General features: G+C 37.4%; 7 protein-coding genes and 3 long non-coding RNA genes across 10 annotated transcripts in view; 4 read left to right on the top strand and 6 right to left on the bottom strand.

The window, feature by feature from the left end:
* Positions 1-1,346, bottom strand: part of LOC126709416 (protein arginine N-methyltransferase 1.6) — a 7,843-nt gene extending 6,497 nt beyond the window's left edge. Inside the window, exons 1-2 of the mRNA XM_050409642.1 lie at positions 887-1,346; positions 553-796 (exon numbers count right to left, since the gene is read on the bottom strand). Coding sequence (XP_050265599.1) covers positions 553-796; positions 887-1,242 — 600 coding nt within the window. The 5' untranslated portion in view covers positions 1,243-1,346. The remainder of the gene's footprint in view (positions 1-552; positions 797-886) is intronic.
* Positions 1,347-4,489: 3,143 nt separating this feature from the next.
* On the top strand, positions 4,490-5,140 carry LOC126708395 (uncharacterized). The gene has a single exon (XM_050408187.1). It carries the CDS (start codon positions 4,490-4,492, stop codon positions 5,138-5,140), a length of 651 nt encoding a protein of 216 aa, XP_050264144.1.
* Positions 5,141-17,355: 12,215 nt separating this feature from the next.
* Positions 17,356-18,240, bottom strand: LOC126708956 (uncharacterized). Its single transcript, XR_007649295.1, has 2 exons — positions 18,149-18,240; positions 17,356-17,805 (listed from the first exon to the last, which is right to left on the bottom strand). It is a non-coding gene; the product is annotated as an uncharacterized LOC126708956 (long non-coding RNA).
* A 1,198-nt stretch (positions 18,241-19,438) lies between these two features.
* Positions 19,439-23,202, bottom strand: LOC126708394 (uncharacterized). The gene is made up of 11 exons (XM_050408186.1): positions 23,183-23,202; positions 22,844-22,913; positions 22,033-22,173; positions 21,750-21,929; positions 21,395-21,550; positions 21,052-21,150; positions 20,868-20,957; positions 20,121-20,184; positions 19,928-20,028; positions 19,720-19,829; positions 19,439-19,607 (listed from the first exon to the last, which is right to left on the bottom strand). Exons 1-11 carry the CDS (start codon positions 23,200-23,202, stop codon positions 19,520-19,522), a joined length of 1,119 nt encoding a protein of 372 aa, XP_050264143.1. The 3' UTR covers positions 19,439-19,519.
* A 225-nt stretch (positions 23,203-23,427) lies between these two features.
* On the top strand, positions 23,428-23,920 carry LOC126708955 (uncharacterized). The gene is made up of 3 exons (XR_007649294.1): positions 23,428-23,513; positions 23,599-23,640; positions 23,836-23,920. It is a non-coding gene; the product is annotated as an uncharacterized LOC126708955 (long non-coding RNA).
* LOC126708954 (lysine-specific demethylase JMJ29-like) lies at positions 23,892-27,568 on the bottom strand. Its single transcript, XM_050408988.1, has 9 exons — positions 27,461-27,568; positions 27,268-27,367; positions 27,039-27,171; positions 26,899-26,962; positions 26,104-26,803; positions 25,363-25,692; positions 24,235-24,642; positions 24,088-24,160; positions 23,892-24,010 (listed from the first exon to the last, which is right to left on the bottom strand). Exons 2-9 carry the CDS (start codon positions 27,274-27,276, stop codon positions 23,907-23,909), a joined length of 1,821 nt encoding a protein of 606 aa, XP_050264945.1. The 5' UTR covers positions 27,277-27,367; positions 27,461-27,568; the 3' UTR covers positions 23,892-23,906.
* Positions 27,569-28,001: 433 nt separating this feature from the next.
* Positions 28,002-28,968, bottom strand: LOC126709438 (proline-rich receptor-like protein kinase PERK2). Its single transcript, XM_050409684.1, has 2 exons — positions 28,198-28,968; positions 28,002-28,080 (listed from the first exon to the last, which is right to left on the bottom strand). The coding sequence occupies exons 1-2, from the start codon at positions 28,896-28,898 to the stop codon at positions 28,077-28,079; spliced, it is 705 nt and encodes a 234-aa protein (XP_050265641.1). The 5' UTR covers positions 28,899-28,968; the 3' UTR covers positions 28,002-28,076.
* LOC126708393 (serine/threonine-protein phosphatase 7 long form homolog) lies at positions 28,964-31,269 on the bottom strand. Its single transcript, XM_050408184.1, has 5 exons — positions 31,159-31,269; positions 30,292-31,055; positions 29,706-29,796; positions 29,148-29,593; positions 28,964-28,988 (listed from the first exon to the last, which is right to left on the bottom strand). The coding sequence occupies exons 1-5, from the start codon at positions 31,267-31,269 to the stop codon at positions 28,964-28,966; spliced, it is 1,437 nt and encodes a 478-aa protein (XP_050264141.1).
* Positions 31,270-33,368: 2,099 nt separating this feature from the next.
* LOC126709500 (uncharacterized) lies at positions 33,369-35,494 on the top strand. The gene is made up of 3 exons (XR_007649406.1): positions 33,369-33,421; positions 34,452-34,652; positions 35,465-35,494. It is a non-coding gene; the product is annotated as an uncharacterized LOC126709500 (long non-coding RNA).
* Positions 35,495-40,818: 5,324 nt separating this feature from the next.
* Positions 40,819-46,256, top strand: LOC126709788 (bifunctional adenosine 5'-phosphosulfate phosphorylase/adenylylsulfatase HINT4). Its single transcript, XM_050410130.1, has 6 exons — positions 40,819-41,023; positions 41,100-41,146; positions 44,391-44,467; positions 44,575-44,641; positions 45,639-45,716; positions 45,892-46,256. Exons 1-6 carry the CDS (start codon positions 40,949-40,951, stop codon positions 45,995-45,997), a joined length of 450 nt encoding a protein of 149 aa, XP_050266087.1. The 5' UTR covers positions 40,819-40,948; the 3' UTR covers positions 45,998-46,256.
* Positions 46,257-70,641: the final 24,385 nt, after the last annotated feature.

Genomic DNA, 70,641 nt, shown 5'->3' with positions numbered 1-70,641 from the left:
GAAACCCAATTATTCATCTTATACAATCATATGTGGGTTCAATAATTCACTAACAACTCCCATCTTAAACAAAGGAATTGAAACTCAGAATGCTACATAAAACATAGAGGCTGAAATAGTAAAATACACTTCATGTCCCTAAAGTTCGGTCCACGTTTGAATTTCGTTCCTCAAATACTAGAAGTTTTAACAGGTATCATCATTGTCCTCCTGTCTATATGCTCTAAAAAAATCTGCTTGATATAGCACATTAGAAACCTGATGTTGCCTGAAATTAGTTTAACGACAAATTGCTAGATGATTAAATTGATCAACAATGCTAGAGACACGACAAATTATACAACTTGTTCACGTGGCAGACTGTAATTAATGCAACGTCACCGTAACATGGGATCACCTGACAACGCTTTTATTATACACTAATCACAACCTACCACCTCAGCATTTGTGAAATTTGTTGTGTCATTAGACTTATTGCGAAACTGATACATTTTAAATTTTTTGAAGCTGCAACTACTGAAAGAAACATATAATCAATGTAATGTCACCCACAAGAATATCTGCACGTGAAGGAATATCAACGCCAACTTGGAGCTCATCAGAGCGCTTGTTGAAAACTTTAATCTTTCTTTCCATGCCATTGAGCCTCGCTACTTTGCGCATCAACTTCACCATTGGCAAGTAAGACTCACACGCCGTTACCATTCCCTCAGTACTGCTACTACGACATGTCGTTGATGAGTCCCCATTGCACATTGCCCTTGCAGCCATCATTGACAGCAACCCAGTCCCAGCGCTGCACACATTTAGTACGCACATTCATAAAATTTTTGCCCAATGAGAAAACGACACGTAATTGATGTGATTTTTAAGGTTTTTTTTTTACCCGATGTCGATGACGTGGCAGGGTTGGGTAACGGTTTTATCGATGGCTTGGCGGAAGGCTTTGTTACGAGGAGAGTCGTTGAGCATGTCTAAATACGACGTCGTAGCCAAAAGGGGTTTCTGGGAATTGTTTGAAATTTGTTCTTCTTGTTCTTGTTCTTGTTCTTCGATGACGATCCATTCTGAGTTGCCGGTGAGAGGGTCGAGTCTTAGCTGGAAGGCGCGTTGAGTTGACTCGGAGCTCATGGCTCGGGTGGCCTTGAAGTGAAGGAGTGGTCGAGGTGTTTGTGTTAGAGTCAGTGTCAAACGGGTTAGCCGGGAGTGAAGAGAGAGTGTTGTGGGGATTAGAGAAGCCATGGAAGTGGGTTTAGAGACATGTTGAGCGATTTCGAACGACTGCGTTTCTACTTGAGAGAGTGAAGGGTTTTACAGACTTGTTTTGACCTTGAATATGGCTTATTATTACATATTCACCATTTTTTTTAAAATACACTATTTGTATTTGGTCTTAAAGTTTTTCTCTTGAATCAATGCTTTGAGTTTCTAAAATTTCAAATGGGAGTTTTTTTTTAATTCCAAAAGTTTAAAAAATGCCACTATATAGCTCCTCCACCTACTTGTTAGTTTTATTTATTTATTTATTTTGAGAATCAGTTTTTTATGAATATCTCACAATTCTAAACTTTATAAAGAAAATCAGAATTTATAAAAACAAAAAAGTGATAAATTAGATTTTAAACTTTATAGGTAGGGATGGCAATGAGGCGGGGCGGGGCCGAAGGATGGGGTCTTCGTCCCCACCTCGCACTGTTTTGTCTTACCACATTCCCACCCTGCCCCGCATAACAGGGAATACTTTCTCACCCCATTCCTGCCCCTTGGGGCCCCACGAAACCCCGTCCCACCCCGTAAAACTCTACTTTTTGTTAATTTGTCCTACAACTAGTACAATTTTTTTAATGAAACCTATTTCATTAATAAAAATATACTTGAAATTACAACTAAATTTATCCCATCAAATCAAATCAATTTTTAGAAAAAATTGAATAATATATCCAAGTGTTTAACAAGACAATCATTAAAAATAAATAAAAATTTCATAGTATAACACATAACAAAATAAAGGCAGAGAATCACATTGGGTAGAATAAAATATGCTAATATTAATATGTTTGTTTAAATAGTAGGGTTTTAGGGTATGAAAAATTTACAATTATAACCTTTAGTAACGCGGGGCGGGGCGGGGTTGGTCTAAAAAGGCTAAACCCATCCCCGCCCCGCCCCATGGTGCGGGGCTAAAATCTTGCCCCATCCTCGCCCCACTGCCTTTGTGGGGTGGGGAAAACCCGCGCGGGGCGAAGCGGGGAGGGGTGGGTTAAGCGGGGCGGGGAAAAATTGCCATCCCTATTTATAGGTAGTGTAGAACAAATAAAAATAAATAAATTTCTAACAAATGTGTAGGTGCAAATTTTCAAGCCTGCAAATTAAACAATTGAAAATAATAAATGAGTGATTAATAAACCAACAAGAAAAAGCGAGCATATTCAAGATGATAAGACAACAAAAATGTAGAAAAAGACAAAAAATAATAATAAAAGAATTAAACATAATATATCAATTAAACAAGTAACAAAGAGTATGAATTTAAATAAAATAGAATGGTGAAAAAGAATAAATATAACTCACCTTAACTAGTGAGTCAATTATTGACCCCAAATTTTTTGAAATTAATGCTTGCTTATTGTTATTATTCTCTTGTTCATTGTATTTTATTGTATTAAGAGTTTGAATTTTTTTCAAAGATGGCCAAGCTATGTGAATGATTTGATAATGTTTGGGTTTGATTTGGAATTTCGGGTTTGCTAGTTGTTTTTTTTTTTTTTGAAAAACAAATACACGCACAAGGGAAAGGGAAAGGGGTTCTAACACAAAAACACACCACAACTTCACTCAAAAGGCATGGTAACTTTTAAGAGAGGGTGGAGCACGTTATACTACACACAACACACTCTCTTAAACAATATGAAACAATTATTCATTCTTTTTTTTTTTTGTTAGAAACAAACACACACTCATTCTTAATGTGTGCATTTTGCAAGTGTTATGGTTAAGGATAAGAGAGAGAGAGAGATCATTCATCAAAGTGATTATTAGAATGTTCGACCTTTATAAATATGTCAATTGGAGTAGCTCCATCAACCAAAACAAAGGAATCTCATTATTTATAATTTTTTTATCAAATCCTATCTACCCTAATATCTATACAGACAGTTTGGCGTCTGCCTTCCACTTATTGAACTATGCACAATCAACACTTAATATTATTTAGGGTTCTTGGTGGGGGGTGGTCTACACTTATCTCACTGTAGTAGTGCATTTCCCTCCTTGTGGAGGATGTTGAGGTCCCTCTATTAACTTCGCTACTAGGAGGGTATTAGTTTCTATTGCTTAGTGAAAGTTCAAAAACGTGTACAAAACACCTTTGAACGTTAAGATCCCCAAATTACAACTTAACCAATACAAGCAATATGTCAAACAACTAGTGTGCGGAAACTTAACACATGCTATACTACGAAATTGGTTAAAGACTATCTAAGCCATAACAAAATAAAACCACAGCAGATAATAAAAAGGCAAAGATAGAGAGGAAGGAAGATGCAAACACAAAGACAACACGCGATGTGTTATCGAAGAGGAAACCGAAGTCCTCGGCGAAAAACCTCTCCGCCGCCCTCCAAGCGGTAAACAATCCACTAGAAAATACAGTTGGGATACAAGGACAGCAATAGACCCTCCAAGCCTAATCTACCCAGTGCACCTAAGCCCTCCAAGCTTCTTGCTCCAACGAGGTTGCGCCGAACCTTTTTCTTTTCTAGCTTCCCGGATTCCGCTACTAGACCGTAGCATCAACCAATGAAGATTGGTTCCTTCCTAACTGCTTCCTAGAAATCCAAACAACTGACTCACAGTGATGATGATGGTGAGAACCAGGTTTGGTATAATGCCTCTCAAGGATTTGACAATGGAGAGGAAGAGAGTTGAGGAATTTGAAGAGACTCTAAGGTAGAGATTGTGGGTGAAACAATCTGATTTTTCTTTAGGGTTTCTCTCTCAAAATTCTCTCCGGAAGCACTCTTTCAATCGTGGGTAAAAGGGGTATTTATACTGGAGTGGGAGAGGAATGTGAAACGTCAGGTTTTACAAAACAGGGGTGGCTCGCGGCTTGATTAAGTCGCGAGATCCAGTCGCGAGTTAACCGTATGGCCAGTTGTCCTGTTTTGTCCTGTAGTGCTCCAGCTAGCATGACTGTTCATCTTCCAGCATGCTTGGCACGTGTGCTGCTTCTGGCGGCTTGCAGCCGCGAGTCACCCGCGAGTCCCAGCCGCGAGTCCCAGCCGCGAATCTCTGTTTTCTTGCACACTCTTGAGCAATCTTCACTCTATCTCACTCACTACCCTTACAACAAACCCACCTAAATACAGGGTTACTAAATGCTGAATTACAAGCAAATTTGGCACGGAATAAAGCCAATTAGATGGTTGAATAAATTCAACCTTACACTTAGTTTGGAGTGAGTTGTTTCTGTTTGAACAGTTTCTTTAGTATGGATGACTTGACTAATAGGTGGCGGAGCCTCTCACTAACAGAGGAGGAGGAGGCAAAGGTTGATCTTACGAAGGAAAAAAAGAAAACAAGTGTGGTTTTGGCCACAGAGTTCTTTACCCGGAGGATTGTAAACGTTGAGGCGGTGGCAAAGACCTTCCGACCGTTATGGAGAACCAGAGGGAATTTTGAGGTTTCTGAGGGCAAAGATAACATCCTGTTGATTGATTTTGAGATGGATGCAGATGCAGAAAAGGTCGTTCAGGGGCAACCTTGGAGGTTCGATAGGCATTTAGTGGTGGTGCAGAGGTACGATGGGTCGATACAGGTCCAGGATCTAGCCTTTAAGTCGACAACTTTTTGGATTCAGATCCATAATCTTCCCTTTCAGTTATTGACGGTGGAAGCGGTGCTTAGTATTGGGGAGACTATTGGAGTAGTGAGTCGGCCAAAGGACCTAGGAGAGATGAAAGGTGGAAACTTCATGAGAGTGAGAGTAGAGGTGGACATAACCAAACCGCTATGCAAGGGGAGGAAAATATCATGGGATGACTCAGGGGAGGGTTGGGCAGCGTTCATGTATGAACGACTGCCAAATATATGCTACTGGTGCGGACTTGTCTTGCATGATGACAAGGATTGCATCCTGTAGCTGAACAGTAGGGGTACTCTATAGACTGAGGAGCAACAGTTTGGACCTTGAATTAGAGCTCCGCAGTTCAACCATGTGAGAAGATCGGTCATTGAGGTGCGAGGTTTCGACCAACCACGAAGGATGAAGACACAATCGGTGGGTCCCAGAGAAGTGAGATCGGGACAAGAGGTGATGGTTTCTTGTGGAAGAACTAATTGTACGATCCCAGTGGCAGCAATGTCAACGTTTGAACTTGGGGCAGTGGTGCCGAGGGCGGTGAACGGTGGTAGAGTTGAGAAGAGAGTTGGTGAACGTGAGCATGACGTGGATGTACAGGAATCACGTACGCATATCTCGGATTTTGAGGATGTTTTGAATGAAATTGATGATGCTATTTGTAACGGCCCTGGGAATCCGGAGTCAAAGGCTGCAATTTCTAAAAAAAGGGCAAATCGGACAGAAAGCACTTTAAATCTGGTTGACATTGAGATTAGGGAGGATAATCCGAGTTAGAAAAATAAAGAGCAGGATCGGAATGGAGTGATGTTGGAGTTAAATACAGATACCATGATGTCAGATGCTGAGTTTAGTTTGGGCTGGGTTAGTACGAGCTTGAAGGAGTGACACACAATGGTAGGCCCAATAAGGGTGCAAGCAAAGGGAAACAAAAACTAAGGCCCAAAGTTATAAGTGAGAGGCCTAGAAGTGACAAAACAGATAAAGAGACCGTGGGCTTAAGTGAGGGATCTTGGAAGAGAAGGGCAAGACAAAGCTTATCAGCTGTGGTGGATCCACCATTGAGTGTTGGAGCCGAAACTAAAAGAAAGCCTGAAGGTTCTAATAGAGACCTATTTGACGTGAACTTGCATGAAAAAAAGAAGAAGGTGACTGAGATAAGCAATATTGTAGAAGCAGCGGAGGTTGCTAGGCAACCCCGCTGAGACCAATGAGTCTCCTCAGCTGGAATTGCCAGGGGCTTGGGAACCTCTAGATAGTTAAAACCTTGGAAAATGTGGTAAATAAAGAAGAGCCCATAATAGTCTTCTTAATTGTGACAAAGTCGAGTAGAGAATGGATGAAGAAAGTAAAGGAAAGATGTAAAATCAAGCGTGGCCTTATTGTTCCTAGCAATGGCAGTAGAGGTGGAATGGCAATGTTGTGGAAGGAAGGGGTTAAACTAGATGTGCAGACATACTCAGATGATCATATTGATGCATGGGTGGATGAGGGAGTTGAGGTAAGGTGGTGGCACCTTACTAGATTCTATGGCAACCTGGAGACAGCAAAAAGACCGGAATCATGGGCAAAGCTAAAACACTTGAAGAATACTTCCTCTTTACCATGGTTGGTCATAGGGGATTTTAACGAGATTACTGGTCTTTCTAAAAAGGAAAGGGGTAGTATGAGGCCTCAAAGACAAATGGAGATTTTTGTTGAAGCCATAAACCAATGTGGTCTTACAGAAGTGGATTATGTGGGTCCTAGGTTTACCTGGATATACCAACGTAAAGATGGAGAACAAATAAAGGAGAGGTTGGATAGGGCCTTGGCAACCCAAGAATGGATGGATCTTTTTCCTACAGCAAAGCTCCACCACCTCTCTTCTTCTGCATCAAACCACTCTCCCTTCTGCCTTTATTTAGTGCACCGAAAAAAAAGAAGAAAAGCAAGAAAGATGTTCAGATTCGAATCCATGTGGCTTAAAGATAGAAGGTGTGAAGAAGTAGTCAAAGCAGCATGGGTGGAGGAGGAAATGGTAGCTATGGATAGGGTGCTAGAAAGATGTTTGGAAAGGTGCAGGGCTGATTTGTCTACATGGAATAAGTCAGAATTTGGGCACATGGGTAGGAAGATATCAGAATTACAAAGCAGGTTAGAAGGGCTAGAATTGCTACCAACTTCTACAGAGCAGATCCGTGAGTTGAAAGTACCAGAATTGAATTAAATTGCTGGTTGGAAAAAGAAGATGCGATGTGGAGGCAAAGGTCAAGACTTAATTGGTTTCAAGAGGATGATAGAAACACAAGTTTCTTTCATGCTAAAGCATCGGCACGACATAAGAAAATTTTTATGGAGGGGTTGATGGATGCCAATGACGTTTGGCAGGAGGATGATGCTAGGATGGAGGAAATTGTAGTGGAGTACTACAATGATCTGTTCTCTTCAACCAATCCGGTCGATTTCACTGAGTTACTGAATGCAGTCCAGCAAAAAGTTTCCTTGGCAATGAATGAAGAGCTGACCTGTGATTTCACTGGTGTAGAGGTTCGAGTAGCACTGAAGCAGATGTACCCTCTCAAAGCCCCAAGTCCAGATGGAATGCCTCCTTTCTTTTACCAACACTTTTGGAGTACAAGTGGTGCTGTGGTCACAAAAACAGTGCTTGACTTCCTCAACCATGGTATAATCCCTCCAAACTTTAATGAAACTCATATTGTGCTTATCCCAAAAATTAAGGATCCTAAAAGAGTCATAGATTATAGGCCTATTAGCTTATGTAATGTTGTTTACAAACTTGCTTCAAAATTTATAGCAAATAGGCTTAAAATAATCCTTCCTGCTATTATCAGTGATACCCAGAGTGCATTTGTACAGGGGAGGCTTATTACTGACAATGTTTTGTTAGCTTTTGAATCCATGCACCATATTAACCAGAAAAGAGGGGGAAAGGAGGGTGAGATGACACTTAAATTAGATATGAGTAAGGCATACGATAGAGTGGAATGAATATGTCTGGAGAAAATTATGGAAAAGTTGGGGTTTGCAGAGAGGTAGAGAAACCTTATTATGTAGTGCATAACTTCTGTTACCTATGCCATTAGGATTAATAGGAGTCCTAGAGGTTGCATTATTCCATCGAGGGGCATTTGTCAAGGAGATCCCTTGTCACCTTATTTATTTCTTCTTTGTATAGAAGACTTATCATCACTGATCAAGGCTACAGTTAACTTTGGGAATATGGAGGGCATAGCTATCTGTAGAGGAAGTCCGAAATTATCTTACTTATTCTTTGCAGATGACAGCCTCATCTTTTGCAAAGCTTTTCTGAAGAAGGGTGTCTCTCTTCAAAGGGTGTTAGAAATATATGAGAAAGCTTTTGGCCAACAACTGAACTGGGCAAAAACCTCACTTTATTTCAGTAGAAACACTCCCAAGGAGATCTAGGAGGAGATCAGAAGGAGATTTGAAGCTCAAGTTATCAAGCAACACGAGAAATACCTTGGTCTACCATCACTTGTGGGGAAGAATAAAAGGGGCACCTTCAATGACATCAAAGAAAAGATTGGAAAGAAGTTAGCCGAATGGAAGGAGAAAATATTGTCTAAAGCGGGTAAGGAAGTTCTTATCAAGGCTGTGGCTCTTGCTATTCCAACCTACACAATGAGCTGTTTCAAGTTATCGGACTCCCTTTGTGATGAGATAACGAACATGATCAGGAATTTTTGGTGGGGACAAAGACATGAAGAGAGGAAAATCCCTTGGATTAGTTGGGAAAAGTTGTGTGAGCCTAAGGGAGGTGGAGGTTTAGGCTTTAAGAACCTTAAACTGTTCAACCTTACACTTCTAGCAAAACAAGGTTGGCGGTTATAGGTGGGACATGAGTCACTTGTGTACAAAGTCTCGAAGGCGAAATATTTCCCAAGGAGTGATTTTATCAATGCCTCAATCGGTCACAATCCTTCTTATACATGGCACAATATTATGGCGGCACAAAATCTGGTAAAGGAAGGAATAAGGTGGAGAATAGGTAATGGTGTAAACGTTCGGGTGTGGATGGATAAGTGGCTGCCTGTGCCATCAACATACAAAGTAACATCCCCATGGCTGTTTATGCATGAAGACCCACAGGTCTAAGAATTGATAGATACCTCTACTATCAGTTGGAAGAAGTCAATAGTTGATACTTTGTTTCTTCCCCACGAAGCTGAAGCGATCAAAGGCATCCCATTAAGCTCTCGATTTCCTGCGGACAAGCTAATATGGACTGAAATGCAGAATGGCATCTTCAATGTGCATAGTGCGTATAAACTAGCAATGAAGATGGCAATCAGTGGTGTACGAGGGGGTAGTTCAGATAGTAGCTCTCTTAGGCGTTTTTGGAAAAGGATATGGAGCTTGCCGATCCCACATAAGGTCCGTCATTTCGGATGGAGAGCATGCCGTGAAGCCCTACCCACTAAAAGAAATTTGATGAAACGTAAGGTGATACCAGATGACATGTGCGAGATTTGTAAGGAAGCCTCGGAGACTACTGGGCATGTCTTATGGAGCTGTTCGAAAGCACATGAGGTTTGGGGTTGTTTCAAGGTGACAGTGCGTGTTGCTAGGACAGAGGGAGTCTCATTTTTGGATGTTATGTGGCAGTTGCTAATGATAGATGGGGGTAGCGATGAAGCGGCTGCAAGGGTGATTACAATAGCATGGGCTCTGTGGCACAATAGAAATGAGATGCAAAATGGTGGGGCAAGGAAGTCGGGACAAGGCTGGTACAGTGGGCGATGGAATACCTTGCCGAGTATGGAGCAGTTATGGAGCTGACAGATTCAGTGGGACTGGTGGTGGAGCTTCCAGTGAAGTGGACTCCGCCAAGAGAGGGGTGGTTCAAGATTAATGTCGATGGTGCCATTTTCTCAAAACAGAAAAGTGCAGGGATAGGGGTGCTGATTAGGGACAAGTTGGGGAGAGTAGAAGTTGCTTTGAGCAAAAAGGTTGATGCTCCTTTAGGTGCTGTGGAGGTAGAAGCCAAAGCTCTTGAGGCTGGCCTGATGTTTGTGAGGGATGTGGGTCTTCAAAATGTGGTTCTGGAGGGGGGACTCGTTAATTTTAATAAATGCTTTACGTGGGACCGCTTCACCACCAGCTTCTGTGGAACCAATTGTCATGGGTGTATTGGACCTGTGTAGGGAGTTTAGAAGTATAGCCTTTTCTCCTGTACGTAGACAAGGAAACGAATCTGCACACCTTTTAGCTAAGCATGCGTCTAGCGTTGCTGATTTTATTAGTTGGATTGAAAAGGATCCTTATTGCATTGAGCAAGCTCTTATCCAAGATGTACTGTCATTTTCACGTTTTCAATAAAATCTCAGTATTCTTATAAAAAAAAAAACACTTAATATTATTTGTGCTATTTAAAAAAAAAAAAAACTAATTTATGTCCAAGTTACTAGTTGTGCTACTTTTTACATTATGACTTCAGCCTTTCTAGCCAACATGATGAAAGGAAATTTGCATCAAATGTGTTTAAAGTTATTCCTAATAGTAGATTAAAATTGATTCTCATCAAAGAACTTAGATCCTTTGCACATGTCCAAAAGTTGATATTGACTGCATAATAATAATTATATGCAATTATGCATGAGAGAGTGTTTAGGTTGCAAATGGTAGATGTATAATAGCTAGAGATGGAGAATAAAGTAGAGGACTTCGAGGCTCACGAGAAAATTCAAACAATATTAAATGATGTTTATATTTAAGAGACATATTAGATATTTCTTTAAATAGACTTGATAGTGCACAACAACATTAGGTTTTTGTTTTGTTTTTTAAAAAAAAAAAAAAAAAATTAACTTGATCTTTTACACTGCGTTTGGTTGGGGTGATGAGGGGGATGGAAAACTTTGGGTGGAAAATTGAGTTTTCCATTGTTTGGTTAACAAAGGAAAAATAAGGGGGGTGGGGAACTTGGGCCTAGCAAATTTTTTTATTTTATTTTTTTATTTTCCAAATTAAGGAGAAAACTTGGGTGAAAATTAGTAGTTGTTTTTTCTCTAGGATTTGGATCCGGTGCAATAGTCAGGGAAATTGTATCATGCAATACCTCCTAAATCCCTCACAAAAAGTTTCAACTTTTTCATCTTTTACCTCTTCTAACTTCTAGCTTTTAAATTTTTTACTTTTTAAAACTCTTTGATCCAATGGCTAATATTAAAAGCAACATTCCTAAATTTTTATCACCACCATTAAAAAGGAATTACATTGGTGCAATAACTAGGGCTATTGCACTTGATTTCAATCCTTCTTCCCAAATTGACATTCCACACCACCCTTTTTTTTTTTTTTTTTTTGCCTACTCACCAATTATCATTTTTTTCATTTTCCAACCCTTTTTTTAATAAATTCACACAAGCTACATTTTTCAAACTCTCATTTTTGGCGAAAATGGGTAATTACCCATAAAAATGTAACTATTCAGTTAGTTGGCCCGGTTTTGAAAGAAATTGGGAATCTAGCAACTCGAGCCTCAGAGGCTCGATTTTGGCCTTTAAATCGAGCCTCTGAGGCTCGGTTTACGTATGTTGACAAAGTTTGACGTGGCAAAGGAGTCTACGTGGAACTCGAGTTTCTAAGACTCGAGTTCCACGTAGATAAAACTCGAGTTTCTGAAACTCGGTTTACTAAATGTAAACCGAGTGTCAAAGACTCAAGTTTTAGCAACATAATTTTGTGGCTTGAAAATCGAGTCTCTGAGACTCGGTTTACTAAAATTGAAACCGAGTCTTAGAGACTCGAGTTTCAAACCACTGTTCCCCCACGTCTGCAAGTCTGGTCATGTCAAGCAAAAAGTGCTCTGTGCTAGTCAACAGTCTGTGCTCTGTGCTACACTCTGTGCTGGTTATTTACTTGTGCTCTGTGCTGGTTATTTACTTGTGCTCTGTGCTAGTCAACAGTCTTTGTTGATTCGTACACTTTAATTTGAGTACGTTGCTGAAGTGCTTTGTCTGTTTTGAGACATATTCAAAAAATATATTAGACTAGAGCACAAGCACCAAAACTTCTCTCAGACTATTATGAATCAATTTTGTCTGTTTCGGAACGTACTCAATGAATATATTAGACTAACAGTAAAAAACTCTCACACCTTCAACAACTTGAATCACAAAACCTCAACAACTCTCACACCTTCAGTAACTTCAATCACAGAACCTCTCTTAAGAACTCTCACAGAAACTCAAACTCTCATACATATTTAGCAGCAAAACATTGCTCCTCTCACTCTCATACAATCTCAGCAGTACATTTGCACATCATTATGTCAAGTAAGGGTCTCCTCACTCTCTAATTAGTTGTTTAGTGTATATAGCTGCTTTAAAAAGTGTTGCTTGCATTGTTTAGTGTATATGCCATTTCCTAATAAAATATTTGTTTGTATTAGCCAAATATATTTGTTTCCTGATAAGATATTTATTTGTATTAAAATATGTATATTTGTTTCCTTATAAAAAATACGTATATATATATTTATATTTATATTTATATTTATATTTATACAACTATATAATTAAATATTTATATATACATATTTTTATTTATATATTTATAAAACTATATAATTAAATAATTAAATATTTATATAAATATATTTTTATTTTTATATTTATACAACTATATATATAAATACTTATATAAATATATTTATATAAATATGTAAATATTTAATTATATAGTTGTATAAATAGGCTAAATATAAATATAGTTATATAAATATTTATTTATATTTATATATATATATATATATATTAAATTAGATGATATGTCTAATTTGATTGATCATGATTTATATATATATATATATATTTTGTCTGATGAACCCTGTTCTATGTTATTTCATCAATAATAGTGTAATAGGGTATGGCATTAATTTAAAATTACTTGAATTATGTTGTTACATAATTGCACTCATTCATTTGCACATCCTGATGACTTTTGTTGTTTGGTTTGATATTTTTAATTATATTTTTGTTAGAGCTAAGTTTCAATTGTGTAATGGGGGTGAGTTTTGTCTTTAGCTTTTTTATTTGTTTGAGTATGAAATTAAAATGATTGAGTGTGTTTGTATGTGATGTGGGGTGAGTATATGCAATTGTTACACTTTTAGAAGTTGTGATTCTTGTACTTTGAGTAGATAGAAAAGGTTTTGTAATTGATGTTAAATGAAAGAGATCAAATATGTCACTAACATAAATTTACTTGGCTCTCTAATAGGTTCACAATCTTTGAAGAATATTGACATAAATGTATACTACGGTGGACCCCTTTACAATCCTGAAGGGATTGACGGATTCCCATTTAGAGGGGAGGGTATCGAATGCTACTACATGATGTTACGTCGTAAGTTGAAGACGTTGACTGATTTGAAGAGGAAAATAATGGACGAATTGAAATTGAACCCTGCTTGGTATGACATCAAGATTATTTATCGTTGCCCACAAGAAGTTCTTCATGAACGGATAAATTACGGGTATATGGCGATTAAAGAAGATAAACATGTAAAGATGATGTTTAATAGGATCCAGAAAATGCCCTAAGTAAATGCTGCTGAGTTGTATGTAAGTTTGGAGGCGAGTGTAGACAACAGTACTGAGGTGGTGCAAGAAACATCTACGGCTTTACAATTTACAGCCCTAGATGATGGATGCACTACAATGGGAGGGTATGCAATGGGAGGTTATACGCTCCCATCTCAAGATTATGTTGCGAATACTGGTGAAACCCTCTACTCTCAAGAGACACATTTAGAGGAGGAAGACGAAGACGAAGATCATGCTGCGAATGATGGTGAAAATAATGATGATATGGATCAGTACGAAGAGAGGATTGAGCAAGGTGACTTTGAGAACGATGTGGATGAGCATGAAGTCGTTCCTAATTTTGAAGAGGAAAATATGGAGTACCATGATGAAGGCGATGCAGATGATGATGATATTGGTGTCCAGCATGATACAGATACGACCACTGGCTACAGACCTCCTGCGGACTCATTCTACGCAAATACTTGGGAAGATATGGTTGATCCTTCACGTCTTCAGATACCATTTCTTTGTACTTGGCAAGATGGAATGCATTTTTGTAAAGGGTTGACTTTTGCAAATAAAGCTGCGGTGAAGCGTGCATTGATAATATACGCAGCAAAGGATAATAGAAATTTCTCCATCCAAAGGTCGAGCACAACTCATTTGTGCGCCGCATGCGTTGACGACAACTGCAAGTGGTACGTTGGGGCATACATGAAGCCTAAATTCAATGGTCTGTGGATGGTCACGTCTTATGTGGGTCCACACAGTTGTATACCCTTTGGGCTGCGAAGAGACGGTAGAATGATAGATTCTAATTTTGTTGCATCAGAAATTGTGGGAAGATTGCGAAAAAAGCACACTGCTACTGTTGATGAGCTTTGGGAGATCATACGTACTAAGTATGATCATGAGCTTTCTTACTATAAAGTATGGGACGTAAAACAAAAGGCAATTGCTAAGATTTTGGAGATTGGGAGGAGTCTTACCAAAGGTTGCGAAAATTGTTGTTGGCATACTTGGATCAGGATTCGGGTACCCAGTATAGCTATCACACCATACCTAAGCCATTAGAAGGTACTACGTTACTGCGCTATGTATATTGGGCATTCGCTCCATGCATTGCTGCATTCCAGTATTGCAGGCCAGTGATCAGTATTGATGGAACTCATTTATATGGTAAATACAAAGGGGTATTGATGATTGCAATGGCAACCGATGCTAATCAAAAGGTTTTGCCTATCGCCTTTGCTGTTGTGGACAAGGAGTCAGGGCCTAGTTGGGGGTGGTTTTTAGAGTGTCTCAGGACTTCGATAGAGCGTGTTATTGAAAACAAGGACATTTGCATTATTTCTGACCGACATAAAGGTATCAAATGCGCCATTCGAGAGTGGCCTAGAGGGCAAGACGGAAGAGAACGGGTATATCATCGATATTACCTTCGACATGTTGCTAGCAACTTCAACACACATTTTGATAACCCGACTTTAAAGGCATTGGCCTTGAAAGCTGGATATGCGACTCATGATGCTAAATTTGTGTCCATAATGCAAACCATTAAGGAGGCCGAGATTAATTTACTGAGGGGTGTAGACCCTACTGATTGCCGGATTATACGTTATATGCCATACACATATCTAATGAGTGAGGATGTAGACAAATGGACCCAGTCACATGATGGTGGAAGATGTTACCGGGCAATGACAACCAATATCTCTGAGTGCTTTAATGGGGTTCTTAAAGGTGCCCGCGGTTTGCCCATTGCTGCAATGGTTGAGTTCACTTATTTTAAACTTGTTGCATATTTCCACGATCGACATAAACAAATTACTTCTGATCTCTCTCGAGGTAAGGTGTGGAGTGATTATGCAATGGAGATCTATAACAAAAATGAGCAGAAAATTGCAGGACACACTCTGAGGAATTATAATCATGCAGAGGGTATATATCAAGTGGTTACCCCGTATAACGACCATAGAGCTGGAGGGGGAAATCACAGTCATGATGTGCGCATATTTGATAGAACTTGTGGTTGTGGAAAGTGGCAAAACTTGAAGATCCATTGTTCACATGCAATTAAAGTTCTTAAAGGTCTGCATCTCAATGCGCCCAGCTATATTGACCCATGTTACAGTCTGAACAACGCCATTCTCACATATTCACATAATTTTGTGGTGCCAAAGTCAGAGTCATTATGGACAGACGTTCGCGGACCACGGTGGGTACCTGACCCACAATTGTTGCGGGCCAAAGGTCGTCCTACGATGTCAAGAATAAGGAATGAAATGGATGGGGTACGGCGAGAACGGGGAAGCCGGAGGGAAGATCCGGAGTTGAGGGAGATTCAACCGAGACAACGATGTAGAGTGTGTCATCAAGAGGGGCATAACCGCAGATGCTGTCCCAATTCCCATGGGGCTTCGACAAGTGGTAGTGCTATGAACTAGGCAAGTGCCGTTACTGTTTTTATATAATATACTCAGAATGTCATTTGGTTTTTGTTCTTTGCATTTGGAAACTAATAACCGTATTTAATGTTTGTCAGGCAAGCGGAGACTTGATTTTCGTAAGTGACATTGTACGTGGGACTTGTCGTGATCTTCTGTATGGACAAGCTAGGTGATTATGTAGAGTATGTTGTATCAGTATGGACAAGTGTTAGGTGAATATGTATAATATGTTATATCAGTATGGAGCTTCCGCTAGGCGAATATGTAGACTATGTTGTATTAACTTAGTTGTTATTTTGTTTATTGTTGTAAATTACGGATAATTGAACTATTTGCTATCCATTTTACTCGTTACATTAGTTGCGTGATGCAGCTTTTTCCTATAATACGAACAATGATATTACTTTGGCAAGTTCAACCACAAGGCCCTTCTAGTATTGAACTGCCATTGTGTGCTAAGACTTTTTGTCCAACAATAATTTTATTGAATAGTTACTGTTTTAATCTGGTTGTAGAACTTTAATGTATGCTCCGTTCGCCTATCACAGCGTATGTAGTTGTTTGATGTGTTATGGACCCTGGAAAATTTGCTGCAGGGGAGAAAATTAATTCTGGTCCATGCACTTGCGGCAAAAAAAAAAAAAAATCCCAGTGGAACTCGAGTATCTTATACTCGATTTCCATAAATAGAAATCGAGTCTCTAAAACTCGATTTCCATTTATGGAAACCGAGTATAAAATACTCGAGTTCTACTGGGAATTTTTTTTTCTTTTTTTTTTTACCCCAATTTGAGAACTAAAAAATAATTCTGGTGACCTGCGGCCAAAAAAGAAAAAAAATTCCCAGTGGAACTCGAGTATCTTATACTCGGTTTCCATAAATAGAAATCGAGTCTTAGAGACTCGATTTCTATTTATGGAAATCGAGTATAAGATACTCGATTTCTATAAGTAGAAACCGAGTCTTATAAGATACTGGGATTTTTTTTTCAATTTTTTGTTATTACCCCATTTGAGAACCAATTTCAGGTAATTTTTTACTAAACCGCCAACATCGAAGAGTAAAACCTTGTAAATCCAAAAATATAACTGAAATGAACAAAATAAAATTATACAATCTGGTTTTTTTGTTTTCAATTGCCAACATCTAAGTAACCCAACCCTGTAAATCCAAAAAAAAAAGAAAAAAAAGAAAAAGAAAAGAAAATCAACATCTCATGTCTTCACAATCCAACAATACACAAAAAGCACACATTCAGTATAATTTCATATCACATTGTAATGCACAAACTATAAGCAAGAAAATTGAGTGGAATATTAAAAGTTCAAACTTGTTCTTTTAATTTTATTTTGAATATAATTGAAGTTCTAACTCTAATTAGCTCATTTACAACCACTACATGGTAGGATTGATCCCTGAGTGCTATGTCTCATGCTACAACTACACATGCCCAGAAAACTAAGCCACATGTGCTTCTCCACTAAGCACAGATTTTTAATTATCATTCTGGTCGTCTAACCAATAGATTGATAACAGATTGACAGTCATTGTCTACGGACATTCTTGTCAGATACTTGAAGTAAAACACATATTACATAAAAATGTATCACAAAAGAATATTTAACAAAATAAACAGAGATGCCAGTGGTATTTAAAAAACTTCAACAAAGTGTAGGCACCCCCATGTGGCTTTTATATCCATACAAAGAACAGAGCTGTTGGCTGTGTGTGAAGAACAAAGCCACGGATCAATTATATTCAGGGTGGTGGAGTGAAACAAAACATTAACATGGAGACACACTACTTCCATAGCTTCCGCAATGACATGTTTTTCTCGGTCTCCTTCTTCATTACCTTTGCCACTACCATCTCAAAATCTTCTTGTGTTACATCAACCCTCCTCTCCCTCAGAGCAAACATCCCAGATTCTGTGCACACAGCCTGCAGCAAAAAAAAAAACGAAAAAAGGAAGAAGGGATAATATGGAAGTGCACAGAGAAAACACACAATCTTTCACTTCTGAAGACTTTAATAGCCCAGTGCAATAGGTCGTTATGGAATTAACAAGACTATACTTATCATTCTGTCCAAATCCATCGAAAAGAGTTGAGATTGTTTAAATTGAATAAAATACTGGCAATCTTTACAAGAATGAAGCCTATTTTGACATGCTTGCCAAATACTTACAATAAGAGATGAATCTGTTTAAATAGTTGAGGTCACAATAAAGAAAAGTACCAAAAACTAAACAACCCAATCTGCATAATGAAAACACACACGATACCTTTATTTTATTTGATGCTTCAAATCCATCCAGCTGGTTGAGAAGCTCCAGCATAGTCCGCTGCACTTCACTGTCACCATTGCCACTACCAGTTTAAATGCAGAAAGTAAAAGGGTACTCGAGGCAAACCTCCTTTATCTCTTTAATTTGCTGGTCAAGACCGCCAATCATGTCATATGTGGAATCTAGAACCTTTTCAACTTTCATGAGGTTGACCAATGGATCAACTTTGCTTGGCAAGATTAAATGAAGCACATAACTGTCATTACGGAGAGCAACTCTTGTTGATGGAGTTATCTTGGTGATATCGATATTTTTATCAATGTCAACAACATATTTCCGTTCAAGATGAACTTGGGAAACAATATGAAACATTAGATAAAAATGTATTCAAACTGTTTTCAAACCATCTCTTATTAACAAAAAGGCACTCCTAAGGCACTCCTTGTGCATGTAATAGTCTATCCCTTGCTAAAATATCATTACTTTTCAAAAAAATAAATAGTTAAGGCACAGCTGCAAATTTACAATTGAGTGCATTCATATAGGAATATTACTTACCTTAACTAAAACGTTATTCTTCCCCATTACTTTGACAAATAGTGTGTATATATATAACTTTAAATTGGCATCAATGTTAATATAAATGTGCTAATTTCGACTTTCAACATTTAAATGAAGTTAATTTTATTCTTAGAAATTGGTTTTAAAAGTGTATGAACAAAATTGATACAACTAATAGTTGGGGAAATTGATTTGAAAGTCGAGGGACAAAATTGATACTATTAAATGGCTTGAAAAATTTACGATGCTCTAAAAGTATAGGTTTAGGAACTATTTTTAAAAGCATTTGATAAAAAAAAATTAACTAACTTTTTGTCCTTAAAAATGATTTGGTAACAAATAATCTAAGGGCATCTGTTAACAAGACCCAACTAAAACTAAAACTGTGACAAATTTATAAAAACCAAAAAATTGTAGTTTGGCCATTTTATTAAATTTTTTTTTTTTTGGAGGGTGGCCATTTTATTAAAGTTACTAAAAAAATTCACACCTAATGATGACATTGGCTTGATTTTGCCACGGCTGAGTGATTAAATTGATACAAATAGTATTTCTAAAAAAAAAAATATTGATACAATTATACAAATAGTAGTTGAGTGTTAAATTAAATTTAGCCCAAATAGTTTGAAACCAAGTTAGTAATTTAACATTCCATTTATTTTATTTGTTTACAAATCTTTTTTTCTTTTTTTGGGTAAAGAATCTACAAATCTAGTTCAAAGTTTGCATCTGTCGTTGCCAATGGTTGCAAGTTTCAGAACAGCAACAACAACCATCTTTGATGCAACCACTATCACATACAAAATTTTAAGATTCATTCCAAGAAGGTTCGTGGTAGGCACCCCAACTTTCCTTCATCCAATTGATTTTCCTTCCTTTCACTGGCTTCTCATAGCTGCACAATAGAAATACTTATAATACTTAGCAAGAGGAATTGTTCATCAAATTCCTATCAATTTGAAAGTCCTTGTTCAAATGGAAATATGAATAGCTCCAAAAGATCTTACCCATCAAAAAAGTCAAAAGAACTCTTGAATTGATCAGGCAAATTGAGAAGTGAAAAGTCTTCGAAGGAGAATCTTCCCTGGTAAGCTATGTTATGAATGCAGAAAGCAACCTGCCATCATTTGTGAAGCTGTGTTAGATCCTAACAAATAGAAATTCCCAAGTTGACCACAATTCTATAGTATGGAGATCAGCGCAAGGACACCTTACCTTGGCATTTTTATAGAGTCCCCTTGATTTGTACATTGTTTTTAGGTAGCATGGAAGAAGAGCAGTGTGCCAATCATTGGCAATGAAGACAACATCCTCCCCTGCAAGAAGCAGAAAAGAACATCCTTAATGAAGCTATTTATTTTAAGACACTTCAAGTTTAAGAAACAGAAAATGGTTCCAATGTCCACACCATATGGTCCAGAGAAATGTTCACTGCTTTTTAAGTTCAGAACCCTTGGTGCCTCCAAAGCAGCCTGAAATTTATAAAAGGGGAAAAAAGGTGTATTTCAGCTATCTACTCAATGTCTGAAATGTTAATAACTATGAGGTTGATCAGCTGTTAGGCTACAAGTACACACTATAGTGAGATGGGAGACAAAATTTAAATCCTGGATCTTTTCCTGGTTTAAAAATGCCATTCAAATGAACTCAATTGTAGCAATCAATTAATCACTAGTAAATTAATAATTGATCCACCAAGTAAGCTTAAATATGCAATAACTCATAGCATATAAGCTCTATGCCAGTTTGTCACAAGAATACAAACAAAAGGTGTTTTTCATTTAAATTGTGAAAACAAACATTTTCTTTTCACCTATAGCTTAAGAGTTGATAGATAATTCAGAAAAATTTCACATTTCTTGCGTACACTTTGCTTGGCTTCTCAATTAACCCTGTCATGGAAAAATTCTACCATGGAATAATACCATGATCACTTTGCTGCTTAAAATTCAAATTTAATGCTTTCTTCAAATTGTTTCCCTAATCAACTGGCTATAAAGTTTTTTTATTTTTATTTATTAATATTATTAATTTTTTATTATTTGAATTAAGGAAGTGTCTTTTGAGCTAGAGCTCATTGGCCAATTGGCTGAAGATTGGAAATAGTAAATGGAAGTATGAAACTAATGGGAAGATTGAAGAAAGGATAAATTACCTGGCAAAACAAGCTGAATCGCAGCTGGTTATCCTTGTAATCCAGACCAGTCCTAGGGCCATAGATTTTGGACCCAGTTTTTCCCCATACCTTAAATATTAAGAAAGTTATGCATCAGATATACATTCCACAATTTTAACACTATGGCTTAGAACCATGATTTAGTTCTAATAAATGTTTAAACCTTTTCGAGGAACATTGGGTGATCCACAAATACACGATCAACTCCTCGTTTATAGCAGTGGAAGAAGTGAACAGTTTCAATTCTATCCCCAACTTTCATCTGCATAGGAGAAGAAAATCAGGGAAATTGCCAAGGTACAAACTTGGCTGGTGAATTATATCCACAAAAGGAAGATTATCCTAATACATAAGAGTAATAGGAAAAGCACTAGTCTAATATATGTAACACATAAATGCCAGATATATGTCCACTAGGAGATGAGGTTATGTAACACATAAATGCCAGATATATGTCCACTAGGAGAGAATACAAAATCGCATAAGAGCATACAGTTTTAGCTTACCTTCTCACCACCACTCAAAAGAGAAACCTTTCTATCAAGCATATCAGCTTTAAAATTACAACGCCCAAGGAGTCCCTTTATGTCATCACTTCTCCAGTCCTCTACAGCTTCTACTACTGTCTCAAGCACTGTTTTATTCAAATGAAGTGCCTCAACCTAAAATAGATGCGGGTCAGTGTCAGTCAGCACAAGCAAAAAATTAGCAAAACATACAAACTGCCAATTATATAAAAATATATATGAAGTACATGTATATGTTTGTAAAACCATTGGAGCTTAGAATTAAGCATGAAAAAGTAGAAACACCATGATCATTAGATAAATGGGAGATACAACATTGTAGACACTAACACACCTGATTTTGCTCAAAATAGTTTGGCAGGACATTATGCTCCCCAAGCAAAACTTCACCCCCTCTTGGCTTCTCTAAATCCATTATCAATTTCGGCAAAGTGCTCTTTCCACATCCATTTGGGCCAATTATGGCAAGTTTTTCTCCCCTTTCAATTGTAAGATTTGCCTTGTTGAAGAGCACCTGACACACAACTCATCAATTTCATAAAACATAAAAAATCAGAAATAGATAATTCAATGTTTCTAGAACCCTCTTCCTAGTTTGATTAAGTATATCAATTCACCTTATCTCCAAAGCCAAATTCCAAGTTATTAATTGTTACAACAGATCTTCCACTTCTTCCATGCTCAGGGAACCTTATTTTCATTTGTTTCCGTTGAAATGGCTTCTCTACTAATTCCTCTTCTTGAAGTCTCTCCAGCTTCTGTTGTCACCCAAAAGCAATCAGAGAGAGTTAGGAAGGAATTACAGCAGCCAGAAAATAGCATGAATGATCCAGGCTCCTGGAGTAGCTGTAATTCTTCCCTAAGCATTCTCACTGTCAACAACTAAGATAACGTCATTGACCAAATCCTAACCAAAACTCAAGAAAGTAAAAAATATATATCTAGGAACATAAAATAAAATTACTGCAATTGACTAGATGCAATATTTGTGTGTTATGCAATCAACTTTAAATAAATCCATCAATCTTAATGACTAGCCACCCATCCTAATTCCTAAATGAAGAGAATAATAAAAAAAAGAAATGAAAAATAAGTTAGTGTTTAGCATCCCATGACAACCATATCCACCCATTACAATGCCATGACATTTGAGCCAAAACATTGATTAAATGACATCCTGATAACTAAATAGAAGTTGCAGACTCGCCATAAAGTACTTAACTTTCTGATATAGGAATTTTTTTACTCTATGTAAAAAAAAGGGTGTGATAAATTTACAAGTAATATAATTACATTGGGAAATCAAAGTGACTCAAGCAGCGCATGACAACTGTAATACAATGAATAAAGTCGAAAATCATACAAAGTGAAACCCAATAGAGGTAACTTTAATGCTAAAAAACTCTGCACAGTGACACAACAACTTACTGCAAGAGCCTTAGCTGAATCTCCTTCAGTTAAAATCAAGGTACATTTATCAGCCACCCACATAAAAAGCCTACAAAAATTTTGAAGCTACGGCTGTATAAATATAAATTGAGTTTGTTTTTCTGATAAAAATCTCGTTATGCTAATTCAAGGTTTCAATATTTGGGAAACAAGCATACCTTTTTATTCAATTAAGGTTTCAAAACCTTCATTCAGATTAGCTCCAACATTAGTGCAGCTATTTGAACGTGAGAGGTAGGGTCCAAGGAAACTGATGAAAAGGCTGATGAGGTTCTAAAGTCGGATATTCTGGATTGTTGGACTCCAGAAAATCATTACCGATGGTCTAAACCCAACATGTTTAACACTCAGATTCAGTCCATCCGTAGTGATTTTCTGGCGTCCAACAATCCAAAAAATCAAAATACTTTAGAACCTCATCAGCCTTTTCATCAGTTTCCTTGGACCCTACCTCTCACGTTCAAGTAGCTGCACTAATATCCACTGCATGTGATTGAATCCCCACCTACAAAGAGTCATACAGTAGTCTGTGAGATATATACACCTCAGGAGACTCGTAGGACAAGGTCTAGGAACATGCTCCCTTGAAGAACTCCAACAGATAGAAGAACAGTTAGAGAGGAGCGTAAGCAGCATTAGAGCTAGAAAGGTTAATTATAAAATCCCTAACTTGGCTTTCATGATATTTTACTAAATGGTAGTTTAACATGCTTTATCTTGGTCTATACTTTCAGCCTCAGGTTTTCAAGGAACAAATTGAGCAACTAAAGGAAAAGGTAAAGTTTTAAATTGATTGATATGTAGGCCCAACAAGGTGATTTCAAGTTGCGTAGAAAGAAGTTTCCCTGTTTTTTTTTTTTTTTTTGTTGAGTTCCTGGCACTGAAATATTGCAGCACCATAAGCTTTTTCTTAACAGAATTCTTCAGTTGTTGCTGACTAGTATATGTTCTATTTTCTAATTTTTCTTCAGGAAAAAGTCCTAGCAGCTGAAAATGCAAGGCTATGTGAGAAGGTGAACTTTTGCAATTATTATTACTAGTACTAGTATTCTTTTATTACCTTGAGATTCCTAACTTGGTGTGGGCATCCAGCAGGTATAAATACTGCTTCCCCAAGCCTTTGCACAAAGGTCCACGGTTCAACACCTACAAAAGTGAAGTAATTGTGTAAATAATCATGCAAGGGTATCACTAAAATATTATTGCATTTTTATCATACTCACCAAATTCTTCCTTTAGCTTCCTTTTGTGCTCCAAAGTTAAATAAAAGGATTGGTCATGAATTGGGTGGACAACCTAAAAAAGCATTATCTATCAGAGACTGCACATGAGACATGGCTAATCAGAAGCTTAACTTGCTAATAAGTTACCTGTTCAACAGGTGAACAATAGGTGTGCCTAAATTCGTTTGCATGCTTTCTAAGATATGCCTCTAATTGAGGAACATCTTCCCTCCGAAAAATGTCCCATAAAGCACTGCCTGTTTCTTCTGTTTCTTGTTCTGTGGAGAAACCAGGACAAGTAGCCCCTTCTATGTCACTTTTTGACATCTCAATTTTACCATCAAAATCAGATGGATGCTTGCTCATATCTGCAATTTCTAGGACCTCCATGTCCTCACCGTTGCTATGAACAAGTTTTTCAGTTGGACAGCTTAACTCCTCTCGATCTAGACGCTCCTTCCAATCTTGGGCCCTATGCCTTTCTTTTAAGGTTGCAATTGCTGAGCGCTGCTTGTCACTCAACACTACTTCTGCTGTATGTGTCAAAATATTCACCTACATTAATCAACATTGGAAAAAACATGTAACAATGTTGCTTTCATAGTACCAAAAAAAAAAAAAAAAAAAGGAAAAAGGAAAATTTTTTCCACATCCCATTTCTATAAGGAAATTGTATTTTATCACATGTAGCAATTGTAGAGTATAAACAATTATCGAATAACACAATTTGGACCATTAACTTAAAAGAATACAAAATTATTGACTACATGGCCAAAAAGGACACTTGCAAAATGATTATTCACATCTATAATGTTTCTAAGAGCCCAATATTCACATGTTCAGACATTGTTAGGAAGTTTTAAATCAAAATTGACCAATGCTTACAGTCTTCACCAAATACACTGCATTTTTTAATTTTAAGTTACTCTGTTTACACACAGTTACAGCTAAGCAAGCCTTATAACAGAGTTTCTATATATTTTAAAAAAGAATTCTAAATATTAATTTCAATAACCACATTTGAAATTGTTAAAAGGAAAAAAATTAGCAGGAAAAAATATTGATAGTTTTGAAAATATTTGTGCATGCGCAAAAAGCCAACAAAAACTGTTCCTTGACTCCAAAATATAACTAAATTGCACTTTTTATATCCCAAAGTCTATGACAGTTTGAAATGGAAACAAAGAGAAACAATTTCTCCTCATTCAAGAAAAAATCTACAACCTCATATGGTGCGCAATGTCACGTGTTACAAGTCATTTTGTTATAACATACCGCATCTGACATATCACAATGAAGCTTAGTTACAGAGTCCCCTCTTCCAAGCTCCTTTGCGAGCCCATATCCGATATATGTTTTTGGACCCAGGTCTGGTTTCAACACACCAGGAGGCAACTTGACAGCTAAGTTAAGGAGGCCTGACCTAGGATCTGTGTACTCTTGAAATGGCAATGCACGGATAAATTCATCACAATGACGGGGCAAAAAATCCTCGAACTTGTTAGAGGGGGGCCAGTCCTTTAGTTTAAGCATCTCAGGCCAAAAGTTATAGTATGTTCTACCTTCCATATAGCCTTGAAAAAATTCACGGGTCTTAATCTCCACCTGCATATTTTAACAAAATCAACATTGGAAGTACAAAATTGAGCAGGCATAACCTAGTAGGATAATAATATATTTGAGCAAAAAAAATAATGTTTCAATTAAAAGTCCAGAAAATAATGGATTTTGAAAACATAAGAAAGTGGTATAATGGGTGCTTGTGTGATTGGGGTGTGTGTGTGTGTGTGTGTGCGAGAGAGAGAGAGAGAGAGAGAGATGTATGTTAGAACAAAACAAAAGACAAAGAATAAATTCCACACTCAAGAACTATAAAACCAAAAAAATCCTACAATTACTACATGGAAAAAGAAAAGAAGATTATATGATTTAACACATGAAATCAAACAAGTAATACTGACAGACAGTCTTTGGCTGAGAAATATAGAAGTGCAGAAAGGGGAAAGGTAACTAAACCTCACAACCAGCCAGGCAATCAATGGCCTTCATTTCTGACATTTTTGAGCTGATATCCAAATCCACACTTTCACATAACGCACGCCAGATGACCATTGGCTCCCAGCTTAAACCAGCTGTCTGTTCAAGAACATCACGAACAATAACTGGTTCACCTTTAGTCCAACACTGTTGGAAGTGCAAACGCTCTTCTTCTAGAAGACTGTCCCTTGAAGATGGACAGTACAAGTCATTGTCATCACAATCTACTCTAGAAGCTGCTCTTCGGAAAATCTTCATGCTCTTTCGAGTACATTTATGCTTAAAATTTGTAGGTTGAGCTCTAAACATCTCCAATAAATTTCCTGCTTTAATTTCTAAACTTGAAATCCACCCCAGTGGAAGGATACGCCTGAGCTCCAATACACATTCACCACACCCACCAATTTCCTTTGGAGCACAAGTAACACTTCCATCACCATTGGCACTCCATTTGATAAAGGACTTAACATGTTCCTTAGAAGTTTTTAAAAGACATGATTCAGGTAGAGGATCTCCACCATGCATGTAGTCATAGCCCTTGTTGATGTATTGAAACTTCATTTTGCCACGGCTTGTAAGACTTTCCTTTCGAATTTCTTCACAGCAACTGAGACAGAGTTCATAAGAACATGTTGGGCAGCTTCGATGAAGGTCTACAATTGAAGTTGCACAATGATTGCTGCTCCAAGGCCAATAAAAAAAGCATTTAAAACAAACATTGCAATTAGCACCTCATAGAATTATAGAATTTCATAAAGAATAATAGTTTCTTACCAAAAGATACGCTCATCATTATAACAAATGGTTTGTTGTACTTCAATTTTAGAATATGATTTCCCTACCACAAATATTTTCCGTAAGCAATGTCTACAATTCAAACAGAAAACTCAAACCCAAAGCTTAATTATACATACTTTGAATATTAGCCTCAATCTCCATTTCCTTAGTTTGTTCTTCACAAATTTGTTTCAAATACGGAAGCAAAGAACAAATCAAATACTGGAGATGGTGAATCTTTTCATGACTGGGTATGTCCCTCTTTGAAGTCTGAAGGTTAGAAAGGTTAAAAATCTAATCAGAGCAAGCATTTGAAGAAATTTACAGCAGTGAGATAAAAAAATTAAATAAAATCAAAGACAAAACCTTAATCATCCCACTTGAGTGCTAGCACACATTACAGTTGCAGTTTCTACGGCAAAATGGGCAAAGCATCGAAACTTCTTCTTCTTCTAAGTGGGGGTACCTATACACACACAAAGAGCAAGAATGATGAATTAAAACAGGGGGAAAAAAGAACATCTCTAAAGAAAAGTTGAATGTACAAGGAATACCATACCATTGCTTGATACACTGGATGCAATACATTTTCTTCTTACACTTAGTGCAAGGAACAACAACAAACTTTTTCTTCATACACTGATGGCATTTTAAGCGATCTTCTGCATTACCCTGTTTACGACAATAATTATGAATACTATGCAGTGAATGAAGAAAAAAACTAAAAGAACTAATTCCTTCAATGGAATTGGAATATGAAGATACATATAGGTCTACTATGAAAAAGGCATAGAGAAAAGAAGCTACATTCACATTTATTGGACTGCATCTCTCCTTGCTTCCAGTACACACATTACCATTCCTTGACTCATAATTTTTCTCTCTTGCATCATCTGAATTTATTTCAGTCATCACACTATCCAAATTCCTAATTCTTTTCCGTGATCTCGCCTTAACAAGAAACATTGTTTCTTCATCTTCTTCAAACTCGTCGCTAAAACAATCATCTTCGGAATAAAATTATATGTAGATTAAAATAACAAATGATGCAAGGAATAAAATTGCAACAAAAGCATTTAACAACCAACACATGTTGGGTTACCTCCATTGTCACATTTAAGAACCATATCCTTGTTGGAATATCTACCTCCAGCTAATGTCCTTATTTGAGGCATTCACCTAGTTCCAATAATGTACGTTCAAACCATATTGAAAACAAAAATAATCTTATTGAAATGTGAAAAGAGAAATAATAATGGAATAAAGTGTGTTGTTTCACATTAAGCTTTCAGATACCTTTTTTGAATCTTACGCCGTCTCGTATAATGAGGAGGAGGTCTTGCATGTCCTTCGTCAGATGCCTCGGGCCCAACATTGTGTCCATGTTTGTGCCCCCCTGTCCCACACGGAGGTGCCTTTGATATGCGTTTAGGCCGACCTTCAGCCGTTGTAGGTAACCCAACCGCCTGCTCAGCCTGAACATGGGGTGGGTCAATGGCTGAAGAAGGGGTACTAAACGAACTATGGGAGGGTGGCTCCTGCTGCATGTCAGGTGGGGTACCCAGGTCAAAGGATGGAATGGGTGACAGCTGAAGAAATGACTGTGGGGTGGGTGGACGGACGTCAGAGCCAGAACAAGGAAGTGGGGTGGGTGGAGGGATGGTGGGGCAAGGAGATGGATGGGGGGTGGGTGAAGGGATGGTGGGCGTAGGGGCTGGATGTGGGCTAGGTGAAGGGATGGTGGGCGTAGGAGCTGAATGTGGGTTGGGTGAAGGGATGGTGACGGTAGGGGATGGATGTGGGGTGGATGAAGGGATGGTGGGGCTGGCGGATGCATGTGGGGTGGATGCAGAGGGATCGGGGGTAGGGAGAAGCTGAGGGGTAGCAACAGGCGGACGAGATTGACATCCGGCCGGAGCTGTGCTCGTGCTTGGGCCGGTAGGCATAGCTGCCTCCTCAATCGGGGCCTCAGGGATAGGAGGTTGGACACGTGTCATCGCCTGCACTGCCGTCAGCACCTCAGTAATGTCATTGTGGTCCTCCGTGCCCACTGGATGACGCCTCAACAAACGGACATATCCTTCAATCTGCACATGGAAAAACCACACATATTAGACTTGCAATACGAAATCAACAATGCCAATTGATAATAAAATAAATGTTGGTTCTGCTACTAATAATTGCAAATTAAAGGGAGATGAAGTGCTAAGCAAAAAATGTAGTAACAAACATCATGCTCTCTAAACAGTGGTTTCATGGTAAGAAACACGGTAACATGTAGAAGACATTGAGAAGTTACCAGCAGAGTCACTACAGCACCAGGCCTATCGATGAACCTCCGAGTCACCCTTTTGAACCAGTCGTGGTACTCGTGCTCTGGAGGCATATCACCAAGCACTGCTTCACAACCCCGATAAAAGCGATTACCCCACTCAAGGATATGCACAGCATGTTTCTGCATCCAATTAACACCGATCTTCCCCCTCAAATCAATGCCATGAAGCACTCTGTCAGTGTTAACAGCTTCGGGAATTTCTTGGATCATCCCGAATTGACGAACAACACGATCCGGTGTATGTTTCGCTACTAGGTGGAAACATACAAGCGGCACCGTTGCCGTCCATACGGCCCTCCCTGCAACACACCACGGCGGGAGGTCGTCAAAATGAGCTTCATATGGCTGCCACACCACCTACAATAGCCAAAAAAAAGTACACAACACATTAGGGAACAATGTTTATATTTCAAAGTTCACAAAACCTATATGGATGTTCGTAAAAGCGTAAAATAAGGCATTTTCATACCTGGTCTGGCAACATGGAAGCTAGTTGCTCGCGATACCTGTCCCTGAAGATGTGGGCGGGCCTATTTTTCTTGTTTGGGACCCACAACCACCTACAATCAAGAAGAATGGATCAATAAGTACTGAGATAATCTTAAAACTATAATGTAATCACATATATCGAGTATCAATATAATACTAAAAGCTGAAACGTAGCAATTAATGTTAATTGGATGTTAAAACTAAGATATTAAACTAATTAATAATATCAATATCAATATAAAACTTATGAGTCTGTTAAAACTAAGATAATGTAATCACATATAACTACTGAGATAATCTTAAAGATATTAAACTAATTAATAATATCACTGGAATAAGAAACGGCCCTTTTAAAAGACAAAGCACAAACCAGCTATATTGAGAGTCACAAAATTATAGTAGATTAACATAATCAACTACATTGAACCTCGGTTTAAAATGTTGTTATGTTGAATAAAAAATTGCTAGAAGCCTTTAAAATCAATAAATAAAATCAAGTTACATGATTGTGGAGTTGGTAATAATCACATAACAGTATGTTATAGCAGTATGAGGTAGAGACTTACTTCAGGGATAGTGGACCACGTACTGGAGGACCATAAGCACCCACTGGCGGGCCTCGCTCAACTGTCGGGCACAAATAGGGGAACCTGGCCCATGCCCAGTACTGGAGCAACAGCAAGCACCCACCAATCTGACTGGTGTCCTCGCTTGCCCTGCATAGCTCTCGATACAACCATGCAAGGCAAGCACTTCCCCAACTGTACCTCCGTGGGTTGTGAAGGTCTTCCAACTGCTGCACCCACATTAGATGCACCCTATCGCCGGATTTGTCCATGAATATTGTGTCCCCCAATAGCGCTAGGATGTAGCATCGTGCGTACTTATGCAGCTGATCCTCTTCAGCATCAGGCGGCAATGGGTTAGCAACTTCCTCCAAAAGGCGGTTGATGAGAATCCTCTGCCCATCAAGTTGCTTATGGTTGTTTTGAGTTACAGGTCGAAAGCCAAGGAAGTCCCGGCACACATCCACCCAAGTTTTTTGTGTGCTCCCTGTTATAGCGTCACCATCAACAGGAAGCCCGAGAAGAACCTCCACATCCTGCAATGTGATGGTCACCTCACCATGTGGCATGTGAAAGGTGTGAGTCTCGGGCCGCCATCGCTCCACTAAGGCCGTTATCAGGCCATTGTCAATCTCTCTACCCGGGACCCACAGGAGTCCCTCCAAACCAACTGTGGTGATGATGTTCCTCACTCGGTCGTCCACCATTGGAGGTTGCTTGGAGAACTCTGAACTACGACTACGGCAGGTAATGGACCCTGGATCCTGCACATAACAAAATCATGGATTAATATAGTATATGCAAATACGTGTACATTGTATGGATTAAATGCATGTGCACAAGTAAATATTTAGTTGAGTGTTTTACCCGCCCATTCCAAATAGCTTCGGACCGATGCGTCGCCTGCTGTGACAACACCGAGTCGTCAATGGGTCCAGGCTGTGTATAGTCAATGCGTCCAGCATTTGCAGCAGCCATACTGAAGAAGAATGATAAGCAGTTAGTTTCAAAATTGAACACACAATATGCTTAAATATATAGGTATGAGTTAGAGCAACTAAAGCCAATTTGTACAATGAGAATTCAGTAAAAGATGAAAGACTAAACCAAAAGAGGCCAATATGAACACAAAGCTTTTTAGACTTAGGATTTTATTTTTAAGGTTACAGTTTTGAACACACGCAGTTTTTTTATTTATTTTTATTTTTTAGAAGAAGATCACACACAGAATAATGCTTAGTTACAAATACCACAATACAATGAAGGGCTTTGATAAACTTACTATCAAACATGAGATTAAAGGGTAATTTAGGAACATAAAAAAAGAAAAAGAAAAAAGAAACTAATGTATTAAATAGTATTGATTGATTTCATATCAACAACTAAATAAATTAATTTTTGAATGAAAGAAACAATTTTTTTTATATCAATTTTATTACAAAATGCTTACAAATTGACATGATAATTCTTCTCCAAAAAAAAAAAAAATGACATCATAATAATTGTGATTGATGTCATGACAACCACATAATAAGTAAATTTCTTAATTACTTTTTTTTTATGTGTTTTAAATATCAAAATTATTTGACTTTAATTATTATCTCATTTAAAAGTATACATAAAACATAAGTTCATGGATTAGACAATAAAAAAAATCCTATTAATACAAAAATAGGTGTCCATAGTAAGAACAAATAAAATATATAATACAATTGTGGAATTTTCAATATATTAATCCAATTAAAGGTTATTAAATAGTGTGATAATTAGCAGCTTTTTCCTATTATGAAAACTGTTTATACAAATTCATTATGACACAGAAAGGTTACTAGTTATAATTGAGACACGGCCTTGTAATTACGAGTTTCATCTTTTTGGCTCAAAAGATGTAGAATCTGTCATCACTTAATTTCTGCATCCTCTGTTCATTTATGCAGTAATGTATAGGCATTGTGACTTTGTTACCCAGAGGAGCATGTTCTGCATAATTTATCTCAGAGACCTCTGACCTAGGAAGCTGAATACGTACTTGAGTAAATTTTTGGTATATGATAAGACCTTATTAGAAATCTTGAAGAGGGCATAGCTCTAGTACATGGGAGATATATTATTGTTCATATACTATTGCTCAATAGATTTTAGTGATTAGGCTATTTGAAAATTCTTCTTATCAATAAAAAATGCATTTTCTGGCTAAAAGATACTAATACCCTAGCCATATCTGTTCTGCCTGCACAAGCAAAGACTTTGCAAACCATAAAACATTTTGTCTCCCTTTGTTTATCAGTTTTCCTTGAAGGTGAAGCATCAAGAATAATTAACATAACTTATCTCTCCACTTCCCGCCCACCCCACCCAACAAAAAAAAGAAAAGAAAAGAAAAAGAATAGAAATACAATAATCCTTATTGAATATGATTATCACATAAAATATATTACCAAATGATGTTATGCCGTCTCAAGGGCACGAAAAATGCTTTGTCCATTTGAAGTGGAAGTTTGTAAGCTTATTTGCTTCCTATGGTTTATTTGGAAGGGGAACTTCACCAGAGTGCCAGGTTTGTCGAAGCTAACTAGGAATGAATTATATGATGCCTTTCCTAATTTGGAATATGTTATGAATGATTTTGGTAGTATAAGAGGATGTGATGTGATGAAGATTACATAAAACAGTGCTTGAGACAGTAGTAAGCCACAATTTTGTGGTTTGGTCGTCTCATGAGGTTCTTCAGCAAAGTTAGAGCAATGCTTTCCCTTGGCAAAATATTTGTGATTTGGGGTTCCCTTGAACATATCCTTCTTAGGCTCATTAAAGCTTTGTTGTATATACTTATGGTGGAAGTATGATCAAGAGATGTCATTTTATCACTTGTTGGTGTTCCATGCATTGAAGTGATGTTTTGTGCCATCTTTGGGTCCACTCTACAGTTCTAGGAATTGTTTTCTCTCTTTTCTGTTTTGCTCTGTGCCTGTGTCTGTGGTAGTATACCTAGATCACTGTTGGATTTGGTGGCTAACTACAGAGGAAGGTCCTTTGTAGTTGGTATGGTGTATATAGAGGAAGAGGGAAAAGCTGTGCTTATTGAGGGCAGGGAGCTTCCTGTTTACTGACTTGAGATGGTGCTATAAAGGTCCTTTTTTAATGGCTTTTGTTTATCTTCTTCTTCCTTTTTATTTTTATTTTTATTTTTGATTTATTTTTAAATGGGTAAGTCATACACGACCCAATGGGTTTTGAAACCACAACCTCACTATCCTCCTGCTTTTAATGGCTTTATGCCACACCTGACTTCTCTTTTCTTATTGTTTGAGGAAACCTTAATTTGATTGGAGAAAAATCACTAGCAATAGACTGGTAATACTTCAAAAAATGCAAGGTGGAAAACCCATGCTCATCAGATACATATAATGACAACCCCAAGGCAACCTGCGGAACACAACCTGATAGCTATACTATAGTCTTTTTGTGGTGTATGATTATGTTTTGTGTAGGCTACATATATTCTGATGGGGAAAAAAATTTCAGCTTGTTATATGTTTTTAGTTGTGCATGTAGATTTGAATTTTTTGATTGCTATTGATTAAGTTATTTCTTCAAAATTTTAAGGGTATTTATTAACGCTTTAACAAAAAATTTAGGGTTGGAAACACCTTTTATATGAATTATTAATGTCTGTTTAAAGTTAATGCTCCATAATATTTCCAAATTCTTGCATCCTTTCTCTGTGTTTTCACAAAAAGTTGAACTTTTTCTTTTTTATTCCACCGTATTGATTTTGTGGCAAAGGACTACTTAACTAAGGTCATTGTCACTTTGTGTTGAGCATTTGAACTATTAGTACTTATTTTTTTTATTACATTTTCAAAGTTCTTATTTGTTATTATAATGGAAACCAGCTGTTTGGAGATGCATCATACAAATTTTTCTACTCTCGTAGATACTAGTTTGCCCATATTGAGTGCAATTTACTTAAAGTGTGTGGATTGAGGATTTTTCTAAGTTGATATGTTCCATTATCATGTAAGTTACACAGTCGGGACATTTTTATTCTGAAGGTAACAATAGTGCTTGCTTTAATTATGTCTTTTAATCTGTTCTCATGCCAATTATTTCATTTTTATTTGCCTATTTAAGTAAGTTATCTAAGAATCTTATTGTAGGACCTCACTAAATACAAGGAGCCTACCTCACTCTTTGAACACTTTATTGTTGTGGGGCTTCATCCAGATGCTAATCTTGAGATTGTGGAGGATGCATTTGCTAAAAGGAAGAAATGGCAGTTACAAATGGCAAATTCTGAAATATTAGAATTTAAAAAGCTGCAGCATCGGGCGCCTTCAATTCCAACATTGGAACCTCAGGTTGACTGCATGACTAAATTCTTTCCTAGAACCATTTTATATTTTTTCTATTTTCAACAGTATATGATCTGATCTACTGGGTCATTTTATTTGTCACACATATGCATTCAGGTTCTTTTTAAAAAAAGTATTTTAACTAGCTATCTTCTATGTTGCTTTATTACTTGCCTCATTTGATATTCTAGTTCTATAATTTTTTTCAAGATCTCTACTTGTGGCATTTGTATAGTGATCTTGTCTCTGCTTCATGTGGCACATGATTTTATAGGCACTGCATTAATAAACAGTTAATTTGCTGCCGAGAATTTTTTAGCCGTAATTCAATTTTATTTTATTTTATTTTTATTCTTTATGGGAAGGCTGTTTTGGTTGTAATCAGAATGGTCATATCTGGTTGGTTATCCATCATTGTTTGATGTGGTGCATATGGCATCTCTGGAATAGTAGGAGTTTTGAAGACATGGAAAGTTCGATGCCTAATCTCAAGTTGTTCTTTTTTAGAACATTATTAGATTGGCTATCAGCCATGAGGAGCCTTTCCTTTTTTCTATTGTTGATTTATTAGATTTATGCAATTTTGTAATTGATTGTTTACCCCATTATACTTCTTGTGTACTTGGGTGACTTGTTTTCCTGATTTATATAATTTTATTACTTATCAATTTTTATTTTTATTTTTATCTGTTGTGTTTTCTTCCCTTATAAACTCTGATGATTTATTGGTTGGTATATCTTGAATAATGAGTTTTTGGTCCTCTACTCATATTGGCTGACATAACTATTGTTTTATCTTTCATCTTCTCGGGTCATAGATACTTTTTAGATACCCTCCTGGAAAGAGGTTAGCCATTCGTGCACTTAACTATTTCCAATTGCAATAGAGGCTTTTACTATGATTATGCAGCTAAGTGTCAAGGAGTACAAGGAAAGCAGGTTGCTTTTTCGGTACCCATTAATATCAGGGAGATTGAGCTCTCATGATCATCTCTGATTGATAAAATTATGGTGGACAGCTAAAAATCTCTCAGCAAGAAGACCTCAGCTCCTTCAATCAGTATTCTATACAAGTGCTAGGTGATTTGGCTAGTTGTTTCAACTGCCTAGGAGTTTGTAAAAGCTATCGAGCAAGAATTCAGTAGCTTTTTGTAGAAAATTTGAGAGAAGTATGTTGGGGTGCTATAGTTGTTTTGGGCTTGGATTGTGTGCCAATGAAAGGAGGTTTGGGGTTGAAAAGGATAGAGGAATGGAATAAGGCAGCCGTTCTAAAGCATAATTAGAATTTTTTTGTACAAGCAGGTTCTTTATGTGTGACCTGGGTGCACTATAACATTCAAAAGGGGAAGAGCTTTTAAGTTGTTACGGTCCCTCAATAGTGTACCTGGGGCTGGAGGAAGATCCTAAGCTTGAGAAGCCTTGCTAGACCTTATCTGAAGTTTCAGTTGGGGATGGGATCCTTATTTTCCTTATGCATGATTGGTGGCATGCTGATGGGGGGCATATGAAAAATATGGATACAGAGCAGTATATGGTTCTGCTAGCAACATGGATGCCAAGGTTGATGTGTGTTGAAGGGTTCTGACTGGTGTTGAAATCATGCAAGGCCAGATGACTTAGTCTCCATCCAAAGAAAATTATATCTAATTAAGCTAGAAGATGTGGATCAGCCTATTTGGGTGGTTTCTCTCTCTCTTTTTTTTTTTTTTTGGTGGAGAATCTATTTGGGAAGTTTTTAATTATGCTAGATTTTAGTCATACTGAAACCCGGAAGGATTTCTATCCAAGCCTCCTATGGTTAATTGGTGGAGGTTGGTTTGGTTCCCTTTAGCCATCCCTTAGCGTGCCCTTTATCGGGTGTTTAGCACTTAGAAACAGGTTGGCCCTAGAGATAGGCTCCTTTGATGGGGATACAATGGAGACATAAATTGTGTATTTTGTAGTGCCTGCTTGGAGAGCAGGAATCCCATTTTTTTCAGTGTTCGTTTAAAAGGAGAATTTGGAAAGAGATTATGTGATGTTGTCAGGTCACTAGTCCTAAATATTGCTACATCACATCCGTCAAAAGTAAGACATGTAATCTCTAAAAAAGTCAACAGAAGCTATTAGCCACAGGGCTCCTCTGTTTTAAAAAAGAAGGAACAGAAATAATCCTAAGAGAAGCAGCCAAGCCCATTCCAATATCTCCTAAATGTTTCAATCAATCTATTATAAGTATATTTTGATCATTATCCAATTACAATTACACTAAGCATATGCTTCATATGGAAAATTTAAAATTACTAAATGCGAAAAAAATTTAAAATGACAACCCAATTGAAATATTTAAATGTAAATAAAATTTAAAGGAGCACAGATGCAGAATTCACAAAATTAGAAAAATAAAAAGGGGTTTAAGACATTATCAAATTTACCAAGAAGAAAGTCATCAAACTTTCAGTAACATGGATCAAATTAAACACTAAATCATCAACTTTAACAAACCCTATCATCAACTTTAACAAACCCTAACATCAACAATTTAATTTAACAAAGACCCAGTTAACAAACCCTAACATCATCACTGCAAAACAATGCATAGTTCAAGATTTGAGTATGAAATTTCCCTCATATCAACACATCAACCCACGAACAGAACAAAGCACAAAACAAAACAAAACAAAACAAAACAAAAAAAATCAAACCCACAAACCAATTCAATCTCAAAACACAATAAAGTTTCGCTCTTTTTTAGCAGGTTTAACAGTTTTATTACAAATTCAATACAGAAACCAAAATAGAAAACAAATTCGTGACTGATGACTTTCTTTAATTTTTCATGCATGTTTCTCGGCAACCAAACAGTCAACGGTGGGTACAAAGCAACTCACCTTTTTCTTTAGTTTTGAGAGATCGCGTAGACTCAAAGCTTGCTGTGGCTTGATCGAAGCTTTTGGCGAAGGCTGACTGAGACTGAGAGTGAGACTGACTGAGAATGAGAACAATGAGATGGAGAAGCAGGTGAGTGAGAGTGTGAGTGGAGAAAGTGAGTGACGGATCAGTGTGTGAGAGGGTGAGACAGTGAGTGAGACGCTCTCCTTAAGCGTTTGCTCTGTGTGAGAGAGAGGGTGAGGGTGAGTGACAGTGGAGAGTGATTTGTGTGAGGTGAGTGAGGCGTTATTTTTGAAAATGCATTATTTGAAACTCGAGTCTCTGAGACTCGGTTTCACTTTAAGTAAACCAAGTCTCAGAGACTCGAGTTTAACACGTGGCATCTACGTGGAACTCGAGTTTCTGAGACTCGAGTTCCATGTAGACGCCACGTGGATTTTTGCCACATGAAACAACCTAAACCGAGCCTTAGAGGCTCGATTTAGGGGCCCAAAATCGAGCCTCTGAGGCTCGAGTTGCTAAAAATCTATATAGTTTCTAAACTGACCCTACTAACTATATAGTTTGGGTTTTATGGGTAATTACCCATTTTCGCCTTTTTATTATGTTTTTTTTTTTCCAACAAAATAAATTTTTTTTTTTATATTTATACTATTATTTAAGGGGTTTCTCTTGTTTGGAATCCTCGATTTTGATGCCCAAAATACCTTCAAACTCACCAGTTTGTAAAACTTAAATAATAGGGTTAGATATGTAAAATAACTAATTTAAAAACTCCTAAATTTTAGCTAAATTAAAAAAAAAAGGTTTTTTCTTTCACCTCCACATTTTTCTCTCACATTATTAGTCAAGCACTCATACAATTTCTTTAAAAATAATAATAATAATAAAACTGTTCCCCCCCCCCCAACAAACGTACCTTTCTTCTTTTTTTTTTTTTTTTTTTTTTTTTTTTTTTTTTTTTTTTTTTTTTTTTTTTTTTTCTAATTTCCAAAATGAAATGGCAGCAAGTTGTGATCACTAAACCTTCTTCTTTTACAAAATAAAAAATAAAACTACTTCCCCCCCCCCCCCCCCCACAAACGTACTCTTCTTTTTTTCTAATTGCCAAAATGACATGTACACAAGTTTTTATTGCTAAACAGTTTAATAAATTTTAAAATTTTGACACATCTTTTTTCCTAAAAATCAACATACACTATCTCTATTTAGATATTTCTATATATTAAGGGAGAAATTACATTTTACCACTCTAAACTATACTCCAGATTATACTTTACATCCTAAACTTTTTGAATGCACATTTTGCACCCTAAACTATGACTTTTGTTACACTTTGCACCCCGAAGTTAAATTTTCTATTATATTGGATGGAAAGCTCAATCACGAGTTGCATGTGACTCATGCTTAAGTGGAACATAATCCAAGGCCCAAATGCCCTTCTTCCAACCCAACAGCAAGCCACTTTCTCTCTCCAAACTCTTCTTTTTTTTTGCCACACACACCGTTGCACAGCCACCAATTTTCAGGCATGAGATTCGTAATCAAAACCCATAAACTGTTGGTCGTCTCACAGCCAAAAACTAGATCACAAACACAAATTCATAGGGATACAAAATCACAAACACAAATCTCAACCAATCCATCATCAAGATCTAGAAAGAGAGAGAGAGAGAGAGAAAGAGGGAGGTAGGTTAAATCATACACAACCAAAACCCAAAATCAGATCTGAATTGGGACCCAAGCAAACCCCAAATCAGATCTGAATTAAGACCAAAACAAAACCTAAATTGGACCCAGTCACCATCACCCACTACCATTTGCAACCCAGCCACCATACCACCTTCCATCTCCATCAATTTGTGCATGCAAGAAGCCCAAAACACCAAGTCACGGGTGAAGCAATAGTCATGTGCTAGTCATGTGATTGAGTTTTCCATCCAATATAACAGAAAATTTAACTTTGGGGTGCAAAGTGTAACAAAGGTCATAATATAGGGTGCAAATTGTGCATTCGAATAGTTTATGGTGCAAAGTGTAATATTGGGTATAGTTTAGGGTGGTAAAGTGTAATTTTCCCTATATTAAGAGGATAAAATTAGTTACTTGTTCTTTGAATTCTCTAAACCACCCTTAATCTTTACCTAAGCTAATAAATAAATGAGGGTATAAAAGTCATTTTAAAAAATTATTTGTAAAATTAAAATACAAAATTCACCTCATTTTCCTAAAATTTAGCTTAACTATTTAAAATTTTAAATACTCAACTTCTACACAAATACAAATTTCCACCACCACACACACATATTCTCCCATTTCAATTGCTCAATTCAAGCTATACTCTTAGTTTTAAGTCTTAACTTCCAATCCTTATCTTTTCTTTTATTTTTTTTAAAAATAAAAATTTTAAAATTATTTAGAAATCTCTCTTACTTGGATACTCCTTAACTAAACTTTAAAATTTTAGATAAGTTAAAACTTAAAAGTCTACTAGCCTCTAAGCATGTCCATGAGAGGCTCTTTTTTTTTTTTTTGTTTTTTGTTTTATAAAAGTTAATAATTTGCATCCATTATAATTTGAGATTACTACATTTTTCAATCACAAAAAAAAAAAAAAAATCTAGAGTGTGATGAAAAATTATTTCACTTGCAAATGCATAATTCCCATCACATCCCTTAAGTTTTTTTTTTTTTTAATTTTTTTTATATATAGATTAAAAAAATGTAATAGTCTCAAATTATAATGAGATACAAATTATTAATTTTTACTCAAAAAATAGAAGAATTTCTAAGCATGTGCTCATGCGCCCGAGGCTAGTATAATATTTATTTCCATATCTTAACTTTTCTATCATCCCAATTAAACACGCTTGGAGGGAAAAAAAAAAGAAAACATTTTCTATCTTCTAACGTTTTCCATCTTTCCATGGTCTCAACTAACAAACCGATTTTTCTTTAAAAAAAAAAAAACTAATAAACCGATTGTGAAGTGTCACTTATTTTATGGCGTCATCTTCGTTACATCACAAGTGACAGCTCACTGGAGCATTTAGCTTTTATGAACATTGGGTAAGTCTAAAATCACACTAATTTTCACAATTTTATCACAACTTTGTCACATGGCAATTTATAAATAGTGAAATCATAGACCATCATTTTATTTCTACCGCTCACAAGTTGCCACATGACAAAGTTGTGAAAATTAGGGTGGTGCAAAACTTACACGCAAAGCCCTCCAACAATAGCCACGACTTGCTCAATAAGACCTAAAATAAAAAAATTCGATTCGCAATTTTGAAATTCCTTTATTTTCCTTCCCCAAATTTTTTGCATACATTTTTCTATAAATGGCCATTGACTAAATAAAAAGTGTGATGAAAACTAAAAAAACTAAAAGTCCCGTCGCAGTAGTGCCCCAAAAAACATAAAAAATGGCGGGAGCAGAAGCAGCGTGTATCTTTTGCCAGATCGCCAACAAATCCACCTCCGCCACCCTCCTCCACACCGTAATCATTTCATTTCTCTAAAACCCTTTTCTTTTCTTTTCTTTATTTTCTGATTTGGGTGTGGGGATTTGTGCAGGATGAGAAGGTGATTGCCTTTCAAGACATCAACCCTTCTGCTGTCAGGTTTTCATCATCCATTTTTCTCTTTTACAACTCTCTAATTACCGTTAATTATTAGATTATAATATTTATGCGCTTTTATTTGAATATTGAAATATGGGGATCCCTGTTATATATTGTGGTTATTTGAGTATTATGTTAATGCTGTGTGTGTGTGTGTTGGATTTTTAAAATTTTGAGGTAATTGTGGAATTGGATTAAGGGGGTGGGGTGGGAGAGTGGGTTTGGAAACAAATTAGGAATAATCAGAAGAGATTTAAGCTATGTAAGATTGAGAAAAGTGAGAGAGAAGAAAGAGAAATAGAATTTGCTATTGTTATAGCGGATTGGTGTTGTTTGTGTAGATCAGCTGGGGAAAGTGTTAGTCACTTGTTGCTGCATTGCCCAATTGCCTCTGATCTGTGGGCTTTTCTATTCTGCCTAGCTGGGATTTGTTGGGTTATGCCAAACTCTGTTGTTTCAATGCTGGAATCTTGGAATGGTATACTGGGTTCTCGTAGATATGGGACAGTGGGGCTGACCCTGGCGTGTATGATGTGGTGCATTTGGGGTCAGGGATGGAGGCAGGATCTTATGTTTGGGGGGCCAAATTATGGAAAATATGGAAAAAAAAAAAAAAAATCACCATTTAGAATGAAATATATATTTATATATATATATAAAATTCAATACTGAATTAACACAGTTGCAGCCTTTTTACACTGTTTAGGAATTGCATGAAAAGAAATTTTGTAAAAAGAAGAAGCCAAATCCCGAATAATCTTTAACAGCTCATTGATTTCTAGTGGGCACATTTCTGATTTCAGCAAGGATAACAACTGGGGAATAGAACATTCCACCAGTAGGGAGTGAAGACCCAAATTTCGACATAGCTGAAGCATCCATAGTGAATCACCTGCTTTAGGAATAGGAGCACTATTAGCAGCAACTGGATGACCTCCACAATCACGGATTACACAGCCTCCACCTACTAATGATTTCAAAGCCACATTAAATTTATAGCAGCTTGCTTCTAGGAGGAACCATCCATTTACGAGCTGTAGCTTCTACTTTCTAGTTTCTGCAGAATTCAATCTAAAAGCTCTTGGGCATACACTTTATACTCTATATATTCTTTTTTTATATATTTATTTTATATTCTGAAAGGAATTGCCACATTTTCAAGGATAAAGAGTCCACTGTGCCAATCTCAAGTTTTTACTTTTGAAGACTCTCTATGAATGGGGATTGAAGTCCTTCACTCTCTCCACATATTCTTTGATGGATTTTCTAGAAACTATAAATTTGTGCAATTATTATTATGGCTGGTTTTGTTTATTTCCTTTTTTATTCTTGTTTTGCTTTGCTGTTCTTCTTTGATTTGTATATGTCCTGTATACACTTTTTTGGTTTTTAATAAATTGCAATTACTTATCAAAAAAGAAAAAAAAAAAAAAAAAAAGATTAGTGTGGTTCAGTCTAACAACCTACACCAAGAGGGACCAACTCTAGACTAAGCCTAGGATGTAGTAAAAGTTATGATGTGCAGTAGAACTGCAATAGTACAAGTTGTACATGCAGATTGAATTTAGACTAGTATCTCTAGCTGGATGAAAAAGGATTGCTTAAACTCGTTAAATTAAAATGATTTTTGATAATTGGTGCATTTGTGGATCGTGACTGGCCGACATGTATCATTCTGTGCTTTTTGGTCTGGTTGGATTTCAACTGCCGTTACTAGTTTTTGGTTAGTGGCCGTTGGTCCATGCAAGCAAATAAACATGCACGTATGGTAACTGTTTTTGTTTTCAATAATTTTATTGAAAAATGATGTCAGATAGGGTGAAGAAAACAGCTAGTAAAATCTTGAACTCGAGGCAACCTGAAGATGACTAAGAAAATTTTACATGTACATCTATGTTCATTTTTGTTAGCGTGTTTAGAGCATCCACATCAGTGGATGCAAAACTTTGCAAAATGCAAAAACCAACCAATTTTACACATTTTGCCCCAAAAATCTTCTACATTAGTCTTTCTAAAACTGTGTATATTTACACATTTGCTACAGTAACCGTGCATATATGCACGATTACTATCGATGTGTATCTTATTATTTTATTAATTTCACGTTCGCACCTTTTTTTCTCTCTCTTCTCCATACACAACGAATTTAGTGACTTCTCCTCTCCTCATCTTCTTTTTCCTCATATACACACAAACACACCCACACACTAGCACATCCACACAGACAAATCAACACAGATATACACAAACACACCCACACACAAATAAACCCACATGGACAAACCAACAGAGAGACAGATCTTTGCTTGACTGGAATGATCAGTGCTTGTGGGTCAACGGGAATGGGTTTTGAGGCGGCTTGTGGCAGAGATGATGCTTGAGGCAGCTTAAGGGTCGAACACAAGTAGAGGAGATTTGACCGAGAGGGAGTGGAGATTGGGTCTTGTTTGAGGAGTGAGTATGGGTCTTGCTGGTTTTGCAGTGAAGGTGTTTGATGTTTATTCTCAATGAGCGTGGAAGAGAAGGAGCGAGAGAAAGTGAGGGGTTTGAGATGGCGGTGAAGGTGTCTATGGAGATTTGATCGAGATGGTGTGGAGAGGACTGAGAGGGAGAGGTGATCTGTGTTCAAAAATGGGTATAGAGATGGGTAGAGAGCGAGAGAGCAACAAATCAGGAAAAATGGGTAGAGAGAGAGAAAGAGAGAACGCGTATGTAAAGGGTAGTTGAGAGAAATAATAAAAAAAAATTGAGAAAATTGATTATTTAAATAAAATAGAGTGTAGAATAGATGGACTGATGTGGAGGATTTTGAGAAGTGGGTATGTAAAATAGAAAAAAATAGGTTTTTAGTGTAAAATAGACAGGAAATTTTAGCCGAACTGATGCAAATGCTCTTACATTGGACAAAGGTAGGATATATGTCATTTGGACAACCTGCAAAATTTCTGCTACCTTTGTTATCTGCTTGTCATGGGTCTTCCTTCATGAGGCACCTTTTCAATATTTTAGGGCTTCATATAAGTAAATAATATGCTTATTTTGTAATTGGTTTTACCATACTCTTAAAACACTTAGAGCAGATTCATCTCCCACATTTGCACTAATAAGCATAGTTTACTAAATCGATACCAAATTAGGATTTGGCACCTGTTAGTCTTACTGCCAACCATGCTGGGGACTTGTTATATGTTTTTTTTTTTAGTTCAACCATGTGATTGCTCTGAATTGGGTGAAAAATTTACAGGCATTACTTGGTGATTCCTTTGGAGCACATTCCAACAGTAAAAAATCTCGAAAGGAGAACTGAAGACTACTCCTTAGGTAAAGCAAATGTATATCCTTTTGTTTAATGGTTTGAACTGGTGTGTGATCCTTTTTAAGTCTTATTCTTTTTCATAGTCTAATCTTTGATTTGCTATTTTCTCCAGTGAGTCACATGCTGGAAGTGGGGCAAACGCTATTACGTCGAGATGCACCTCAGTGCACACAGTACAGGTATTGCCTCCTGTATACATGTGTTTGAGATTTTGTGATGCTATTTTTGTGAACAGAGATTATAGAATTGGGGAGAAAGAGCTTTTAAAATTTTTGCAGTTTGTGCTTAATTTGTTCTGCTATTTATTTCTTGTTTGTTCCACTAAAATTATGGCTTCATAGATATACTTATCTAAAAAAAGAAAAGCTGAGCAGATATGATAATTAATGTTTCAATGTAAATACTGGCAGGTGAAAATGCAGATGACCATTTATTTGCTTGTGATTTGAGCTGAATTAATCAACCAATCCCTTCATTTTATGTAATTTGATTTTTTTTTTTTTTTGATAATTTGATAGTAACAACAGGGGAGGAGGATTTGAACCTTGGATGTTTCAGTAGGAAACATTAAGAGGTGTCAACTAGTTGTGCTACAAAACTTTTGGCGTAATTTGAGTTTTTTTATAATCATTTTGTAATTTGACTCTAGTTCAAAATGACACCTCCTCTCCACATAAAAGTCAGATGGAGAGTAAGGTTGGGGGGGGGGGGGGGGGGTGGGGTTGAGAAAAGATGTTATTGATTAGAAAATTTTCCTGCAATTCTTATATGATTAACTATACACAATAGTTCAATGGTTTTATATAAAAGCAAGCTTGTAGCCTTAATTTAGAAACAAGTAGGTCAGTGGTAACCTGAGTTTGTTTAAAATGAAATTTGTTGAGCGGAGTATTGCACTGCTCGAGTTCTGCTCAGTGGTGTTGAGCAAGCCTTTTGTGAATAAGCCTGTATCCACTGGAGCTTGAGTAGCTTGAAATTTTTGATTGTAAAGAGTAGAGAGTTGAGCTGATGAAAAGTTTGCTCAATATTGGATTATATGCATAAAAGCTTAGCTGGAGGCTGCTTGATTAGGCCTTTACAAAATCAATATCAAATCAAGCAGCTCAACTTGTTTTATCGTCCTAAATTTGCATATAAGCTTGTTAATTGGTACAATTCTGTCTCTCCGCTTGACAGATTTGGATTTCACCAGCCTCCACTGAACTCTGTTAACCATCTACACCTTCACTGTCTGGCACTACCATACACGCCCAGGTTAGTTATCTGGTGCTTCTTAGTCCCTATATGCCTGAAACTTTTAATGTCATATATTGTTTTTCATCTTTTAATATTGTTTGTGGAACTATTTTTTTTTTTTTGATAAGTAATATTGTTTGTGGAACTATGGAAGTTGCAAAGATACAATCTAATTCTCTAAGAGGTTGAACAGATGGAAATGTGTAAAATTCTTGTCTGTGGGATCGCTTGGGTTTCTTGAGGCAGAGAAGTTGTTGGAGAAGCTAAAGCCTTTTCCACCTATTATTTCAAAAGTGTGATTCTTTTATATTTGATTGAAGTTATGCAAAGTAAAGAGATTTGGCATTCCCTATTAAAGCTTGGGTATGCATTCTGTTCTGTGTAAGTTCTTGTCATGTTGAAGTGTTCTGTCTTGTGTTTGATCATGGAGGCTGTCCTGTTCTTGTCCCCTAAGAACTTGTAATTCAATATGCTTCATGTTCCAATAGCATAATCAAAAGATTCAAAACTCTAGCATTTTTTATATACTATGCCAATTCAAAAGTTATATTTACTGCACATCAGAAATGCAGATGCTATTATTGTTGGCAAGTAAGGGTTTGTGTGAGATTGTACTAAACGTGGCCCTTCTAAATGATACGTAAATCTGTTTGGGCTGGTCTATACCTATCAAGGTAAGCTGAAGGAGCTAGGTCCTCCCTGAATTCGAGTGCACATTGAGACCTACCTCATCATGGTAAGGATGCTTGGGGCACATATTTGCGGTTCTAGCTTTTTAATCAAGGAAAAAAGAATTTTTAAAAACTATAAAAGCTAGTCTTGATGGTCATTTTTATCTTTCCCCTGAGACTGGTTTTCCGTTCCCCCAGTCTCTTGCATTGCATGTGACTAGAATTCTAGATCACATCCCTCCCGTTGCAACATAATGAAGAGTGGATGATTTTCTTCTGGTCATTGTTGTACGAAATCTCCTATTTTAATTTCTTTTTTATAAATATTTTCCTTTTATTTGTTTATTTTTTTTTTATGGTAGATGAGATATTTCCTATTCTTCTTTTTTATAATAATGATAATGGCGATTGGTTAATATAATATAGTTGGGTCTAAACTCATAAACATAATCTCTTTCTCAAAATTAAAAAAAAAAAAAAAAAAAACTACACAATTGAAATCTTTCCAAATTGTTTCTCCCCCACATAGAACAGTTCGCAAATGGCGTATTTTCGTGTTCCTTTTCTCTTTTTGCCTAAGTTTTTGACATTTTTGACATTTAAACTAATATAGAGTCTAATTAATTTTACTATCATTTTAACTTGTTTTTGTGCCCCTATGGAAAAAAAAAATTTGGGAAGATTCCATATATTTAATTCCAAATTTTATTCTGACACAAAATTTTGAATTTTTGGTTTTATATTTTATGACTGTTGTGAATTTCATTTCAATAGATGAGCAGAGAATAAATTAAGTTCCACTGTCATTGCCATTGTGTACTAATCTTTTACCTTTATAAGATAAGCTAATTTTTAATATAAAATGTGGCCATAAATATCTAGTTTGTCGAGCACCTGAGTTTGAACTTGAAGTGAGAGAGAGATCATGTTGTGACCCATCGCGACCCACTGGTATTATCTCCATTCATGTCTCTCTAGACTTCCCAAGCGGTGTGTTCATGAGAATGAGATGAGGATTTCGTTTGAATTCACTGCTAGGATTGTTTGGAAGGTGAAACAGTACTGGATGAGCGAGAATCAATCCTTGTGCAAAAATTAATACTTGAATTGTAATAGATTTTTCTGATTTTCGATTTATAGTTGTTTAATTTTTTAGAGAGTTTTGCATTGGAATTACTTTTTTTTGGCTACCTTATTAGTTTATTTGCTTATGTAAATCATTTTGTAAATCCTCACATTTTTTAAGCATAACTATACTTTTAGCAACTTTCAACAAATAAGTAAAAAAAAAAATTTATTTATAGTGAAGGCTAAGACCCCGTTTGTTTCCACTTTTTGAGCCCAAAAAGGGTTTTTTGAAAAAAGCTAAACCAAAATCTGCGTTTGGTAAGCCCAAAACGCGACTTTTTTATAAAAGTTGCGTTTTGAGCATTGAGAAAAAATTAAGGGGAAATGCGGAAGGGCTTATGGACCCCTGAGGGTATAAATGAAAACGCGCTATGCGCGTTTTGTATTATTACCGTTGCAATATTGAAAATACCGAAATACCCATCACTAATAAACTTTGCCCTTTTCTCTTCTCCCTCATATTTTTGCTCCTCTGTTACAGACCAACACTGGTCAAGAAAGTATCAACCAATTACAAACACAGCACCACCCAACAATCACCGGTCTACCACCACAACCCATTTCAACATTTGATAATCCAAACACAAAATCAACAAAATCAAACCGATTTTACACAATTTTACAAAGGAACACAATAATGAAATCATAACCAAAAAAAAAAAAAACCGAGCTGACCCATTTCCGCCGCATGTCGTTGGCAGTGGGGAAGAGATCAAGCAATGGTGGAGAGGAAGACAGGCAGCGGTGAAGGCAGAGATCAAGCACCGATCTGACCCATTCCTCCCTTTTGGATTTCCCCTCTATCTTCGTTTGATGAGAATCAAATGGTGTGGTGTGTGTGACCTTTAAGTTTGTGTGTTTTGATGGGATAGAGGGAAAGAATCTTGCAGACGAAGAGCTAAGAAAAAACATGACTTGTATTAGTTTTAATTATAATTTCTCCTTGAGTAAGGCCATGTTTGGTTTGAGTTATTTTCATCACTTATCACTCAATTTTCATAGCCCATAACTCACTTTTCATGGGGCCTACATCAATTCCAGCTATTTGGCTTGATTTTTTTCCCCCTAAGTTTCCATCATTCATAACTCAAAGAAAATGAGTTAGAGTAATTAAAAATGAGATCATCTTTACAATGACAAATTTGTAATTTTGCTCAACTAAATGGATCTTACCTATATGTATTGTCACCATTAATTGCAGAGCAAAAATGCACACCAACGGCTAGAACATTGTTCAAGTACCAGCTTTTGTTTTTTTCCCTTACTTCTCTTTAACTTTCACTTTCCCTTAATATTTCTTTTGTTTTCCATTGTTTTGTATTTCTGAAAAGGTGAGTTGAAGTTGTCTGAAATCTCTTGCATCCGATGTAGTGAAGAAGATCTCCCTCTTCTTCTTCTATAGATTTCGGCCTTGCAACTCATTTTCTTTGCTGAAAGCTCTTGGGTTTCCGTTTTTGTTGTGAAGCCGTGGGTCTCTCTTCTGAAAGCTAATCTCAAGCTGTGGTGCACTGTTGGCTAACAAATTCAAGTTATTCAACAATAATAGAAGGACGAGGAGAGACATGGGCAAAGTGAGAGGAATAGAAGAGAGGGGTGGAGAAAGAGAGGAAAGTGAAATTTTATATTAGCTTTGTTTAAAGAGATGAAGATGTGAATGAGATATGAAGTGGAGAGAGAGTGTCTACGCGGGTACTCATAGTAGCCATTCTATGCATTTTGCTGAAATAATTTTCGTGGGTCCCACAACTCTACTTAAAGTTGAGTTTTTGAATTGAAATGCCCACTGATAATTTCCATCCAAATACATTGCAAGTAGAGTTATGGGAAAATTTTGAGTTAGAAATATGAGAATTGGGTAATGAGTTTGAGTGGTGAAATTCGACCCGTTTATCGGATTTTATCAAAGCAAAAAAAAAAAGAAAAGTATTAACTCAATTGATCTAAACTATGAAAAAACAAACATAATCATTCAAAACTAAAAACATATCTCAATATCACAAATAATCAATCACAATATGCCAAACAAAATAAACAACAAACTAATAAGTTTATATATATACCTAGGGTTTTGAAAGTTATATTGGTAAAATAACATTTAGTTAAATGGGTGCACTGGTTCTGAAGGTTGGACACGAACACTACATGTTTACTAAATGAATTAGTCGTGTTAACTCGAATATAACACAAATTCATTAAATCTCAACCCATAACTTGTTTATTTCATGTCGTATTCACAGGTCATGTCAAAATTTTCAGTTATTTATTTATTTCTTTAGATTGTGAATTATTTTGGTTTAGCGCAGGGGTTTGTTTGTTTAGAAGTATTAATTTATAGTTAAGTTAGTAGATTGTTGATATGGCATAATCTTGACCTTTTATAGTTAATGGACGGGTGGAGATTTAAAGAACTATACATGGTAGAATACCCTAGAAAATCTAGAGAATCTTGATCCTAATAAATTTTGTCCAAACCAATCTAACTCGTACACTATACTTTAGGACTTTATATTGTTGTTCTTTCTTTTTTATTATCTACCAATACCTTATTACCCCTTCTCACATACATCATATCTCTTGAAAATGAAACAACTTAGTATCAGGGGCGACTCCACGTTTAATTCAAAGTGGTCACAAGACCACCTTGATAAAAAATAAAAATAAAAATAAAAAAGAAAAAAGAAAAAAGAAAGAAAGTAAATCAACCTATTTTGACCACCCTAATAAAAATTCCAAACACCCTAACTTGAAAATTACAAAAAATTAGGTATAACAAAAATAAGAGTAATACTGCCTTCACACTAATAAAGCTCAGTTTCTCCAATTTGTATTGCACATTTTGTCGATTTATAATGCTATATATAAAAAGAGAGAGGGGGCTCATTTGTAAATGAAGTATGATATATCAGTTTATATATTTATGCATTGTGTGGATGCCCACTTGAAAATTAAGTTATATGGATTATCCTATCTTTAGATTTCTTTGACTTTACAACACCCATATATGGGTAGCCTTGGTACAAGGCAACTAGCCAACTAGTCTCAAGTTGAAGCAGCGGTTTAGTACAAGCTAATCCAGCAACCAACTAGTCTTAACTCTTGAGCTGAAGCAGCAGTTTAGTACAGGCTAATCCAGCGGCCAACTAGTCTTAAGTTGAAGCAGCAGTTTAGTACAAGCTAATAATAGAAACTAGCAATCAACTAGTCTTAAGTTGAAGGTACAAACTAATTTAGTAGCATGCCTTAAGTTGAAGCAGTAGTTTAGTACAGGCTAATCTAGGAGCTTGACTTATTGGAGTCTGATAAGGGTAATTTTGTGGTTTTAATAAAGTCGTCCATATTAGGCAAAAGCGACGGTCCTAATGAACTTATTAGCCTTACTTGCACGATTCATGGCCTAACAATGATGGAATAAAGTCGACGGTTCCACTTCAAAACTGACGGCTGCACCTTGAGGAGAATAAACACCTGAACAAGACGACTAGAATATATAGACGGGATATGAAGTTGATGAAGGGAAGCTGAAGAGGATAAGTGAACCTGTGACGAAGCTGACATGGCCTCACTTGGCCTCCACGCACAAGCATATAAGGAAATATCTTGTATCCCACGTTTAACTCTAATCAAGAGAGTCCTAAAAGAAAAGGATCCCGTAAGATATGTGAATTAAAGAAGATCTCTCCCACAAGGAAAGATCTTTTAAGCCAAGGAACGAATGTCAACCCCATGCTACTATAAAAACCCCAAGACCCTCACAAACCAAGGTACGCATAGTTTCCCCAGCTCTAGCACTCTAGAGTTTTGAAAGTTCTCTAACTTAACTTTCGGAGGGTCTTTGGCTGGTACCATACCGGTACTTTCCTAAGATCTTCTTTGTTTTTGTTTTGCAGGCGTTATCTCAAGCACGTAAGGACCGTATGACTTACTGACAATTTTCGGCATCATTAGTTAGCGCCGTCTGTGAGGAACAACTTTTAACTTGTAAAGCCATACTATCATTTCCAGGACAAAGAGTTGCATGGTGCTTACTCGCTTGATGGTGACCACCAACAACGTTCAAGGAGACGAGCCACACACCACCGCCCTCGAGAGACAGGTTCAAACCCTCACCGCTGTCATGGAACGTCTCACCAAGCAAGACCATGATCTAGAAGGGCAGTTGAGCCAAAAGAACGTTGGACTTAACACTCAAGAGGAGGATCAAGAAGGCACCAATGTGGAGAGAAAGGACTAAGAAGGGTTTGAAGGAAGCAATGCCCCAAGCAGACCAGAGCAACAGGACACAAGCTGTCCATTCATTGCAAATTCAGCTTCGCCTCACATAGTCGCAGAGATGCAGATGATGAAGGAACGGATGAATTTCATAATGAACGCCCTTAGAGGGCTGGTGTCTAGCAACCTTGATGATCTGGTCCATCAAATTGATTCACCATTCACAGCACTTGTCACTTCGTTCCCCTTCCACCAAAGTTCTGTATGCCACAGTTGGAAACCTATGATGGATCCAAGGACCCCCTGGACCACCTGGAGTCTTTCAAGACCTTGATGTACCTACAAGGAGTGGCAAATGGGATCATGTGCAGGGCCTTCCCCACCATGTTGAAGGGACCCGGAAGGATTTGGTTCAGTAGGTTGACGCCCAACTCCATTAGTACCTTCAAGGAGTTAAGCGCCTAGTTCGCCTTACACTTCATCGAGGGACACATGTATAAGAAGTCCACTGCATGCCTAATGAACATTAGGCAACAGGAGGACAAGACGCTGAGATCTTATATAACCTGTTTTAACAAGGAGGTCCCTTCAATCAAAGAAACTGACGACAAGATACTTGTGGCTACATTCACGAATTGGCTACGGAAGGGTAAGTTTCTATTTTCTCTGTATAAGAACGACTCAAAGACTATGTCAAATTTGCTTTACAGGGTGATTAAGTACATGAACGCGAAAGATGCATTATTGGCCCGAGAAGATAAGCCCAAGAAAAGGGAAAGATAGGAAGATGTATTGTAGGATAGGGGGCGGAAGATGGATAGGACCGGAGAACGGCAGGAGGACAGGCGCTCCAAGCCCCCCACAGGGAAGTTCACGAGCTTCACCCCACTGACTACCCCAATCGACCAAGTCTTGATGCAAATTAAGGATGAAGGAGCCCTAACCTTTCCTGGCAAGCTAAAGGGAGATCCTAATAAGAGGTCTAGAGACAAGTACTTCCACCATGACCATAGTCATGACACAGCTGACTGTTACAACTTGAAGCAACAAATTAAAGCTCTCATCAGGCAAGGAAAGTTGCAAAGGTTCATCAGCAAGAAGAGAGTGGACCCACCTCAAGAGCAAGTTCCCCAACGAGAGAACGAGCATCCTAGGCCGCCTATAGGAGATATAAGAATGATTGTAGGAGGCATAGCGGCCACTGGTTCGTCCAAAATGGCCCATAAGACTTAACGAATAATGGTTCAGAACGTCCAGCTAACGGGTTTCGTTCCAAAAATGGCGCGGGTTGTGAGAGCCGCGCCCCCGGCCTGTTTTTATAATATGTTGGGCCAAACCCACATAAATGGGTGGAGTTGTGTTATTACCTCTCAAAATGGAAGTTCGACTAGTTATATTTTCCCCCCTTAGATTAAGGGTTTTACAATGGAGTCGCCACTTATTTAATTATTGGAAAAATAAGAAAACCAAAATTGAAAAATTCCTCATTTATTAATTTGAAATTGAATTTACATTGATCCTAAGAAAATTACACGGCTTTGATCCTAGATACAACCTAAGATGAAGTACATTTTTTTGTTTCCTAGTTACAATCTAGAAATTGAAAATTACATAGATAAACATTTGATTTATTAACCCTTGATCTAAGCTCGGAGGCTAGGTGTTAGGCACCCACCTTGCCTGGTGAAATTGGTCTTTTAGACTATGGTAGTCAACATTCATATCACATCATCCAATATGCTATCAATCAATTTGCATGTTGAATTTAATGTGTGTGTATATGATAAACCCTAATTCAATTTATTAAGCATGACATTTGGATTGAAAAATAAACTCTAGTGAATGTGTGTGGATGGTGATATTCTAGATTCAAGAATTTAAAAGAATTATTAAACAAACATATTTTTCATATTTTTTATGTGGATTTAAGATCAAAACTAGTGTCATGCATGAACATGTGATGAACAACCAAGAACATATGAAGAACAAATAAGAACATTTAAGAACATTCAAACATATTCAAGAGAATTTAAATAGTTACTATCATGCTTTGATCCTAAATTCTCATCATGGCAATATAAAAAACCAATTAGGGAAATGGATTATACCTTCATGCAAGATTCATATGGTGGAGGAGGAGACTCTTGATGGAGGTCCTAAGGGTGGAGAAAAAGAAGAGCTAGAAGAGGGAGAGTGAGTCTCAATCAATACCTTGAGTCTTAGGAAGACTAAGATATGACAAGACTACTCAACTTAACTAGAACTCAAGAAAAGAGAAGAGAGGGGGTTTTTGTGTGCTTTGAAATGAAGGAGAGGGGGGGTTTATATAGTAGTGGTGGAGGAAATATGAATAGAAGACCATTTAATGAGGGTTGATAAAGAATCATGAACCTAGAACTCATTTTAGCCTTTGGGGAAATCTGGTGCATTAAATGTGGAGATTGATGAGAGTGAAGAGCAAGCAAAGTTCGGTTTTCCCGTAGCTGCTGTAACAGCCTGTAGAGCCAATTTCGAAAAATCATATCTGACTCAATTCTGATCGGAATTATCTCATTTTTGTGCTCAAATTGAAGCCCCGGATGTCTAGTTTCTGGAAAAATTAACCCCATTCACAGATTCAAAATATTCTGAGAGATATTGATGAAATGGTGAGCAGAGGTCATTTGTTAGAAAATGGTTTCAGTACAATTAACATTAATAGGTCCCAAATTAGCTCTCAATTAACATTAAATGGCTCCAATCACTCCTATTTCAGACTTAATTGGTTCCAAATTTACTCTAATTAAAAGATAATTGTACAAATTACTCATTGAATAGTTAATGTTTAACTATCTAATTAATTAGGTGTGTGCAACCCTACCATAAAATGTTGTCCTAACTAATCAAATTATGACACATCATCGATCTCAAATTGATTATACTTATAACCAATTGAAATTAATTGTTCATAATCACATATAGTCAGACTCAATTTGTGATAATGCATCTCAACCATTAAAATTTGATTTGATGATAACTTTCAATCTGATGGTCCGATTAGGGCTCATGACTAGTTGATTTGATTGTTACAACATCAAGATCATTTTGGTGAAATGAGATTAAGGATCTAGTGACCAGAATCAAGATGCATATTTCCAAGGTGAAATTACCCTTTTACCTTCCATGTGAGGTTAAATGCGGGTTGCAAAATAGGGTGTCAACACGGGTCGACAACCCCATCATCAAATTTTCGGAAGAAGATGCTCGATGTCTCCACCACCCGCATGATGATGCACTCATCATCAGTATATGGGTGGGGGACTATAAAACACATCGGGTCTTGGTTGACAACAGAAGCTCTGCTGACATCCTCTACTACCTGGCGTTCTAGCAAATGAGGATTGACAAAGAGCGGCTAGTCCCGACCAACACCCCCCTTGTCGGGTTTGGAGGAACTAAAGTATACCCCCTCGGAGTAGTCACACTGCCCGTTACAGTTGGAGATTATCCTTAGCAAATCACTAAAGACGTTACGTTCCTAGTTGTCAACTGTTCGTCTGCCTATAATGCCATCCTCGAATGATCTACCCTCAACTCGTGGAAAGCCTTAACTTTGACTTACCACCTAATGATCAAATTCCCCACCGAATACGGAGTAGGAGAAATATGTGGAGATCAAGTGGCTGTACGTGAATGTTACATAGCAATGTTGGAGATGGACAATCACCTACAGATGATGGGCATAGAAGAGCAGCGGACAATAGTAGAACCTATTGAAAGGCTTGAAGAAATACTTCTCGACGACTCCAAGCCAAATCAAACAACCAAGATTGGCACCCTTGCCAGCCCGAAGGTCCGCCAAGCACTTACAACTTTTCTCAAAGATAATTAGGATGTATTTGCCTGGAGCCATAAAGACATGCCAGGAATCGACTCTTCGGTCATGGTGCACAAGTTGAATATGCCACCCTCCTTTCCACCCATCTGTTAGAAGAAGCAAGTATTCGCCCCAGAACGAGACCGACCTATAGCGGAAGAAGTTTGTAAGTTACAAGAGGCAGACTTCATCAGGGAAGTTTACTACCCTGATTGGCTGGCAAACGCCGTGATAGTCAAGAAAGCCAACGGGACTTGGAGGATGTGCGTGGACTTACCTGAACAAAGCATGCCCCAAAAATAGCTACCCCCTCCCACGAGTCGATGTTCTAGTCGACTTTACGGCTTAACACCAGTTATTGAGCTTCATGGACGCTTTCTCAGGTTATAACCAGATCAAAATGGATGATACAGATCAGGAGAAGACTTCTTTCGTTACCAGCTAGGGCCTCTTTTGCTATAAAGTAATGTCATTTGCCCTAAAAAACGTAGGCGCAAAATATTAGAGGCTTATGAACAAGATGTTTGCACAGAAAATTGGGAGAAATGTCCTAGTTTACGTTGATGACATACTGGTAAAAGACCGAAGGGAGGACAATCATTTGGAGGATCTCAGGGAAACCTTCGACACCTTTCGCTCTTATAACATAAAACTCAATCTAGACAAGTGTGTGCTTGGGGTGACGCCAGGAAAGTTCCTAGGGTTTATAGCATGCCAGAGAGGTATCGAGGCAAACCCGTACAAGATTCGGGCCATAATAGAAATGGCACCCTGTAAGAACACGAAAGAAGTAGAAAGCCTCAATGGTAAGATAGCTGCATTTAATAGGTTCGTGTTAAGAGCAACGGATAAATGTTTGTCTTTCTTCCACACATTGAAGAAATCCTTTGAATGGATGGCCGAGTGTCAGCAAGCATTCGAGGATCTGAAGGCCTACCTTTCTTCCCCATCATTGCTGAGTCCCTCAAAACTAAGGGAAGAATTGTTCCTCTACTTGGCAATATCCCCGGTCGCTGTTAGTGCGGCCTTAATCAGAGAAGAAGACAAGGTGCAAAAGCCCATGTACTATGCTAGCTGGGCACTTCGTGGTGCAGAGGAGAGGTATCCACCAATGGAGAAGCTCGCCTTCGCTTTAGTTACAAAAGCTCGCAAGCTCAAGCCATACTTCCAAGCCCACACGGTGATCGTCCTGACTGACAAGCCCTTACGAAGAACAATGGAGAATCCTGAAGCCACTGGACGAATGACACTTTGGGCGATAGAGTTGAGTGAGTTTGACATACAGTACCGCCCGCGTAGTGCCATTAAGGGGTAGGTAGTTGTTGACTTCATTGCAGAGTTCACTAACGGGGAAAGACAGGGGGTAGAAGAGTATCATTGGTGGAATATATATACGGACTGATCGTCCAACAGACAGGCCGGTGAAGCAAGTATTGTGCTTCGTTCCCTAGAAGGGGACGAGATCGAATGCATGGTTCGTTTCGACTTCCTTATTACCAACAATGAAGTAGAATACGAAGCTCTGGTAGCAGGACTAGACCTCGCTAAAGTGGTAGAGGCTGTAAGTGTGGTTATTCATTGCGACTCCCAAGTTGTCACAAACCAAGTAAACAGGGATTACGAATGCAAGGGCGAAAGGATGAAGAAGTACTTGGAGCAAGTGAAGAGAAGGGTAGACGACCTACATGCTAAGATTGTTCAAATCCCTAGAGGAGAAAATGAGTAAGCCGACCGTCTTGCCAAAACTGCATCAGCAGAACACATGATTGTCCCTGATAAGGTACTTTCTTTTGTTTAATTTTCACCATTAATAGATCCCGTCAATGTATAAGAGATTGACTTTGGAAGCAACTGGACCACACCATTAGTCTCTGACTTGAAAAACGACATATTACCAGACGGTAAGGAAGCCACAAGGAAGTTGAAGGTCCAAGCAGCACAATTCGTTTTGATAAAGGATGTCTTATACAAGAGAGACTTCTCCCGCCCGTACCTAAGGTGTTTAAACCCCGAAGAAGCAGACTATGTAATGAGAGAAGTACACGAAAGGATCTGCGAGAACCATTCAGGGTCGCGGTTGTTGGTTCATAAACTGATTCGAGCTGGATATTACTGGCCTACTATGCAGAAGGATGCCCAGACTTATGTCAAAACCTGCGATAAATGTCAAAAGTTCAACAATGTCATCAGACAGTCGATGGAAGAACTAACCCCGATGACAGCCTCGTGGCCATTCGCTCAATGGGGACTCGACATCTTGGGTCCATTCCAAATAGTAATGTGACAACTAAAGTTCCTTATAGTCGGCATAATCTATTTCACTGAATGGGTAGAAGCAGAAGCCTTGGCTACCATTATAGAAAAGAATGTGAGAAGCTTCGTTTGGAAAAACATCGTTTGCAGGTATGGGATCTCCAGAGTCTTGGTCTCAAATAACAGGAAACAGTTCGACAATGAACCCTTCAGGGATTTTTGCTCACAGTTAGGAATTAAGAACCACTACTCCTCCCCTACCCACCCTTAAGCCAAAGGACAAGTTGAGGTCACGAACCGATCATTGCTTAAAATCATCAAGACTCGGCTTGAGAGGGGCAAAGGGTGTATGGCCAAAAGAGCTACCAAGCATACTATGGGCATATAGAACAACAGGCAGAACACCTACAGGAGAGACACCGTTTCGACTAGCATATGGTAGTGAGGCAGTCATCCCAGCAGAGATCGAACTCACGAGCTACAAGGTGGGTAATCATGATGAAAGAAAGAACGACAAGGCTATGCGTCTACAGTTTGATCTACTAGAAGAAGTCAAGGCGACAGCTGAACAAAGACTCGCATGATACCAGGACCTCATGGCCAAGCACTACAACTCCCGAGTCAGACATAGAGACTTCAAGGTTGGAGACCTTGTCTTGAGGAAGGTAATGGGCGCCGCTAGAGACCCCACTTAAGGAAAGCTCGGCCCTAACTAAGAGGGACCCTACAGATCATGTCATGGTAGAGGAAAGACACCTATCACCTGGAGACGTTAGACGGATAGAAATTGCACCATCCATGGAACACTGAGCATCTTCGAAAGTACTACTAGTAGATGATAGCATGAAGAGAGACACTCCTCATTTTCCAATTTATTTTAGTTAATTTTTGCTATAGTACTTTTTAAGCCCAAAGGGCAGGTCTTTTTCTTTAAAAAAACAATTTTTCTACGTATGCATACATTTATCATAATAAGAGGAGTTTATTCAGATATGACTTGTGTATTTATTTGTCTCTACAAAACTACTCTTATCACGAAATCCACAAGTGGACGGATTCATGATTAAGTCCAAAAGTGGGCAAGATCATCCCATGAGGATGAGTTAATATTATTATCAAGTCCACAAGTGGATGGATTCATTATTAAGTCCATAAGTAGACGAGTTCATCCCCTGAGGATGAATTAATATTTTAAGTCCACAAGTGAGCAGATTCATGATTAAGTCCATAAGTGGACGAGTTCATCCCATGAGGATGAGTTAATATTATTATTTCCACAAGTGGACGGATTCATTATTAGGTCCACAAGTGGACGAGTTCATCTCATGAGGATGAGTCAATATTATCAAGTCCACAAGTGAACGAATTCAGTATTAAGTCTATAAGTGGATGAGTTCCTCCCATGAGGATGAATTAATATTACCAAGGCCATTCTGTGGACACATTAAAACTAAGTCCATAAGTGGACGAGTTCATTATTAGGTCCACAAGTGGACAAGTTCATCCCATGAGGATGCTTTAAAACTAACACGTCCAAAAAATAGACGTTCATTATAAAATCCAAAAATGGACGAGTTCATCCCTTTGGGGTATGTTAAAATTGTTAAGCTTCCAAGTTGACAGGTTTATTGCAAGAATCCACTTGCGGACGAGTTCCTTGTTAAGATTCTTAAGCCCGATGCCTCAATTTATTGAAGACCAAGTAGACGAGTTTCTTATCCTATCCTCAAACAGGACGAGGCCTTTGTCATGGCTAATGGATTCATCCTAAGTCCTCTTACGTACAGGTACAAAGAATGAGCAAACATATATCAATACATAAAGATCAACACATGCCAAAAAGCGACGGATGTAAAAAATATACCACACATAAAATAAGGTCTTTACAAAAAAAAAAGTGCCCAAAAATAAGGGGCACTTAACATTGTCTGGAAATTGGTCTAGATATACAATAGAATAATCATTAAAAATAAAAAGCTAAGTTAATGAGAACGGGGCGTCCTAAGGGTTCCTGTTGCCTTTAGGAGGAAGATCCTGAACATCTTGGACAAGGGGACTCTCAACATGCAGAGGCTCAGTAGATAGGAACCAAAGGGGTGACAGGAGGGTCCATAGTGGGTTAAGCAAGGACAACGCTATCATCTTTTGGATCAGGCTTCGGCTTTATGGAGTTGTCGGTTTCCTCCAGGATAGTGTCGCTGGCAAGAGTTGACGACAAGGGGTCGTCCATGGTGATCTTAGATAAATCCAAATGTGGGTAGGACTTAACCTGTTTAAGGCAATCCTCAAACCCGTCACCATAGTAGACGACGCAAGAATCAATGAAATGCTGTGAAGTCTTAAATTCTTTCACGGCGTCAATCCTAACCGTCTTTACCTGCCCAAGAAGGGTCGTCAGCCCCTTCTCCACTGTCGCCTTTGCTTCCTGCTCCTTTTCCCTCTTGGCACCCTCCTCCTTCAACTTTTCTGTCAACTCCTTCACCTCCTTGTTGAGAGTACGAAGGGCCTACTTGTATTGCTCCTGCTCGTCGGTCAGAATCCCGTTGCGCTTGCGAAGACAGGTAATCACCCCTTCTTGGGCGACGCTCCTATCTTACAGCGCCTCCATGTGGACTAGCGCCTAAAAACAGAACAACTGTCAGCTATTAAGCAGTAAATAAATAAAAAAGAAAGAAAGGAAGAAACATACCCGACCAAGGTCAAAGAGGTCTGACACCCCCTGCTCCTCCTTCATTTGCTCAGTGTAAGGATCCACATCCATATCTTTGATGATTGACTCAATCATCTTAACGGCGTAATCCTTGTGAGTGAGAAGACGACGGTCAGGTCCCTAACTGATGGGGCTTGACGTCGTCAATAATCCTTTACCTGCCCCGTGGCTCGGCTTAGGAGGCGATGGTTTCTTAGGGAGTTTATCCCCAGGGGTGACAGTTACTTTCTTGGAAGGATGGTTGTCCTTCCCGTTAGCCTTCCCCTTAGGCGCCCCCTTTCTGACGGCTTTAGGGGCTGACGAGGACGCCCCTTCCTTCCCCTTCACTTTCTTCTCTTCCTCTTTCCTACGTGTAGCAGCTACCCTCACCTATGCCTTTTGCCTGGCTACCTCCATTTCTGCAAAGGACAAGTGACGAGCATTAGACCAAGAGACAACAAAAAGAAAAACGATAGGAGAAAATAAGTAATAACTTACATCAACGAGAATAAGTATTTAATCTACGAGCTACAGGCGTCCGCTCTGAACCTCTACAATATGCGTGCAACGTATCGAGGGTGATTAAATCCCTACACTTTCGTTGCTCAAATGGAATTTCAAGGACTCGACAGATGAAGGCCTCCTGTTCATCAGTTATGTTCGGACGAACACTGATTGAAAAAGGAAAACGACGACATTAAAACACTTAACAAGTAAATGGAAAAAGTTAAAGCAAAAATTGAAGGTGCTAAACCTGAATCTTTGACAATACCCCAAGTATTGTCAAAACCATGGGGCATTGTAGCCCACTCTTCTAGACGGCATACCCAATCCATCCCCTGAATGAAGAAGTATCTACCCAATCAGTTCCTGATAAAGTCGAGCAAGTTTGACACGAGCCTTAACCCTTTTTTCCGTGCAGCAAAGTGGTATATTCCTTCGGACGAAACGATGTGCTGAGGTCTGTAGTAATAAAAGAACTCATCCAATGAAAGCTAACGGTTCCCACCACTCAAACGACCCCACAAAATCTCAGCCCTTATAAAGATCCTCCAAGCATTTGGAGCAATCTGGCTGACGGATAATCCAAGAAAATTAGCCAACTGACGGTACAACATCGTCAGTGGCAACCTTAGTCCCGCTGCAAACATAGTGTCGTACATGCTGACATCCGCAGTCTTCCTTGAGTAGCACTTCTCGAATTTCCCAAGGAGATGGATTAGGATGTGATCAGGAATTTGGTAACGATCCCTCAGATTCTTAAAAATGTTGGCCATCATCATTGGCAAGAAGCCATTGATGGTCTATATTTTGGGGAGGATAAATGGATGGGTATGCCCATCCCCAAGGCTTCTTGAACTTCCACCTTCGAGGGTTCTCTCGTTAGCATCGCCCTCGTCCCCGTCATCCTTTTCTCCCTTATCACCTTCGTCCTCACCCTCATCTATCTCCTCTTCCTCACCTCCCTCTCCAACATAACTTTCCACTTCCTCGTCAGGAGAATGGGCTGACGTTTCCCTCTTTGACAACTAGGAAAAGCCCTCATCGGGCTCATAACCTATTTGGAAGACCTTGTTGTAGCCTGCTCCCTCACGGACTAACGACTGCTCACTCGTTGCTTCTCTAAACATCTATTTACCTATAAGCGATGGAGGTATTCTAAGAACCTAAGTTGACGGTCTCTCTAAAAGAGTTAAACGATAAACTAGAAAAATAAAGATGAAAGATAGGATAAAATAAAAGAAAAGTTGACTTACCAAGTAAAGTAGACGGTTTCTTAAGAGGTGACGATCTCAGCAAAAGAATGGTAACAAAGGCAATGAGGTCAGCAAGATGACATGAGCGAAGTTCTCGGAATGACGAGCTCTCTCTCTGAAGATTAATGATGATGAAATAGGAGAAAATGAGGAAGGAAGTGAGATATATATAAGGTGAAAAGTGCACGGAAGACGAAGCAACACTCGTCCAAAAACGAGGCCAATCCGCTTAAGCCACGTGTTCAAGCAATTAATAAAGGCTGCTTGAGAAATCACCCATAAATGCCATCTCTTTTTTCAGATAAACAAAAAATAATAATAAATAGTAAAAAAGAGCTACGAATTGAACTCCATAACCCGTTGGTTAAAGCCGACGGGGCTATGGAGTAGGGGCAGATGATAAGGGTAATTTTTTGGTTTTAATAAAGTCGTCCATATTAGGCAAAAGCGACAGTCCTAATGAACTCGTCAGCCTCACTTGCACGATTCATGACCTAACAACGATAGAATAAAGTCAACGGTTCCATTTAAAAGCTGATGACTGCACCTTGAGGACAATAAACACTTGAACAAGACGACTAGAATATATAGACGGGATATGAAGTTGATGAAGGGAAGCTGAAGAGGATAAGTGAACCTTTGATGAAGCTGACATGGCCTCATTTGGCCTCCACACATAAGCATATAAGGAAATATCTTGTACCCCACGTTTAACTCTAATCAAGAGAGTCCTATAAGGAGAGGATCCAGTACGATACGTGAATTAAAGAAGATCTCTCCCACAAGGAAAGATCTTTTAAGCCAAGGAACGAATGTCAACCCCATGCTACTATAAAAACTCCAAGACCCTCACAAACCAAGGTATGCATAATTTCCCCAACTCTGGCACTCTAAAGTTGTGAAAGTTCTTTAACTTAACTTTCAGAGGGTTTTTGGCCGGTACCACACCGGTACTCTCCTAAGGTCTTCTTTGTTTTTGTTTCGCATTCGTTGTCTCGAGCACATGAGGACTATGTGACTTACTGACGATTTCCAGCATCATCAAAGTCCAATTGATTCAGATTTGAGTTAATAGTCTTAGCTAAGATCTTAGGCCATTGCTGGGTCAATTAGAAGCAATAGGAGGGAGTTTTGATGCCTAGAAACCCCTATTGTTATAGTTAGTTAGTAGGTTCTGCAAAACAGATATACTTGTAACCAAAAAACTGGTTGCAGTCAGTTTGCTAGCAGCCAATTGAATGCATATGCACTTGTACTTACATAGTTAATGTATTAGCTGATCGGTTTAAATTTAGTCAAAATTCGTGCCAATCCAGTTGTTTATAGTGTAAATACTAAATGGGTTGTTTAAGAAGCAGGTTTGTTCTCATTGTAATCAATTTTTGCAATTGAATGAAATACCGGCCTTTAGTGCTATTTCGAAAACTTGTTATCCACCTGTAGGTTACTCTAAACAACTCATAATTTCAAATTCACCATCATAGACTGCATCAAATTGTACGTATTTGAATTTCAAGTTGCTAGATCAAGAACTTCTAGGTTGTTATCATCAAATTTTTGATTCCTCCATATTAGCACAAGGTAAGCTTCCTCAATTTCTATCTAGAATAGAAGTTGCAAATAAGACACTAAGAGATACAAACTTACGCAACTTCACCCAATGTCTGGGCTATGAAATTTCAACTCCAAGTCCTCCGTGTTAGCACATGGATAAAGTTTCCAAAAGTTTCTATCTATAATCATATTTATAAAACATTAAAAAATATATATATATTTAAAAAAAAAAAAAACTTATCTACATTTATGGCAAGAATCCACCGGGTTCACAAATGATAAGAAGAGAAATAGGTTGGGAAAATGTTAGATAATCTTTTACCAATTTTAGTAAAAATAAGCTTATGATCTATGACAATTGTTTTGTACCCTTGTGGAAGAAGATTTTGGTCACTTTTTAAAATATCCCATATATGTAGGTGGGAATAGGGGGAAAGAGTTTCCTATAATAGTAAGATTTGTTGAGATGGAAGGAGAGGGAGAGTACTACACAAATGCCTTGTGTAAGAAATAAAGCATCACAAGGAAAGTAATAAATGCAAATAAAAAATTACGTGGGTGGTTAGGTGAGAGTTAAAATGGAATAATGAGTTTAAAATTGAAAATGAACCTTCTTCCCATGTTCCTATTTTAAAAAACGTAAATAGTCAAACACTCTAACATGCTACTTTATTTACTAAAAGTCCATATTTGAGTTTTTACTTTCAAATGAGATTATTTGGATTTTTTAAAAAACATTATAGGTAATTCATTAATTTATATAATTTAGGTATAATGAGAATAAGTAATAATCTTTTATTTGAAAGTTTGTTTCAATTTTTAAAGATATTTTAGTCAATTTTGATAATATTTACAAATTTAAACCTTTATTTTTATTTTTATTAATTACTAAATTAGTTATGACATCATCACGATTTGACCTCGATTGAACTTTTAAAACCTTAAACCTCTCCCTTTACCGGTTCTTTGAACGATCTAAGTTTGAAAACCATGCATTTAACTATGTGTCGGTTTCTCTTTTCCTATTCTTTAATATCATCTCCCTACCTAATTCTCTCTCCTACTTTTGTAGGCCCCAAAATTCTCTAAATTTGTTATCGGATTCTCTCTCCTCTTTTCACTATTCTACCTCATATTTCTCTTTCGAGATTTAATGTGCTGCCTACATAAATACATGTAAACTTTCAACCATATCTACACCTAACACAACTTATAAGTCTTGTATATTTCACCCAAATGGAAAACATAGTATCAATGTTGGTTTCCCTTTTCCTAATCTTTAATATCATCTCCCTCCCTCTCCTTGCACTTTCCTCATCCTCCTACAATGGCATGTGCAAGTGCAAATGCATCGACTATGATAGCATGTGCAAAATCATCAACAACTGTGAGGGCCAACAGATTTGCATCAATGGCAAGTGCAACGTTTGCGATGGCCCGTGCAAAACCCTTAACAACTGCAAGGATCAACTGATTTGCATCAACAACAAGTGTAACGACTGCGATGGCAAGTGCAAAACCATTAACAACTGCAAAAGCCAATTGATTTACATCAACGAAAAGTGCTACGACTGCAATAACACGTGTAAAACCGTCAACAACTATCAAGCCCAGTTGATTTGCATCAATGGCAAGTGCAACGACTACAATCGTCTATGCAAAACTGTCAATAATTGCAAGGGCTTGCTGATTTGCACCAATGACAAGTGCAATAACTACGATGGCACGTGCAAAACCGTCAACAACTACAAGGGCACATGCAAAACTGTCAACAACTACAAGGGCCAGCTGATTTGTATCAACGGCAAGTGCAACGACTGTGATGACACATGCAAAATTGTTAGCAACTGCAAGGGCAAGCTGATTTGCATCAACATCAAGTGCAATAACTGCAATGGCTTATGCAAAACCGTCAATAACTATAAGGGCCAGTTGATTTACATCAACAACAAGTGCAACAACTACAATGACCCATGCAAAACCATCAACAACTGTGAGGGCCAGGTAATTTGGATCAACAACAAGTGCAACAATTACAATAGCTTATGCAAAACCGTCAACAATTGCGAAGGCCAGGTGATTTTCATCAACAGCAAGTGCAACGATTGCAATGGCCCGTGCAACAACATCAACAATTACGAGGGCCCAGTGATTTGCATCAACAACAAGTGCAACGAATGCAATGGCCTATGCAAAACTGTCAACAACTACAAAAGCCAGGTGATTTGCATTAACATCAAGTGTAATGACTACAATGGCCTATGCAAAACCATTAACAACTACAAGGGCCAAGTGATTTGCATACATAGCAAGTGCAACGACTGCAATGGCATTTGCAAAATTGTTAACAACTATGAGGGTCAGGTGATTTGCATCAACAGCAAGTGCAATGACTACAATGGCCCGTGCAACACCATCAACAACTGCGAGGGCTAGGTGATTTGCATTAAAATCAAGTACAATGACTATAATGACCCGTGCAAAACCATCAACAACTGCGAGGACCAGGCGACTGCAATGGCTCGTGCAAAACCATTAACAACTGCGAGGGTCAAGTGATTTGCATCAATAGCAAGTGCAACAATTGCAATGGCCAGGGTGGAGCCACGTAGTCCATTGGGGGGGGGGGGCATGGTCCTCGTAAAAAAAAAAAAAAAAATCCATTAGAGTATATAGGAAAATTAATTGGGCCCCCCAATGATAAACATCCGTCTCCCCCCATATCTCCATTATTCTCCTAGCTTTAGTTTTAGGCCTTTTTGTACTCCAAATAAAACAAAAACCTAGCCCACTTTACATTTAAATACTCAAAAGTCCAAATACTTCACAACAAAATTTCACTTTATTAATCTTAAAAAACCCACCGTGGAACCCATTCTCAATCTCAAAAAACCCACCCCACGGAATCCCTTTACTTCTTATTCTTTTTTTTTTGTCTTCTATGGTACACTTTCACTTTCCACTAGTACCGCTACTAAGCCCCAAAACTCAGCATCAGTCCTTATAGTTCGAGAAGAAGAAAAAAAAAAAAAAAATAACCAATTTTTTCTTTCTTCTTGCTTTCTAAAACAAATCACTTAGCATATTTTATTTTCAAATTTCAAGATTTGGAACTTGGTGACTACCTAGTGAGTTTTCCTCTCTTTCTTAAGCACTAAACCTTCATCTCTTTTTAGTGTTTTTTATTTTTATTTTCTTAACTATCTACACCTAAATATTCACATGCTCTTTATATTTTCATAGATTTTTAGAGAAATATATGATTGAAGGCATGGAGAGATTGTTTGTGATGAGTCTTGAAGGGAAGATCTACAGTTGTAGGCATTGCCACATAGCCCACACCCATTGTTGCACTTTGTGAAAACAAAGTTCTAAGGTAAAATTGTTTTGATTTATTACCTATTTTTGATTAGTTAGATATCATGTGGTTGTGGGTGTTGTTAAATTGTTTGGTTTATGTTGTGTACCAATAGTTGTGTGTTTAATTTTTGTTTTTGTTTGAGGGGTTATTATTAATTAAAGTTGTATTAAAAAAAAATTAAAATATAGGAAAAATTTAATAATAAGAATGATGAGGATTGATGGGTTGACTGTTTAAATTATAGTGGAAATTTTGTTTTTTCTTGAGTATGAATAACATCCATATAACTAAGTAAAAATTTCTAATTAAAATTTTATTTTTTAAATTTCTTTTCATGTTAATTTTTGAGTCATATTCTTAAAGCTAAAAGAATTTTGAGCAAACGAAAAACAATTGATGTATTCTTTAAGAAAAAAAAGATGTTAGCAATTCAGAAATTAGAACACCTGTGGCTGTAGAATCAAATATTGATACTTCAATGCCTGATGAACACCCTTCCAAATGTTCAAGAATTCAATCTGAAGAGATAGATCGTGATCCATGATCACATAAACAAATATATGAATTCTCTATCAACAAATAATATGAAATCTGACGAGCTTATCTCAAAGAAGGTCCATATTAACCTAAAAATATAGACTATCCATACAACGATGATACTTATCGTCGTTGATTTCAAGTTTCATGGTTTGAATCACATAGGGATTGGTTGGAATACTCACCTTCAATGAATGCGATATATTGTCTACCTTGCTACCTTTTTGGTAAGAAACCAATAGGCCGTCCTGGATCATATGCATTCATTTCAATAGGTTTTAATAATTGGAAAAAGGTGAATGATGGAATGAATTTTCCTTTAATTCGTCATGTAGGGAAAGATCAAAACTCCTCACATAAAATTGCTGTGAAATGTTGTGAGGATTTAAAGAATTATTCATGACATATTGACAATCTAATTGAGAAACAAACGTCAAAAGAATTAGAGAATAATTAGTTGCAGCTCAAAACCTCAATAGAGTGTGCTCGATGGCTAGCATTCCAAGCTTGTGCTTTTAGAGGTCATGATGAAAGTCTTTATTCAAAAAATAAAGGTAATTTTATTGAATTGATAAAATTCACATCAACTTTCTATGACAAAGTAGCTAGTGTTGTCTTGGAAAATGCTCCACGAAATGCCAAATATACATCACCCACAATTCAAAAGGAGATTTTGCATATTCTTGCTAGTAATGTGCGAAATGCTATTCGTGAAGAAATTGGGGATGCAAAATTTTGCATTCTCGTGAAGAGTGTTTCTTTTATGTTATGCATGTTAGAGATACTACTGCGTTGACCCCAAAGAAGGAGATATGTGTTGTCATTTCTCATTACAACCTTCACATTGAGAATATTCGAGGTCAAGGGTATGATGGAGCTAGTAATATGCATGGTGAATAGAATGGATTACAAGCTCTATTTCTTAAAGAATGTCTATATGCTTATTATGTACATTGCATGGCTCATAGGTTGCAATTGGTTTTAGTTGCAGCATCTAGAGAAGTAAAAGTTGTTCATTAATTCTTTGATCATTTGACTAATATTATCAATATTGTTGTTGGTTCTAGTAAGCATAATGATGAATTGCTATATGCTCAAGGGAAACAAATTGAGAATATGATTGCTTCTAATGAAATTGGGACTGGAAGAGGAGCAAACCAAATTGGTACTTTGCAACGGGTTGGAGATACACGTTGGGGATCTCATTTGCAATCTATTTGTAGTTTGATAAAAAAATTTTATGCAACTTGCAAAGTTATCAATACTATTTCTGAGGAAAGGGCTAATTATAAACAACGTGATGATGCTGAGGGAGCTTATCAGGTATTAACATCATTTGAATTTGTTTTAATTTTGCATATGATGAAAGAAATTATGGGAATTACTAATATTCTTTACCAAGCTTTGCAACAACATTTTCAAGATCTTTTAAATGCCATGCATTTAGTTTCAACTATAAAATCACTTATTCAAAAGTTGAGAGATGATGGATGGGAGCCTTTACTTGCTAGTGTTACATCATTTTGTGGACAACATGAAATTGATATTCCTAATTTAAATGCTCGTTACACTAAAGCTCGAGGTAGATACTGTCATCAAGATGAAGCTTTGACAACAATAGAACATCATTTAAGAATTGACATATTTACAATTGCAATAGATTTTCGATTGCAAGAATTGAATAGTAGATTTTATGAGTTAACAGCAGATCTTCTCACTCTTAGTTTAGCATTAAATCTTAAGGATGCTTTTAGATCATTCAAAATTGGTGATATTTGCAATTTGGCTGAAAATTATTATTCTCAAGATTTTACTGAGCAGGAAATTTGTCTTTTGAAGTGTCAATTGCAATATTATGAGCTTGATGTGACAAAGCATCTAGATTTTCAGAATATGGGTATAATATCTAAGTTATGTAGGGGATTAAAAATTTCAGGGAAGTCTAAATTCAATCATTTAATTGATAGACCGATTTGTCTTGTGTTGACTCTTCCAGTTTCTACAGCAATTACAAAATGAGCTTTTTTAGCAATGAAACTATTAAAAACAAGACTTCACAATAGAATGGAGGATGAACTTTTAGTAGATAATATGATAGTTTATATAGAAAAGGAAATTGCTGGGAATTTCACCATGGAAATGATTATGGATGAATTCTATTTCATGAAAAATCATCGCCAAGCATGATTTTGATGTGAAATGTTGTTGTTGTTGTTGTTTTTTTTTTTTTTTTTTTTTGTGTGGATATTTTTGTATATGTCTATAGTGAACTAGATAGTTTTTGAATGTTCATTAATGTTTAAGATATATCAAAATTGAAATTTCATATTCAATAGACTTATGATTTATGTTTTTTAAATCAATACTTCGAATCGACCCCCCATGTAAAAATTCCTGATTACGCCCCTGGCAATGGCTCGTGCAAAACTGTCAACAACTGTGAGGGCTAGGTGATTTGCATCAATAACAAGTGCAACGACTACAATGACCTGTGCAAAACCATCAACAATTGCGAGGGCTAGGTGATTTGCATCAACAACAAGTGCAACGATTACAATTGCCCGTGCAAAACCATCAACAACTGTGAGGGCCATGTGATTTGCATCAACAACAACGAATACAATGGCCCATGCAAAACCATCAACAACTGCGAGGGCTAGGTGATTTACATCAATAGCAAGAGCAACGACTGCAATGACCCGTGCAAAACTGTCAACAACTTCGAGAGCTAGGTGATTTGTGTCAACGGAAAGTGTAACAACAACCCCAACGCGTAGCAGCAAATCATACCCTTAAGGCGGCACATCACTCTAGCGATTGAATATGTAATGTAATAAATTGTCTTGTCCATCATATCTCTGTTTTTAATATTTATCAAAATAAAAGGTTTTCTATTTTCACCCTACAATTGGATCTAGGGTATATTAT

The sequence above is a fragment of the Quercus robur genome, chromosome 12, assembly GCF_932294415.1.
Source record: "Quercus robur chromosome 12, dhQueRobu3.1, whole genome shotgun sequence".
NCBI classification, from domain to species: Eukaryota; Viridiplantae; Streptophyta; class Magnoliopsida; order Fagales; family Fagaceae; genus Quercus; species Quercus robur.
This window is presented reverse-complemented; position numbering and strand designations above follow the sequence as displayed.

Excerpts from the sequence above, each read along its gene's own strand:
- LOC126708395 (XM_050408187.1), top strand. The coding sequence starts at position 4,490 with ATGGATGACTTGACTAATAGGTGGCGGAGCCTCTCACTAACAGAGGAG.
- LOC126708394 (XM_050408186.1), bottom strand. The coding sequence starts at position 23,202 with ATGTTGGGTTTAGACCATCG. Across the intron at positions 20,958-21,051 it reads ACCCAATGTTCCTCGAAAAG|GTATGGGGAAAAACTGGGTC; the intron begins GTTTAAACATTT and ends TTAATATTTAAG. Across the intron at positions 20,185-20,867 it reads GATTCAGCTTGTTTTGCCAG|GCTGCTTTGGAGGCACCAAG; the intron begins GTAATTTATCCT and ends TATAAATTTCAG.
- LOC126708954 (XM_050408988.1), bottom strand. Across the intron at positions 26,963-27,038 it reads GATTGAGGCTAATATTCAAA|GGAAATCATATTCTAAAATT; the intron begins GTATGTATAATT and ends TATTTGTGGTAG. Across the intron at positions 24,161-24,234 it reads ATTGTTCACCTGTTGAACAG|GTTGTCCACCCAATTCATGA; the intron begins GTAACTTATTAG and ends ATGCTTTTTTAG.
- LOC126709438 (XM_050409684.1), bottom strand. The coding sequence starts at position 28,898 with ATGACACGTGTCCAACCTCCTATCCCTGAGGCCCCGATTGAGGAGGCA.
- LOC126708393 (XM_050408184.1), bottom strand. The coding sequence starts at position 31,269 with ATGGCTGCTGCAAATGCTGGACGCATTGACTATACACAGCCTGGACCC. Across the intron at positions 31,056-31,158 it reads AAGCTATTTGGAATGGGCGG|GATCCAGGGTCCATTACCTG; the intron begins GTAAAACACTCA and ends TGTTATGTGCAG. Across the intron at positions 29,797-30,291 it reads CGTGGTCCACTATCCCTGAA|GTGGTTGTGGGTCCCAAACA; the intron begins GTAAGTCTCTAC and ends TCTTGATTGTAG.
- LOC126709788 (XM_050410130.1), top strand. The coding sequence starts at position 40,949 with ATGGCGGGAGCAGAAGCAGCGTGTATCTTTTGCCAGATCGCCAACAAA. Across the intron at positions 41,147-44,390 it reads ATCAACCCTTCTGCTGTCAG|GCATTACTTGGTGATTCCTT; the intron begins GTTTTCATCATC and ends AAAAATTTACAG. Across the intron at positions 45,717-45,891 it reads GCACTACCATACACGCCCAG|ATGGAAATGTGTAAAATTCT; the intron begins GTTAGTTATCTG and ends GAGGTTGAACAG.